Source organism: Oncorhynchus gorbuscha, linkage group LG17, assembly GCF_021184085.1.
Source record: "Oncorhynchus gorbuscha isolate QuinsamMale2020 ecotype Even-year linkage group LG17, OgorEven_v1.0, whole genome shotgun sequence".
Lineage (NCBI taxonomy): Eukaryota > Metazoa > Chordata > Actinopteri > Salmoniformes > Salmonidae > Oncorhynchus > Oncorhynchus gorbuscha.
The window spans coordinates 17,540,029-17,591,352 of NC_060189.1; the positions used below are offsets into that span (position 1 = coordinate 17,540,029).

A 51,324-nucleotide genomic window follows, 5' to 3' on the forward strand; every position below is an offset into this window, starting at 1 on the left:
TCACACATGAATACACACCCACTGCAGATGAGTGCAAATAAGCCCAGTGACAGCCTATACAATTAGCCTGAGGAGAGAGACAGTGTGAGAGAGAGAGAGGGTGTCGCAGTGCCTTCTCTCCCTCTATAATTCCTTCTCTCGGGTAATGAATTGATGGGTTGGAAGGTGATAGGAATACTAGTTTGATGAGGGGAGGGGTAGTTGGATATAGAGAGAGGAGAGAAAAGGGAGGGGTGCTATATTTGTACTCCCATGCATTTGGGGTGTGTTGTGGTCAACTGTATTTTTGTACAGCGGAATATCGAATGAATGAATTAATTGTCACGAAAGCTACCTGCGTAAATGAGTCAGAAATGACTGAAATTAAACCAATTTGTCCTCTTGTGTGTTGCAGAATCTCTTCAGCTGTGGAGGTCTCTTCTGAGTCGGGTCATATACTCCATGGCTAACTGTCTGCTCATGATGAAGGTGTGTGTGGTGTGTGTGCATGCACAGGTGTGTGTGAGGGGGAGGGACTAACACTAAGGAGAGCTGCACAGAGCTACCATAGTCCCCTGTGTGTATGTACAGTGGGGCAAAAAAAGTATTTAGTCAGCCACCAATTGTGCAAGTTCTCCCACTTAAAAAGATGAGAGAGGCCTGTAATTTTCATCATAGGTACACTTCAAGTATGACAGACAAAATGAGAAGGAAAAAAATCCAGAAAATCACATTGTAGGATTTTTTATGAATTTATTTGCAAATTATGGTGGAAAATAAGTATTTGCTCAACTACAAACAAGCAAGATTTCTGGCTCTCACAGACCTGTAACTTCTTCTTTAAGAGGCTCCTCTGTCCTCCACTCGTTACCTGTATTAATGGCACCTGTTTGAACTTGTTATCAGTATAAAATACACCTGTCCACAACCTCAAACAGTCACACTCCAAACTCCACTATGGCCAAGACCAAAGAGCTGTCAAAGGACACAAGAAACAAAATTGTAGACCTGCACCAGGCTGGGAAGACTGAATCTGCAATAGGTAAGCAGCTTGGTTTGAAGAAATCAACTGTGGGAGCAATTATTAGGAAATGGAAGACATACAAGACCACTGATAATCTCCCTCGATCTGGGGCTCCACGCAAGATCTCACCTCGTGGGGTCAAAATGATCACAAGAACGGTGAGCAAAAATCTCAGAACCACACAGGGGGACCTAGTGAATGACCTGCAGAGAGCTGGGACCAAAGTAACAAAGTCTACCATCAGTAACCCACTACGCCGCCAGGGACTCAAATCCTGCAGTGCCAGACGTGTCCCCCTGCTTAAGCCAGTACATGTCCAGGCCCGTCTGAAGTTTTCTAGAGAGCATTTGGATGATCCAGAAGAAGATTGGGAGAATGTCATATGGTCAGATGAAACCAAAATATAACTTTTTGGTAAAAACTCAACTCGTCGTGTTTGGAGGACAAAGAATGTTGCATTCAAAGAACACCATACCTACTGTGAAGCATCGGGGTGAAAACATCATGCTTTTGGGCTGTTTTTCTGCAAAGGGACCAGGACGACTGATTCGTGTAAAGGGAAGAATGAATGGGGCCATGTATTGTGAGATTTTGAGTGAAAACCTCCTTCCATCAGCAAGGGCATTGAAGATGAAAAGTGGCTGGGTCTTTCAGCATGACAATGATCCCAAACACACCGCCCGGGCAACGAAAGAGTGGCTTCGTAAGAAGCATTTCAAGGTCCTGGAGTGGCCTAGCTAGTCTCCAGATCTCAACCCCATAGAAAATCTTTGGAGGGAGTTGAAAGTCCGTGTTGTCCAGCAACAGCCCCAAAACATCACTGCTCTAGAGGAGATCTGCATGCAGGAATGGGCCAAAATTGACCTCTGTCATTGCTAACAAAGGGTATATAACAAAGTATTGAGATAAACTTTTGTTATTGACCAAATACTTATTTTCCACCATAATTTGCAAGTAAATTCATTAAAAATCCTACAATGTGATTTTCTGGATTTTTTTCCCTCATTTTGTCAGTCATAGTTGAAGTGTACCTATGATGAAAATTACAGGCCTCTCTCATCTTTTTAAGTGGGAGAACTTGCACAATTGGTGGCTGACTAAATACTTGTTTGCCCCACTGTCCATGCTTTAACACACACATTCATCGACATAGTTAGACACATTCTTACATGCCCACAGTCACAGATTCACACACATGCCTGTCCAGGGCTGTCAGGAAGCTAGTGGAGCAATTAGAAGAATGGATGACGACCAGCGAGAGACACGGACACACACAATGGCTAATAAGGGTTATTAGGTTTTAGCAGCGTTGTTTTGGTGCAGTGAGTGGGTGTGTTTGGAGATGTCTTGTCAGGTACGTGTGTGTGGATCAGTTCTCTTCATTCTACCTTCCCCTCAGTCCTGCTCTCTGTCTAGACACATGCAGACAGTGGAATAGCCAGGCTGATGCTAGCTAGAGCATGTCCTGCTCTCTGTCTAGACACATGAGGACAGTGGAATAGCCAGGCTGATGCTAGCTAGAGCATGTCCTGTTCTCTGACTAGACACATGCAGACAGTGGAATAGCCAGGCGGATGCTAGCTAGAGCATGTCCTGCTCTCTGTCTAGACACATGAGGACAGTGGAATAGCCAGGCTGATGCTAGCTAGAGCACGTCCTGCTCTCTGTCTAGACACATGCAGACAGTGGAATAGCCAGGCTGATGCTAGCTAGAGCACGTCCTGCTCTCTGTCTAGACACATGCAGACAGTGGAATAGCCAGGCGGATGCTAGCTAGAGCATGTCCTGTTGTTCTCTGACTAGACACATGCGGACAGTGGAATAGCCAGGCTGATGCTAGCTAGAGCACGTCCTGCTCTCTGTCTAGACACATGCAGACAGTGGAATAGCCAGGCTGATGCTAGCTAGAGCACGTCCTGCTCTCTGTCTAGACACATGCAGACAGTGGAATAGCCAGGCGGATGCTAGCTAGAGCATGTCCTGTTCTCTGACTAGACACATGCGGACAGTGGAATAGCCAGGCTGATGCTAGCTAGAGCACGTCCTGCTCTCTGTCTAGACACATGCAGACAGTGGAATAGCCAGGCTGATGCTAGCTAGAGCACGTCCTGCTCTCTGTCTAGACACATGCAGACAGTGGAATAGCCAGGCGGATGCTAGCTAGAGCATGTCCTGCTCTCTGTCTAGACACATGAGGACAGTGGAATAGCCAGGCTGATGCTAGCTAGAGCATGTCCTGTTCTCTGTCTAGACACATGCAGACAGTGGAATAGCCAGGCTGATGCTAGCTAGAGCACGTCCTGTTCTCTGTCTAGACACATGCAGACAGTGGAATAGCCAGGTGGATGCTAGCTAGAGCATGTCCTGTTCTCTGACTAGACACATGCGGACAGTGGAATAGCCAGGCTGATGCTAGCTAGAGCACGTCCTGCTCTCTGTCTAGACACATGCAGACAGTGGAATAGCCAGGCTGATGCTAGCTAGAGCACATCCTGCTCTCTGTCTAGACACATGCGGACAGTGGAATAGCCAGGCGGATGCTAGCTAGAGCATGTCCTGTTCTCTGACTAGACACATGTGGACAGTGGAATAGCCAGGCTGATGCTAGCTAGAGCATGTCCTGTTCTCTGTCTAGACACATGAGGACAGTGGAATAGCCAGGCTGATGCTAGCTAGAGCATGTCCTGTTCTCTGACTAGACACATGTGGACAGTGGAATAGCCAGGCTGATGCGAGCTAGAGCATGTCCTGCGCTCTGTCTAGACACATGCGGACAGTGGAATAGCCAGGCGGATGCTAGCTAGAGCACGTCCTGCTCCAAGCCACTGTGTATCTGTCCTGCCAGTTGAGAACACCTTCAGTAGTATCATCACCCTCAGAGTCCAATGAAGAAACGCTGAAACACTAAACTATCATGCAACAAAACCACCATTCTGCTTGATGATCTGACTACCATGGACTAGAGTTTTACAGTAATTGATAGAGGCAGAACACTACCCGTCGAGGACCACACCGTGTCCGCCAGGCACAGGAGACATGATCATTTTGACAGGTTCTGTATCATCCTTTGATGAAGCCTGCATTCATCACGTTTAATTGACTTCTATACTTTATACAGCACTAGAGAATCCTGTCTAATGATGTTGCTTGTTAGTGATTGTTGTGTATAAGTGTTGTTTGTGTTGGTCTGTAGATGTATGACGGCAGACCACAGGCTTTCTAGAAGTATCCCATAGGATCACCCTGGCTGGATTCTTTGTTAGTGAGAGAAATAGAGGAGGCGAGGGAGAGGTAGAGTGTGTTCTGTCCGGGGGGACAATTGAAAGAGCCACAGTGCCATCAGCTGGTGATATTTATGTACACACAGACACCCACTGTACCAACTCACCACCCGACCTCTCTCCTATCCCCAGCTACATAGCAACCGTGTTCAGCAGTTCAGTCAGCATGTGAGCGATATGATGTGTGGTAAAGAACAGGCATGGCAGTTGCACACTGTGACCAGGGACACCTTGCCCTGCTAATGGTCAATACACCTGATTTTATCCCCCCCCCCCTCTCTCTCTTGTCTTTCTCTCCCTCCCCTCTCTCGTCTTTCTCTCCATCTGTCTTTCTCTATCTCTCTCTTTCTCTCTCTCCCCTCTCCCTCTCTCTCTCTTGTCTTTCTCTCTCCCCCTCTCTCTCTTGTCTTTCTCTCCCTCCCCTCTCTCCCCCATCTCTTTCTCGTCTTTCTCTCCCTTCCCCATCTCTCTCATCTTTCTCTCTCTCCCCCTCTCTCTGTCTTTCTCTCTCTCTCCCTCTCCCTCCCCTCTCCCTCTCTCTCTCTTGTCTTTCTCTCTCTCCTTCCTCTCCCTGTCTTTCTCTCTCTCTCTCCCCCTCTCCCTCTCTCTCTTGTATTTCTCTCTCCCCTCTCTCTCTTGTCTTTCTCTCCCTCCCCTCTCTCTCCCCCATCTCTTTCTCGTCTTTCTCTCCCTCCCCCATCTCTCTCTCTCATCTTTCTCTCTCTCCCCCCTCTCTCTGTCTTTCTCACTTTCTCCTCCCTCGCTCTCTCGTCTTTCTCCCCCCTCTTGTCTTTCTCTCTCCAGGACTGTGTTCTAGCTGTAGAGACATATCACTCTGTCATCCAGTAGGAGCCCCAGCAGAGAGTGCAGCTGCTGAGTGGGATAGGACGCATATTCCTGCAGGTGAACACGCCTCTCTTTGAACTACAACTACTTTTCTTCATCATAATGCCAATGTGTTTTTGGTTCCCCAACATAATGCCAATGTGTTGTTGGTTCCTCATCATAATGCCAATGTGTTTTTGGTTCCTCATCATAATGCCAATGTGTTTTTGGTTCCCCAACATAATGCCAATGTGTTTTTGGTTCCCCAACATAATGCCAGTGTGTTTTTGGTTCCTCAACATAATGCCAGTGTGTTTTTGGTTCCTCATCATAATGCCAGTGTGTTTTTGGTTCCTCAACATAATACCAATGTGTTTTTGGTTCCTCAACATAATGCCAATGTGTTTTTGGTTCCTCAACATAATGCCAATGTGTTTTTGGTTCCTCAACATAATGCCAGTGTGTTTTTGGTTCCTCAACATAATGCCAGTGTGTTTTTGGTTCCTCAACATAATGCCAGTGTGTTTTTGGTTCCTCAACATAATACCAATGTGTTTTTGGTTCCTCAACATAATACCAATGTGTTTTTGGTTCCTCAACATAATACCAATGTGTTTTTGGTTCCTCAACATAATACCAATGTGTTTTTGGTTCCTCAACATAATACCAATGTGTTTTTGGTTCCTCAACATAATGCCAATGTGGAGACATTAAAACAGAGACATTAAAACAGCAGTATTGTCTAGATGTGGAGAAAGCCTCTCTGGAGAAGGGAACTGGACCTACTGACACATGTGTTGATGAACAGGTACGAATGAGTGGAAATAATTACTTCTGAGATGAATTTATCTGTATTTCTGTCAGACTTCTCTCACAATTCTAGTATGTGAGTTGGAACAGGGGGTCACACTTGTGTACTTGCCACTTTGTGATGCTCTGTTAGGAGACACAACAGTGCCATTCACACTGTGTTGATTGACATTTCTGTTCATTCCTGTCACATGGCCGATTGCCACATCTCCACACAGAATCACTGAAGTAACCCAGCTGACTTGTGTGTGGGTTTCAGGTCCTTCGTCTACCTCAGTCAGAACAACTACTCAGAGGCACTCTCCCCCTTCACAGAGGTCCTGAAGATCGACCCCAAAAACCCTGTGGTAGGCGATCACGCAATCTACAACAGTTTATGACAGCTATAATTGATTGACTTACTACATCAGAAGTTGTACATTCTTAGAGACTGTAAATGAATGCACTCTATTTTGAAACCGATCTCTCCCCTTGGCTGTATGGCATATCCCTCTCTCCTCAGGCAAGAAAACAGCATCCCTCTCTTCTCCTAAGGCAATAACCATGTCTTATCCCCTCTCTCCCTAGACAAATAACATCTTTCTTATCTCTCCTCTCTGCAGGGCCCTTCTCCCTCAGGCAAATGACTCTTTACGCTCCCCTCTCTACGTGCAATTAACTCATTTCTGCATTCGCCCCTCTCTATGCAGACATACAGTGGGGCAAAAAAAGTATTTAGTCAGCCACCAATTGTGCAAGTTCTCCCACTTAAAAAGATGAGAGAGGCCTGTAATTTTCATCATAGGTACACTTCAACTATGACAGACAAAATGAGGGAAAAAAATCCAGAAAATCACATTGAAGGATTTTTTATGAATTTATTTGCAAATTATGGTGGATAATAAGTATTTGGTCAATAACAAAAGTTTATTTCAATACTTTGTTATATACCCTTTGTTGGCAATGACAGAGGTCAAACGTTTTCTGTAAGTCTTCACAAGGTTTTCACACACTGTTGCTGGTATTTTGGCCCATTTTCTATGGGGTTGAGATCTGGAGACTGGCTAGGCCACTCCAGGACCATGTAATGCTTCTTACGAAGCCACTCCTTTGTTGTCCGCACGGTGTGTTTGGGATCATTGTCATGCTGAAAAACCCAGCCACGTTTCATCTTCAATGCCCTTGCGGATGGAAGGAGGTTTTCACTCAAAATCTCACGATACATGGCCCCATTCATTCTTTCCTTTACACGGATCAGTCGTCCTGGTCCCTTTGCAGAAAAACAGTCCCAAAGCATGTTTCCACCCCCATGCTTCACAGTAGGTATGGTGTTCTTTGGATGCAACTCAGCATTCTTTGTCCTCCAAACACAACGAGTTGAGTTTTTACCAAAAAGCTATATTTTGGTTTCATCTGACCATATGACATTCTCCCAATCTTCTTCTGGATCATCCAAATGCTCTATAGAAAACTTCAGATGGGCCTGGACATGTACTGGCTTAAGCAGGGGGACACGTCTGGCACTGCAGGATTTGAGTCCCTGGCGGCGTAGTATGTTACTGATGGTAGGCTTTGTTACTTTGGTCCCAGCTCTCTGCAGGTCATTCACTAGGTCCCCCTGTGTGGTTCTGGGATTTTTGCTTGCCGTTCTTGTGATCATTTTGACCCCACGGGGTGAGATCTTGCGTGGAGCCCCAGATCGAAGGAGATTATCAGTGGTCTTGTATGTCTTCCATTTCCTAATAATTGCTCCCACAGTTGATTTCTTCAAACCAAGCTGCTTACCTATTGCAGATTCAGTCTTCCCAGCCTGGTGCAGGTCTACAATTTTTTTTCTGGTGTCCTTTGACAGCTCTTTGGTCTTGGCCATAGTGGAGTTTGGAGTGTGACTGTTTGAGGTTGTGGACAGGTGTATTTTATACTGATAAAAAGTTCAAACAGGTGCCATTAATACAGGTGACGAGTGGAGGACAGAGGAGCCTCTTAAAGAAGAAGTTACAGATCTGTGAGAGCCAGAAATCGTGCTTGTTTGTAGGTGACCAAATACTTATTTTCCACCATAATTTGCAAATAAATTAATTAAAAATCCTACAGTGTGATTTTCTGGATTTTTTTTTCTAATTTTGTCTGTCATAGTTGAAGTGTACCTATGATGAAAATTACAGGCCTCTCTCATCTTTTTAAGTGGGAGAACTTGCACAATTGGTGGCTGACTAAATACTTTTTTGCCCCACTGTACAATGCCTTTCTCCCTCTTTCAGTAGAGTAATACCACTTCTGCCCCTTTCTCTCCCTGCAGGTCGTTAACTTCCCTCTCTCCTATAGGTGAATAACAACGTGGCGGTGTGCCTGTTGTACCTGGGCCGTCTGAAGGAGTCCCTGAGCCAGCTGGAGGGCCTGGTGCAGCCGGACTCTGTCCTGTACCTCCTCTTCAACCTGACCACCATGTACGAGCTGGAGTCGTTCCGCTCCACCCAGAAGAAACAGGCCCTGCTGGAGTCGTCCCGCTCCACCCAGAAGAAACAGGCCCTGCTGGAGTCATCCCGCTCCATCCAGAAGAAACAGGCCCTGCTGGAATCGTCCCACTCCACCCAGAAGAAACAGGCCCTGCTGGAGTCGTCCCACTCCACCCAGAAGAAACAGGCCCTGCTGGAGTCGTCCCGCTCCACCCAGAAGAAACAGGCCCTGCTGGAGTCGTCCCACTCCACCCAGAAGAAACAGGCCCTGCTGGAGTCATCCCGCTCCACCCAGAAGAAACAGGCCCTGCTGAAGTCGTCCCGCTCCACCCAGAAGAAACAGGCCCTGCTGGAGTCGTCCCACTCCACCCAGAAGAAACAGGCCCTGCTGGAGTCGTCCCGCTCCACCCAGAAGAAACAGGCCCTGCTGGAGTCATCCCGCTCCACCCAGAAGAAACAGGCCCTGCTGGAGTCATACCGCTCTACCCAGAAGAAACAGGCCCTGCTGGAGTAGCCCCGCTCCACCCAGAAGAAACAGGCCCTGCTGGAGTCGTCCCACTCCACCCAGAAGAAACAGGCCCTGCTGGAGTCGTCCCGCTCCACCCAGAAGAAACAGGCCCTGCTGGAGTCGTCCCGCTCCACCCAGAAGAAACAGGCCCTGCTGGAGTCATCCCGCTCCACCCAGAAGAAACAGGCCCTGCTGGAGTCGTCCCGCTCCACCCAGAAGAAACAGGCCCTGCTGGAATCGCCCCGCTCCACCCAGATGAAACAGGCCCTGCTGGAGTCGTCCCACTCCACCCAGAAGAAACAGGCCCTGCTGGAGTCGTCCCGCTCCACCCAGAAGAAACAGGCCCTGCTGGAGTCGTCCCACTCCACCCAGAAGAAACAGGCCCTGCTGGAGTCATCCCGCTCCACCGAGAAGAAACAGGCCCTGCTGGAGTCGTCCCGCTCCACCCAGAAGAAACAGGCCCTGCTGGAGTCATCCCGCTCCACCCAGAAGAAACAGGCCCTGCTGGAGTCGCCCCGCTCCACCCAGAAGAAACAGGCCCTGCTGGAGTCGTCCCGCTCCACCCAGAAGAAACAGGCCCTGCTGGAGTCATCCCGCTCCACCCAGAAGAAACAGGCCCTGCTGGAGTCATACCGCTCTACCCAGAAGAAACAGGCCCTGCTGGAGTAGCCCCGCTCCACCCAGAAGAAACAGGCCCTGCTGGAGTCGTCCCACTCCACCCAGAAGAAACAGGCCCTGCTGGAGTCGTCCCGCTCCACCCAGAAGAAACAGGCCCTGCTGGAGTCATCCCGCTCCACCCAGAAGAAACAGGCCCTGCTGGAGTCGCCCCGCTCTACCCAGAAGAAACAGGCCCTGCTGGAGTCGTCCCGCTCCACCCAGAAGAAACAGGCCCTGCTGGAGTCGTCCCACTCCACCCAGAAGAAACAGGCCCTGCTGGAGTCGCCCCGCTCTACCCAGAAGAAACAGGCCCTGCTGGAGTCGCCCCGCTCTACTCAGAAGAAACAGGCCCTGCTGGAGTCGTCCCACTCCACCCAGAAGAAACAGGCCCTGCTGGAGTCGTCCCGCTCTACCCAGAAGAAACAGGCCCTGCTGGAGTCGCCCCGCTCTACCCAGAAGAAACAGGCCCTGCTGGAGTCGTCCCGCTCCACCCAGAAGAAACAGGCCCTGCTGGAGTCGTCCCGCTCCACCCAGAAGAAACAGGCCCTGCTGGAGTCGTCCCGCTCCACCCAGAAGAAACAGGCCTTGCTGGAGTCAGTGGCCTGCCGAGAGGGAGACTGCTTCAACACACAGTGCCTCAAACTGGTGTAGAGGGAACCAGGGAGGTATGGGACCCCTGTAGGTCACTATTAAGATTGGAACTAAACAATTGCCAGCACAGGGGCCCATCAGGAGGATAGTCCTTGTCTTGAGTTTCATAAGACTCCACTAAACAATATAGCCATTACCCTGCCTGAACTCCAGAGCAGGAACAAAAACTGTCCCTTCAGTGCAGGCAAATCACTTGCCACGTTATAGTAGTAGATGCAAATGAAATGATTGTGTGACTCTGATAGGATATGTATGTGAATATATACCCAAGTGGGTGCTGCTGAGGGGAGGACGGCTCATAATAATGTCTGGAATGGAGTCAATGGAAAGGCATCATCCACATGGAAACCACGTTGTTGATGTGTTTGATACCATTCCATTAAACTCATTCCAGACATTATTATGAGCCGTCCTCCCCTCAGCAGCCTCCACTGACATACAGTACAAGGTTTTTAGATGAGGGAGACGTTGCACATTCCTGTCTGTTTAAGACCAGAGTACATCATCAACCTGAAATCATGTTACTTCCCCCCAGATCTGTGACTTCGTCCCGTAAAATCAACCACGGCTCTTCTGTACCTTTTCAATTGAGTGTGACTTGGCTCAGGATACACCCCTCTCCACAAAACAAAAGTAAAACATTTAAAACTGTACATATTATAAGTAGGGAAAATGTACAACTTGTAAAAAGGATTGTTGTATAAAATGATTTAATGTATTTAATTGAATTATTGTAATGATCTCTGTATCACTGTTTGTTTACATGTTTAAATGACTATTGTTTATCCAAATAAACTGACCATCGTGCAAAAATAAAATAAGTGCATCATGTGGAGAAATTACAAACAACAAATTGCAGGAATCTGGAAATACAATTGAAATGTGGTACATAGACACTGTTGGTGACAGATGAGATGTTCATTAATAGACAATCAACTGAATGATTGAAAATAGAACTGCAATTGTATTTTCACGAGTACAAACTATTTATCCGTAGATCAAGTTCTATACATCTTACAATTGAGGTAGGCCTTTAATCAATCAACACTTGTGAGTCCTCTACTACTGACGTCAGTAGTGATTTGATTAGTAGAGTTAATCTTGATTCTCACTCATGTATAGTAAACAAAAATATAAAACGCAACATTTAAAGTGTTGGTCCCATGTTTCATGAGCTGAAATAAAATATAATTTTGTAAATGTATATTATTTTCTGGAAACCGTTACATATCAAATCAAATGTATTTATATAGCCCTTCGTACATCAGCTGATATCTCAAAGTGCTGTACAGAAACCCAGCCTAAAACCCCAAACAGCAAGCAATGCAGGTGTAGAAGCACGGTGGCTAGGAAAAACTCCCTAGAAAGGCCAAAACCTAGGAAGAAACCTAGAGAGGAACCAGGCTATGTGGAGTGGCCTGTCCTCTTCTGGCTGTGCCGGGTGGAGATTATAACAGAACATGGCCAAGATGTTCAAATGTTCATAAATGACCAGCATGGTCGAATAATAATAAGGCAGAACAGTTGAAACTGGAGCAGCAGCATGGCCAGGTGGACTGGGGACAGCAATGAGTCATCATGTCAGGTAGTCCTGGGGCACGGTCCTAGGGCTCAAGTCCTCCGAGAGAGAGAAAGAAAGAGAGAATTAGAGAGAGCATATGTGGGGTGGCCAGTCTTCTTCTGGCTGTGCCGGGTGGAAATTATAACAGAACATGGCCAAGATGTTCAAATGTTCATAAATGACCAGCATGGTCGAATAATAGTAAGGCAGAACAGTTGAAACTGGAGCAGCAGCATGGCCAGGTGGACTGGGGACAGCAATGAGTCATCATGTCAGGTAGTCCTGGGGCATGGTCCTTGGGCTCAGGTCCTCAGAGAGAGAGAAAGAACATCTCACTGTTATTTAATTATTAGAGATATACAAATGTATATTGTGCCCACCATGTGTCATGTCTCCAATGGTCCTGTGAGGTGAAATGTGTATATTTTGGGATGTGAGCACTGTGACCTGATGAAGATCCGTTTCGGATCGAAATGTCAACAAAGCAGTGAATTGGGAGCTTTAACAGTGTGTGGGTCTTCTTGTTCTATACTAGTATTCTTTATTAGCCCAGTACTTTCTGAAGTAAAAGATCCCAGAAATGCTCCATACACACAAAAAGCTTATTTCTCTCACATGTTGTGCACCAATTTCTTTACATCCCTGTTAGTGAGCATTTCTCCTTTGCCAAGATGATCCATATCAAGAAGATAATTAAACAGCATGATCATTACACAGGTGCCCTTTGTGCTGGGGACAATAAAAGGCCACTCTAAAGTGTGCAGTTTTGTCACACAACACAATGCCACAGACGTCTCAAGTTTTAAGGGAGTGTGCAATTGGCATGCTGACTACAGGAATGTCCACCAGAGCTGTTTCCAGATAATTGCATGTTTATTTCTCTACCATAAGCTGCCTCCATCGCTGTTTTAGAGAATTTGGCAGTACGTCTAACCGGCCTCACAACCGCAGACCTCGTGTAACCACGCCAGCCCAGGATCTCCACATCTGGCTTCTTCACCTGCGGAATCGTCTGAGACCAGCCACCAGGACAGCTGATGAAATGGAGTATTTCTGTCTGTTATTATGCCCTTTTGTAGGGATAAAACTCATTCTGATTAGCTTGGCCTGGCTCCCCAGTAGGTGGGCCGGGCTCCCAAGTGGGTGGGCCTATGGTTGCGCCCCTGTCCAGTCATGTAAAATCCTTAGATTAGGGCCTAATGAATTTATTTAAATTGACTGATTTCCTTATATGAACTGTGCCCATTTTTTTCTAGGACAGCAAATAAGATAATAGATTCATGCAGTGCTTTCAATATAATGGAGATCTTTTTACCTCTACCCTTGTCCGAGGTGGAATGTGAATCCACAACCTTCTGGCTACTTTGCCATGTAGGCTAATGCTTACAAAATGAAGAACAGATGATGAAACTGCGTATCTGAAGGCTCTGGTCTGTCTAGGAGTGAGGGGAAGAGGTAGGTATGTAATCTGCTATCCACTTTGTTTCATTATATTGGGTATAGGGGAGGGTCACTTGTTGTTTTTTCAAGCTTTCAGGGAGGGTCAGGTAAAACTATATTTTACTGAAGGAAGGGTCATCCATTTTCAGTTCAGAGAGGTCCGATTTCCTCCAGGTATCCCTCATTATAAATAACGTACAAAACATTAATTGTAATGTGAGCCGACTAAAATTCGTTATTTTTCACTCTATGCTATACCTTGTCCTCATAGGTGGGTAGTTTATCCTCCTGGATAATGATGATGGTGTATCTCGTACCGCATTACTTTACAGATCTTTTCCAGCACGGGGTCTGTCTCATAAATATCAGCATCTAACTGAAGACAAGGACAGTACTGAATCAACCAGTCACTCTAGTCTCGCGAGATCAGATCATCCTTCCAAACGTGAGCTGAGTCTGGGCGACTCAGACACTACTGTTTTATGCAATCTAATTTAGGTAGCTACAGTCTACATTTATTTGTATATGATAGTGAATAACAAAATAGCTAGCTAGCTAAACGTTGACACATTTTTCTTGATAGCTGAAGCTTGTCTAGCAAACAGCTAAAGTTGTTATCAAGTTGCTCTTCCTATAGCCTAGGTCTATAGCTTATATTATAAACTGGGTGGTTCGAGCCCTGAATTCTGATTGGCTGAAAGCCATGGTATATCAGACTGTATACCACGGGTATGACAAAACATTTCGTTTTACTGCTCTAATTATGTTGGTAACCAGTTTATAATAGCAATAATGCACCTCGGGGGTTTGTGATATGTCGCCAATATACCACGTCTAAGGGCTGTGTCCAGACACTCCGCGTTGCATCGTAATAAGAATAGCCCTTAGCCCTGGTATATTGGCCATATACCACACCTCCTCGGGCCTTGCTTAAGTATGTACTATGGATCATTTGATTGACTGGCTGTTACCAGGTTGTTCCTTACTCGCTATTAGCTACAGATAACTACCTTCCAGTAGAAAACGCCAAGCTTTTCTAACTCCTCCAAAGACACAGGTTTGTTTGGGTTTAGTTTACGCGGCATCCTCTGATCTTTTCAGAATCGTCCATGAACCAAGCCTCAATCAACGCCATGGCACGGAATAAATGTTCAATAAAATAGAGATACAGTAGATGTTTCGCTAGTAACATAAGAAAATGCATGTGATAAAAACACAAATGATGACATCACTTTGATATGGTAATGAGGAAACCTTCAAAATAAAAGGCCACATTTTAACACTTTTCACTGTCAATAAAGCATTAAAAATGTGTTTTCAGTAGGCTAGAGCAGTGATTGAGGAGGGACAACCTGAGGGGTACTTGAACCAGCAACCCTTGACATTGTTGGCAAAGATACCTACTTTCAACTCACTTCAACAAGACATGGGAAAAAAGGTGGGACTGGGAACACTCGTATTGTCCATCTCACTGAATATCCTACTTTAAATAAATCAGTAGGCAACCATAATAGGTTGAATTCCCTTAACTGTGTTGGACGAACCCAATTCATGGGTTTGATGATGTTTAGTTGTAATAACTAATTTGTTGGCAATCAGTGGCTTAGAAAAAACATTACTTACTGTAATGGGTAACTGGTAAAATACACACTGCACTGTAGCCTAGTGTAGCGTGCCAGCCAGCTATGGGTACATGCCTGTTTGCAGCTTCATTGTACTATCCACAACTCACCACAAGGTGGCAGTCAAGTAGGTGGCGAGACAGACACCATTGCTGTGTTACTTGTTTGTCATTGAGATGCTACAACTTGAGTCAGGATCATGTGATCCAGTGTTTTCTCATATCAGTGACAACTGACTGGGTATTTAGCTGTAGCATAAATCACATTGATTGAAAAATACTCTTCGTATAGATGCTTCTTGAAGATCCAACACAGGAAAAATGGACCACTGCAATATGACAAACCGAACTAACAGAATCGTTGTCTACCTGTGTCACCAAATTGTTGTTCTGGAGCAGACATAGCTGCCAGGTCCATTGCGTGCGCATAAGGGTCTTGACACATTCAGCAGGCCCAACCCCGCGGCCCACATCCCAGAGGAACCAGAGAGAGGGCTGAGGTGATGTCTGGGCAAAAAAACAGGAAGTGACTTGGTGTTGCTAAGGGTGACAGGCAGCAGTGTTTTGGTCATGTTATTGTTGGATGGGCCCTTATAAATGTCTTCTGTTGCTATGCTAAAGGTTGGAGCTTCCTAGGAGAGAGAGATAGAGTGGGGTTGACTTACAGTACATGTGTTTCATTCAATAATAAAAATAATATATGCCATTTAGCAGATGCTTTTATCCAAAGTGACTTACAGTCATGCGTGCATATATTCTATATATGGGTGGTCCCAGGAACCAAAGCCACAACCCTGGCAGTACAAGCACCATGTTCTACCAACTGGGCTACAAAGGACCAGTAAGCTTCATTCAGTCAGTTAAAGGTGACTTAAACCACAAATAGTGCAAATGCTGGAGTATCTGTGTGCTTGTCCTGAAGGACACCAACTATAAGACTGAAAGAAAGAAAACCATAATTGCATCATTATGTAAAGTCTATTGGTGGGATATTTTGGTCTGTTGTCTTCTATTCTTTTATTCACACTGATTATCTGAGACATGTTAGTGTGAGAAATGAGGGCTACTTCACACATAACTGTGCATCATGTTAACCACAGTGCTGATTCTGTGAAATAAGACCAAATGTTTTGCCATTTAGCAGACGCTCTTATCTAAAAGCGACTTAAAGGAGCCATTAGGGTTAAGTTCCTTGCTCAATGGCACATCGGCATATTTTTTACCTAGTCGGCTGGGGGATTCAAAACAGCAACTTTTCAGTTACTGGCCCAATGCTCTTAACCGCCAGGCGTACTGCCACCTGACCACCATCCCAGGTCATACATACAGACTTAAAGAATAACAAACTTTCCTTCTACTGGACATGACCACATGACCTCATCTGGGTGTGGAAATGATGACATTCAATCAAAAATATACTTGTGATGACCTCAGCTTGGATAGATCTTCATCCACGATATCACATGTTCTTATGGGATGACATGATGTACAGAAAGGAGAGTGGCTGTCAAACAACTGCTTTGTGTTTCACAAGGATGATCCCATTTGGAGTGGCACAGGACAACACAGAGGCATTGTGCAGATTATCTGTCTTTTCAGGTATCAAGAGTTGCAATGAAGTTATTGTAAAAAATTGCATTGGCCAAGACCAGGTAAGAGCACCATGTTGCCACGTGAGTGTATCTCAACAAGATAATCACCATTCTGTTGGTTTCTGTGTGTGGTGTGTTTGTTCTTTCATTGGGCAAAACATTACGTCAGCACACCACACCCACACAAGTGACATACATGTACATGTGAACAGAAGTGTTTGAGGTGACTCAGGAAAAAGCAGAGGAGTGGATGGCTATTCCTGTGAAATAAGAGTTTCTGTTCTGTTTTGGTTTGCTTCTGTTTTTGTTTGTACTTAGTGATTTGATGACATAGAGAAATGGATATTCCTCATTGTTGTGTCCTTATTTGTCTCTTTGTCTTTCACCCGTGTCAGTCCCTTCCACATGTCCCAACAGCAGTAGAACACCCACTATGACCTCACAGCAACTCCAAACATACCCATCGACACTGTAAACAATATACTATACTACACATTTAGCTCAGCAAGCTCATTTAGTTTGCTTTTATGTGAGTGGGCCCTGTGGTAAGCTGTCTAACTGCCAAAGTCCTGAAAAGCCTGGCAGCCCCAGCCCTAGCTAGCTCAGAAAATGGTAGTGACTTGAACTGCCAATGGGTTGGGGGGGGGGTGGCTGTGCTGGACGTTCCCAGCATGGGAGAGAGAGAAGTGGCATAGCTCAGCTGTCAGGAGTGGAGAGGGGAGCGAGGGACCCAGCCAGGCAGCCAGCCTCCAAACCAAACGGCTTCAGCTGCTAACAGCTCCTAGTGACGGCGGCATAGTAGTTAAATATAGACCCATGCTTTAGCCTCCGTCTCCACACTGAAAGACTGGGGACAAAGGAGGAGTAAATGAAAGGACCTGGACGTGTGACAAAGGACATCACACTGCTGCACCTCTCTCTCCCCACTGAGCAACGGCTCCTTTCAAACACAGACAGAGTGGGAGTGGGAACAGAACTGTGCCTCCATGATTGCCTGTCTCCCTCCTCCGCCAAGGCTTTCTATCCTTTATTTGGTCTTTCTCACCCTCACTCCCTTGCATTCTCTTTCTGTCACAAACACTCTCCCACTGACTCCTCAAAGAGTGTATATCTTTGGCAGAGAGAGAGAGAGAGAGAGAGAGAGAGAGAGAGAGAGAGAGAGAGAGAGAGAGAGAGAGAGAGAGAGAGAGAGAGAGAGAGAGAGAGAGAGAGAGAGAGAGAGAGAGAGAGAGAGAGAGAGAGAGAGAGAGAGAGAGAGAGAGAGAGAGAGAGAGAGAGAGAGAGAGAGAGAGAGAGAGAGAGAGAGAGAGAGAGAGAGAGAGCATGAGAGAGCATGAGAGAGCATGATAGAGAGAGCATGAGGGAGAGAGAGAGCATGAGAGAGAGAGAGAGCATGAGAGAGAGGGAAGTAGGGAGAGTGGATAAGCGAGTAGAGAGAGAGCGAGAGAGAGAGAGGACTAGATCCAGCTCTCCTTGCTGTAGCATTTCCTTCTTGACCTGGAATCCTAGAGAAGTGAGAGAGCAGAGCTTGTCCATGGTGATGGAATTCATTCTGTAGCAGGGCAGCTGAACAGGAGTAGCATTAAGAAGAGGTATTCAGAGGACATTCACATACAGAAGGGCAGACTGAGTCACTCCTGTAGGATTACCTTAAGCACAACTCCAAACATAACCCTGGGGACCAGAAAGAACAGGTAAGAAAGTAGAGCTTACTGTCTTCTACACAGTGTGCCTCAGTGAAAGCATGCTTCTTTCATCTCTACTCAGTGTGGGAAATTAAACCATGTCCCCATGTCGTGGCAGGAGATAAACCTATCAGCTGAAATGCTCTAGTATCATGAGTTTGAAAGGCTGAGAAAGCTATTACTGTTGCTGGATTTTGTCAGTGCTGTTCTGCACAGATATACTGTAGGTTACAGAATACTGCGTGAAGGAACACTATTTTAATGGACTCTGTCTGCCTGCTTTGTGCAGTATGAATGTGTTAAAATCCATGCTGTCCACATACATTAAAACACATTGAGTTGATGACATGTTTTAAGAGAGTTAAGGTCTTTTGACTGTTCTCAGGAGGTAGAATGGTCATTAGGAGTTAGACACTGGCACTGAGACAGCACACATGGGAAAGAGAAAGTCATAAATCTAATGTACCATATAAATCACTACTTATTCCTCTGTCATTGTTATATAAAAGCAGTGTGAGAACCCCTTCTAGTGTTATACTAGCAAGAAAAGCCTTGTGAGGACTTAGAGCTGACAGCGTAATCCAGACAAATAACGTTCTCCTGAGATATTTAGGCTGGGAGATAAGGAATAACTCATCCAGATTCCTCCATTAACATTGGGAATGGATCGTCTCCTCGAACCTTGTCCGGGGGGGGGGGGGTTCAACTTGTTGTGAAACGGCATCATTTCTACGTGGTTATTCATTCCTTTTAATTATGTCAAATTATTTTATTTATCACCAGGACATCAATCATATAACATGCATGTATATTAGGTTCTCATAAGAACTAATCCATTTGTCAGGACATACATCACACTGTCTTGCTGAGCCAAATGAAATGTGCAACATATCTCTCTTTTATAGGAATTGCAAGAAAAGGGTTCCAAAAGGGTTCTTCGACTGTCCATATAGAATAACCCTTTTTGGTTCCAGGCAGAATCCTTTGAGTTCCATGTAGCACCTTCTGTGGAAAGGGTTCCACATGGAACCCCCTAAAAGTTCTACTTGGAACCAAACGGGTTATTCCTGGAACCTAGAAGGGTTCATCTAAGGGTTCTCCTAACTAGGTCCTAGATAGCACCTTTTTTTCTTCGAGTGTTCAGGCATACTTTAAGTTAACCGTCATCCATCTCCTCAGCACCGATCTGTCTCTGTATTGCTCCTAATGCAGACCAGCTCTGGAAGAGAGAGGAGAGCTAACTGTTCACACTCCAGCTGATGTGGTCCCCTAACACTTAATCATATCATGGTAGATAGAGGGAGGAGGGGAGAGAGATCTGTCATTAATATTTCTGGCACTTTGTCCAGGTCAGGGATAAGGAGATCCTTTCCTAATGTTAGTTTGAGTGGTTTACTTTACACTTGAGTGTTTTGTTTCCAGGGGTTACCGAAGTTCATTCACAGTTCATTCTTTTTGCAATGTTTGAAGAGTTATCAAGTCAGACTTATCTATTCAGACAGACCAAGCTATGTCATTGGCTCATTCAAGTGGCACAGGTGCAGAGAGAGTATTCGCTTACTCAAACTGTGTCCCTCTCCACTGAGATGCCCGTCGCCTCAAATCACCTTTGTCACACCACATTATTATGATCTTGCATCACTTACTTCTGATCAGTGAGATGATAAGGACATGGCTAAGTTATGAGCTAATGTAGCTCTTTCAGCAGTGGTAGATTGGGAAAGAGATACCACTCCACTGTGGTGTTTATCGACCAGGCGTTTCCATTGACAACACACTGTAGCACAATCGTCAGTGGACAGCCAGTTCTTAATTGTATTTTTTATAGCCTGCATAGCGATTCTGGTAGGATGTAGGCTACATCATGCACTTGGCTTGGAAATGTCTACAACATTGGACAGAAGTATCCATTGCTGTAGTTAGAGAGAGGGAGCAAGCGTATATGGTAAGGGTGATTGTATCTGCCTGGCATGTGTCCACTGTCCAGTGCACTGCCATCAGCACTCTCTGGAATGATCTGGTAACAGGTCTGCTTCACGTGGTCAACTCATCGCTCTTGGGAGTGGGCCAGACTGTATCCTGCAGTGTGTTGTGGGAGTGGGGGAGGTTGGAGGAGTGACCCTGGCTCTGTCCCTTGTTGAGGCCAGACAGAGGGAGCTGGTCTGGGGCTGGTCACTATACTCCCAGTGGTCACTGTGGTGCAGCCTTCAGACCTGCTGGTGAGATTCGGCAACAGCTGTCCCTGGCACGTGTCACCCCCATTACTATGACACTAAGCCATGAATGTAGAGAATCTGTTCCAGACCTTTAGGTTTTACATAGAATAATGCATCTTACATTTCCATGTTATGAAGTGTAAAGGAAAACCACAGTGCTTCATCAGCATACATCGAATGACCACGCAGCTGGTGGGCTTTGCTCTCTTATTAAGTTCATAGTAAACCATCTTGACATTCTGCAAATATTGTGACGAGAGAAGTCCTCTCCTTCAATGTGATATCTTAAAGGAATCTTTTGAATCCTATTACTTCTGTATGTCACAGATGTATCTATATTAATCGTCAGTAGCTTGGGATAGTGATGCTATTCATTGCAAATGGTTCTGGCCCCATTCTTACTGACCTTCGCTCTATCTTCTCGCTAGAAAAAGCAGTCGTTCCGAGAGCTTCTTGCTGAACTTTTGAAAGGTTCAGGTAGGGAGACTTTGCATTCCCTGAAGTGAGTCTTATTGTAGTAATACGTGATCTGAAATCAACCAGGCTGCGCCTCGCTTCCTCTCTTCCTCCCAGTCAGTGGGGGAGTGACATCATGATAGACTGCTGGAGACTTCCATTTTTTCACGTCATTTATTTGGACGGTTTTGAACATATTTGCTGACCGATCCATGATTCAGAAAGCTGCCTTATCGCTCTGGGATCTCAGCGTCTGTACTGGCGGACTGTTGGAGCGCTTTTTATCAAATGTTTATTTAACCTTTATTTAACTAGGCAACTCTTGAGTTGGACAGACGATTCAAGTTAGGCTAAATGTGTACAACTTTTGTCCAGCGGTGTGAAAGGGTCCTGTAATGTCATGTAATGTCAGTGGAACATACATGGACAGATCACAGCAGACCATTGACATTTTAAGGAATTGTGGCCTAGTAAGGGGCGCAACTTTGGTTTTAGAAGTGGGGGGGATATAATATATATATACACTCCAAACAGCCTACCCGACCACTCGGAGGCGTCCGCATGGTCCTACAGCACACTGTTACCTCGTTTTATATCACATCCCAATGATAAAACTGGAGGGGACAAAAATGCCATTTCAGAATGTGGGTGTGTTCACATGTATGTGAGTGTGCTTCACCCATGTGTAATTTGCAGCCTCTATATGGTCTTTATGCAACATTCTGAACATGCCTTGTGCCCCTCCCCCTTAGAATCTCCTTTTAAACATGATATCCAATCATGTCATGTTACTCAAGGAATTTGGTGCTTGATTTGTTGGTGTCCATTTACAGATTCTGTAAGCCTACTCCATGCTGCTCCCTCAATAGATCAAGTGAATTGGGTTGCTATCCAGCACAGTAGAGTTGTGAATATCATATCTGTTGGCTCTTGAAGACATACACGCTTCGTTCAGAGCAAATGGAGATAAATGTACACAGGTACGATCTTCATTTTATCACCGTGATTCAGGAGAACTTGCAATGCAGAACATGTAAAACGTGTAGTGTATGAGGTTTAAAAGGGCTTCTGTAATTTCCACTTTGAAATGTCAGACTTGACTTTCCCTTACGAAAAATGTATCAACCCCTACAAAAATGTCCATCAATTATAATCCACATTTCCTGTTGCTGCAGGATTATTTTCCTGCTGTAGCAAACTGGCTCAAATTAAGATCCTACATCTGTATGTGAATTGCATTGCCTTTGATAGGCCTACAGCGTACAGTATTAGGGCCGACTAGCTGCACCATCTTCATCTACTGAATGTCCCTGTACAACTTCTGACCCTCATGTACAGATGAAGTCGGAAGTTTACATACACCTTAGCCAACTACATTTAAACTCAGTTTTTCACAATTCCTGACATTTAATCCTAGTAAAAATTCCCTGTCTTAGGTCAGTTAAGATCACCCCTTTATTTTAAGAATGTGAAATGTCAGAATAATAGTAGAGAATGATTTATTTCAGCTTTTATTTCTTTCATCACATTCCCAGAAGTTAACATACACGCAATTAGTATTCGGTAGCATTGCCGTTAAATTATTAACTTGGGTCAAACGTTTCGGGGAGCCTTCCACAAGCTTCCCACAATAAGTTGGGTGAATTTTGGCCCATTCATCCTGACAGAGCTGGTGTAACTGAGTCAGGTTTGTAGGCCTCCTTGCTCGCACACACTTTTTCAGTTCTGCCAACAAATTTCTATGAGATTGAGGTCAGGGCTTTGTGATGGCCACTCCAATACCTTGACTTTGTTGTCCTTGAGCCATTTCGCCACAACTTTGGAAGTATGCTTGGGGTCATTGTCCATTTGGAAGACCCATTTGCAACCCAGCTTTACATTCCTGACTGATGTCTTGAGATGTTGCTTCAATATATCCACATAATTTTCCTCCTCATGATGCCATCTAGCCTCCCCCTTTTTCCTCCAAACATAACCATGGTCATTATGACCAAACAGTTATATTTTTGTTTCATCAGACCAGTGGACATTTCTCCAAAAAGTACGATCTTTGTCCCCATGTGCAGTTGCAAACCATAGTCGGGCTTTTTTATGGCGGTTTAGGAGCAGTGGCTTCTTCCCTGCTGAGCGGCCTTTCAGGTTATGTCGATATAGGACTCATTTTACTGTGGATATCGATACTTTTGAACCTGTTTCCTCCAGAATCTTCACAAGGTCCGTTGCTGTTGTTCTAGGATTGATTTGCACTTTTCACACCAAAGTGCGTTCATCTCTAGGAGACAGAACGCATCTTCTTCCTGAGCGGTATGACGCGTGGTCCCATGGTGTTTATACTTGCATACTATTGTTTGTACAGATGAACGTGGTACCTTCAAGCGTTTGAAAATTGCTCCCAAGGATGAACCAGACTTGTGGAGGTCTACAATTTATTTTTGGAGGTTTTGTCTGATTTCTTTTGATTTTCCAATGGTGTCAAGCAAAGAGGCACTGAGTTTGAAGGTAGGCCTTCAATACAAAAATTTGGAAAAAGGATTTATGTCATGCAGAAATGATATGTCCTAACCGACTTTCCAAAACTATAGTTTGTTAACAAGAAATTTATGAAAAATGAGGTTTTAATGACTCCAACCTAAGTGTATGTAAACTAGTTTTAATGACTCCAACCTAAGTGTATGTAAACTAGTTTTAATGACTCCAACCTAAGTGTATGTAAACTAGTTTTAATGACTCCAACCTAAGTGTATGTAAACTAGTTTTAATGACTCCAACCTAAGTGTATGTAAACTAGTTTTAATGACTCCAACCTAAGTGTATGTAAACTAGTTTTAATGACTCCAACCTAAGTGTATGTAAACTTCCGACTTCAACTGTATGTGTCTTCCTTCTGTCTTACATGACACTGTTGGGACACCGTGGCCCTGGTGTTAAAATGACCTGTTTTTGCTAATGGTGGAAACTCATAGAAACCTCATCTGCAATCAGAAGACTGTGTATGTAATGTGGTGATGAAGAGGATACAACGAGTAGAAACCTTGTAGGGAAAGTAATATTCTGCCCTAGCAGGATGACATGTCAGGTGTAAGACATTTTGATGCAGAGTATAAATAGAAGTAGGCCAGATCACTAGACAAACTGTACCGTGGCCAATATACATATACAGTAACCAACAGAACTGGGACTATGTCGGCAGAGACCATGTCATCTAGTATTTAGAAAGTTAAACAAAGTATTATCAAATTCCAAGTGAAATAAGAATATATTGTTAACATAAATTCCATGTGTAATTTAGTGATATAATACCAATCAACAAGAAAGATGTATACTGTAAGTGTGTTCAGCTGTCTCAACCGACAAAAGACTTCATCACTCTTCAGTTCAACTAAATTTGCCTCTGAAACACGTATGTTATGTAATATTTGACCCTGAAAGGTCAGTGTTTGTCTGCAGAGGAATGTGTCTGCAGAAAGCTGAGACATACCAGTCTGTAACAGTACATGGAAAACAGGGACTTGTAAAAACAGTAATACTAACATTTGAATCAAGACAATTTCTCTAACAGTTTTGAGTCAATGTGGATTGAAACATCCGTTTATTGAAATTCGGATATTTTCTGGTAGAGTCATGTTTTCCTTGTTAAGATGGAAGAGCCGTTGGACCCCACAGTATTTGATCAGGTCTGCAGGCGTGGTGCGTTGCCAAACTCCTTCATGCTGAGGCACAGTTCCCAGCCCATATTTAGTCACGTTGGGTTCATAGCGTGGCTACCCAATGGGCATGGACGTCAGTTCAACGTCTATTTTTGATTTACATTTGTGGTGTTTTCAACTAAGGTCAATTCAATGTGAAATCAACCAAAAATATTACCATGACATTGGATTTAGGTTAAAAGTTGGTTGCAAATCCAATGAGTTGTCCACATTGATTCGACGTCATCACATTGAAATGACGTGGAAACAACACGTTGATTCAACTAGTTTTTGCCCAGTGAGTATATCAAACTCCCCCAATCAAACCATACGTTTTTCCAAAGAGTTTGGAGGGCCCCTGGAATCCCGACAACTGCTGTCACTAGTGTCTCAAGGAGCAGGAGCTATCTATCAACTAAGGCTGACATCACAGGCCAAATCAGGACCATGTAGCCATGCAGTCTGGGAGGGACCTCTGGAGGAGCACTGGAAGAGGAGGTACAGATCTCACACAAACAACAACAACAACTCTACATTTACATTTACATTTAAGTCATTTAGCAGACGCTCTTATCCAGAGCGACTTACAAATTGGTGCAATCACCTTATGACATCCAGTGGGACAGTCACTTAACAATAGTGCATCTAAAACTTAGGGGGTGGGGTGAGAGGGATTACTTAACCTATCCTAGGTATTCCTTAAAGAGGTGGGGTTTCAGGTGTCTCCGGAAGGTGGTGATTGACTCCGCTGTCCTGGCGTCAAAGGGAGTTTGTTCCACCATTGGGGGCCAGGGCATGAACAGTTTTGACTGGGCTGAGCGGGAGCTGTACTTCCTCAGTGGTAGGGAGGCGAGCAGGCCAGAGGTGGATGAACGCAGTGCCCTTGTTTGGGTGTAGGGCCTGATCAGAGCCTGGAGGTACTGAGGTGCCGTTCCCCTCACAGCTCCGTAGGCAAGCACCATGGTCTTGTAGCGGATGCGAGCTTCAACTGGAAGCCAGTGGAGAGAACGGAGGAGCGGGGTGACGTGAGAGAACTTGGGAAGGTTGAACACCAGACGGGCTGCGGCGTTCTGGATGAGTTGAAGGGGTTTAATGGCACAGGCAGGGAGCCCAGCCAACAGCGAAGTAATCCAGACGGGAGATGACAAGTGCCTGGATTAGGACCTGCGCCGCTTCCTGTGTGAGGCAGGGTCGTACCTGGATGTTGTAGAGCATGAACCTACAGGAACGGGCCACCGCCTTGATGTTAGTTGAGAACGACAGGGTGTTGTCACAGGATCACGCCAAGGTTCTTGGCGCTCTGGGAGGAGGACACAATGGAGTTGTCAACCGTGATGGCGAGATCATGGAACGGGCAGTCCTTCCCCGGGAGGAAGAGCAGCTCCGTCTTGCCGAGGTTCAGCTTGAGGTGGTGATGACTTGGATTCCATGGATTTGTGGGCGTCATCCACACTGATATGTCTGCCAGACATGCAGAGATGCGATTCGCCACCTGGTCATCAGAAGGGGGAAAGGAGAAGATTAATTGTGTGTCGTCTGCATAGCAATGATAAGAGAGACCATGTGAGGTTATGACAGAGCCAAGTGACTTGGTGTATAGCGAGGAATAGGAGAGGGCCAAGAACAGAGCCCTGGGGGACACCAGTGGTGAGAGCGCGTGGTGAGGAGACAGATTCTCGCCACGCCACCTGGTAGGAGCGACCTGTCAAGTAGGACGCAATCCAAGCGTGGGCCGCGCCGGAGATGCCCAACTCGGAGAGGGTGGAGAGGAGGATCTGATGGTTCACAGTATCGAAGGCAGCCGATAGATCTAGAAGGATGAGAGCAGAGGAGAGAGAGTTAGCTTTAACTCTATATCTGGGAAAGAGTTCACATCCACTGGCTAAATCAGGTCCTCCAACGAAGTTTGTTTATTTTCACAGTATGTCCACACACCTTGTAGTTGAATTTGGATTGTATGTAGGTGGTGTAGCTGTAGCCAAATATTGTTGCTTTTCAATGATCATTTGAGCAGTATGTTGTACCCCAACCTAAAGCTGCTGGACTCCCTTTCAGTGAAAGGCATCTGTTTACTTGCTGATCACAGCTAAAGTGATAGGGCTCCTTTTTCTCCAGCATGGACCAGGAGAACGTGTGTTGGGGTCGGAGACCCTATAAATACTCTGAGTGACAGCTGGCCATGACCGCCAGGGTCTAGCCTGGCTATGTGGGAGTAGACATGGGACCCAACCTTACTTTAGTCCCATGTCTTCACAGATCATTAGGCCCTGGCCTTCTCATCAGAGGGAACTTGGGCGTTTGATGCAGGCAGTCAGACAGTAACATACTACAGATGACTTGGATTCCATGGATTTGTGGGCATGCTGGTCAGGGGTACCCAGTGAGGGCCCATTGTCCATTAGCCAGCTCCCTCCACATTAGGGAAGAAGGGAATGCAACATGCAGGAATGGTATGTGAGGCTCAGAGGCCACGTGGCTTTGGAATCCCCATTTGCCCTCTTAGAATTCACTTCACTCACAACAGTTGCAAACCATTGAGCTGAAACGGAGAGTCATGCTATAGGAATCTGATTGAAATTTAAATAGAAAACACAAAAAATGGAAGGAGTTAAGTGTATAGAGAAGGTTTTGTTATCATTACGCCTTGGTGAAATTGGAGCAATAGATCATTATCCTGAAATGGTCTATTTGAACAGTGTCCAGTCAGCTATCTATCTAACCTCAGTTCCATGTGAATGTTGAGCTTTCATGGCTTAACTCCCAATCAGCTCATTACCCTTGAATCAAAGTAATGCATGTTCCAGCTGATAGCATTACACAATCCATACAGAACTGTGGGAATAAGAACCGGTTTAATTAAACTGTGCTAGAGGAAAAATAAATGAGTTCTTGGAGTTTGGAATCATAGGTGGAAGCCAAAGGAGCCAGAAGTTGGAGCTAAAGTATTTTTCCAAAGTTAAATGGAGGATGAAGCCCAAATTAACTAGGGAGAAGTGATACTGTACTCTACAGAGCTGTTGCATAGTTACATATTGGAAGTGTGCATGTACTTCAATAATAAATGCAAGTTTTACATTGAATGTACTGAGGTTCATGTCCTGACCATGAGTTTAAAACAATATCCAGAGTTTTGTTTTGAAGTGTGTGAGAGAAGTAGGTGCTTTCAAAATATGGTTGTGTCTGATTGCTCTCTGGCCTCTTACAACCTCTCTTAACCCACCTTTTAAACCAGACGAAGACCACATAAACGTGTGGTCATTTGAGAGCCAGTGGATTGGTCACTGTGTTATTCTTATCTCAGTGGTTTACAGTAATACTCAGTAAAGCCTATCGATCCAAACACTGTGGTGAACAGTGGTGTAAAGTGCTTAAGTAAAAATACTTTAAAGTACTACTTAAGTAGTTTTTCTGGGGTATCTGTACTTTACTATTTACAAAACTCCAGTCTCAACGTCAACAGTGAAAAGGCGACTCCAGGATGCTGGCCTTCTAGGCAGAGTTCCTCTGTCCAGTGTCTGTGTTCTTTAGCCGATCTTAATCTTTTATTTTTATTGGCCAGTCTGAGATAGGGACTTTTCTTTGAAACTCTGCCTAGAAGGCCAGCATCCCAGAGTTGCCTCCTCACTGTTGACGTTGGGACTGGTGTTTTGCGGATACTATTTAATGAAGCTGCCAGTTGAGGACTTGTGAGGCATCTGTTTCTCAAACTAGACACTCTAATGTACTTGTCCTCTTGCTCAGTTGTGCACCGGGGCCTCCCACTCCTCTTTCTATTCTGGTTAGAGCCAGTTTGCGCTGTACAGTATTATACGAGATCTTAGGTTTCTTGAAAATGTATTGCATGGAATAGCCTTCATTTCTCGGAACAAGAATAGACTGACGAGTTTCAGAAGAAATTCTTTGTTTCTAGCCATTTTGAGCTTGTAATCGAACCCACAAATGCTGATGCTCCAGATACTCAACTAGTCTAAAGAAGGCCAGTTTTATTGCTTCTTTAGCATAACCATTTTCAGCTGTGCAAACATAATTGCAAAAGGGTTTTTTTAATGATCAATTAGCCATTTAAAATGAAAAACTTGGATTAGCTAACACAACGTGCCATTGGAATATAATCCTTTGCTGGAGTCAAGTACAGTACAGTACTGTAGATGTTACATCATCAAGGCATAGAGTGTAACCTCGGTACCCCTTTATCCTTGCCTGCACCTGTCCTGGCAGGGCTGAGGAGTGGCATAGCAGTGGGAACTGGGTAGTCTACTGTGCTAGAGAAAATCACTCCAGTTTGACTCAATGTGATGTTATTATACTGTAATGTACTACAGGGCACGGAAAGCAGTCTGAGTGTAGCCCAATTCACCACTTGAGATGGCTTTTCTTCTCTCTTATTTTGGAAGATCTTTTCTTTCAACCCTTTCTTGCACCTGGACCTTTTTCCAGGAAACATTTGAGATTAGGGTAGATTCGTTTCAGACGCCATTAAGTCATTCTGATCAGTAAGAGCTCTGCAGAGTCAGACAGCTACTAAAGAGGAAGATAAACAAATCCCTGAGGAGTGAGCTGAAACCTCCAGTGAACCGCTGTCAGAACCCTGTATCTCACACATACATACAGTACAGTCAGGCCTACATACAGTACAGTCAGACCTGCTTTGCTCCCAGTCTCATAGTCCCAGTGTTGTGCTGTTCTGGCCTAATTGAGCCTCGAACTGATCTCAGAACAGAGGAGCGGTGGAGTCGTGTAGGGGAGAGGGAATGTGTGACATAGTTCTGTGAGCTCACTCAGCTCAAGATGGCTCAGAGGATGACTCAGGGGTCGTGTGACATCACCTGCAAGGAAATTGTTCGCTATCTGTCTGTCACGATCGTCGTAAGAACATTTGGACCAAAGCGCAGCGTGATATGGGTTCCACATATTTATTGACGTGACACGCACAAAACATTTTTTTTAAGCAAACCATACGTGAAGCTATGGCGTGCTCACAGGCAACTACAAATACCCACTCTGCTCGCGGATCCGCCAGCATTGGTGGCGGCTCTGGTGCGGGACGAAGAACCAGCTCATCCCGCGGATCCAGCATTGGTGGCAGCTCTCGTGCTGGACCTTGCCCCCGCCCAGACCACGGGTCCAGCCATGGAGCCGAGTAGAACGCCATGCCCAGACTGGGCCTCGGCGCAGAGGAGGGCCCCGGCCATGGAGCTGGGTTGAACGCTGCACCTGGACTGGGCACCGGCGCAGAGGAAGGCCCCGGCCTTGGAGCGGGACTGGACACCGTGCCTGGACTGGACATCGGCGCAGAGGAAGGCTCCTGCCATGGAGCGGGACTGAACGCCGTGCCTGGACCGGAAACCGGCGTAGAGGAAGAATCCGGCCTTGGAGCTAGACTGGACATTGTGCCTGGATGGGGCACCGGCGCAGGGGAGGGTTCCGGCCTTGGAGCTGGACTGGACAACGTGCATGGACTGGGCACCGGCGCAGAAGAAGGCTCTGGCCATGGAGCAGGACTGGATGCCGTGCCTTGACATCGGTGCAGAGGAAGGCTCCGGCCTTAGAGCGGGACTGGACGCCGTGCTTGGACTGGGCACCGGCGTAGAGGAAGGCTCCGGCCTTGGAGCGGGGCTGGACGCCGTGCCTGGACTGGGCACCAGCGCAGAGGAAGGCTCCGGCCTTGGAGTGGGACTGGACGCCGTGCCTGGACTGGGCACCGGCGCAGAGGGAGGCTCCTGCCCTGGAGTGGGACTGGACACCGTGCCTGGACTGGGCATCGGTGCAGAGGAAAGCTCCTGCCCTGGAGCTGGACTGGTCGCCTTGCCTGGAAGCTCCGGACCGTGGACCATTGCAGGAGTTGTTCCATTAATCACAACTCCTTCAGATGACTGTAGTTGTTCCATTAATCACAACTCCTTCAAGGGACTGTAGTTGCTCCATTAATCACAACTCCTCCAGGGACCTGTAGATGTTTCATTAATCACATCTCCTTCAGGGGCCTGTAGTTGTTCCATTAATCACAACTCCTTCAAGGGTCTATAGTTGTTCCATTTACATTTACATTTACATTTAAATCACAACTCCTTCAGGGAACTAGTTGTTCCATTAATCACAACTCCTTCAAGGGACTATAGTTGTTCCATTAATCACAACTCCTTCAGGGAACTAGTTGTTCCATTAATCACAACTCCTTCAAGGGACTGTAGTTGTTCCATTAATCACAACTCCTTCAAGGGACTATAGTTGTTCCATTAAATCACAACTCCTTCAAGGGAATGTAGTTGTTCCATTAATCACAACTCTTTCAGGGAGGAGGAGAGATGCTCTAAGATCAAAGCTCTATGAAGTTTAACACATACAGTGCATGCACACACACAAATGCATTGATGACCTACATTAGCCATAATCAGCAGGTGGAACGAGGTTTGGACCTGGACCCGGAGTGGGGTCAATACGGACCGTGGGTCCCGACCAAAAGAAATAAATGTATATACATTGACTACACCAAACAGAGTTAAAAATCCTTCTTTAATATGTCTCCTCCCCTTCATCTACACTGATTGAAGTGACATCAATAAGGGATCATAGCTTTCACCTGGTCAGTGTATGTCATGGAAAGAGCAGGGGTTCTTAATGTTTTGTATACTCAGTGTATTTATATATTTCATATATAATAATAATAAGAAGAAGAAGAATAACTTAGATTTCAATGCAATTTGGTTGAGAGTTGTAATAGTAGAATACACAAAGTACAATTTTGAAATGTAGTAGTGCTTGGGCAGTAGTGCAGAAGCATAAATATCATACACCCCCAAAATGCTAACCTCCCCTGTTATTGTAATGGTGAGGTTAGCATGTCTTGGAGATATGATATTTGCGCATCTGTAACTTTTTCAGATGCACACATAAGACATGGCAAAATGTGTTGAATTGTAGGAAATTAGCTACAAAAATTGAAAATATTAATAAAATATTATAAAATATTATGGGGTGGCATGGGTCCCGAGGTAGGGGTTTGTTACTATGCCGATAAAGACAATATCCATCCGGACCTTTGACCGCAGGGAATTTCTGTGGACCTCATACAGTAGTTGAGTACCCCTGACCTACACTGTGTGCAGTGCACTTGACCCCAACAGACACAGGATGACTCAACAGTACATAAATGCAATGTAACCTGGTAACCTCTGCCCTGGTCTTACTGTATAACATGGTGCATACAGACCATCATAGTTCAAGCCCTGTATCTCTTTTTGAGTTGGATCCCAGATTGTTTACAGATTAGCATGACAAACAACACAAACACCCAGCGTTGCTGCAAATGTTCCAGCGTCCTCCCATTCAACGTGTCACCACCCAGCATGAGATACTCTGTAAAAGAACAGGACATGTCATAAATACTTGTCACGAACACACACACACACACCACACATATGCACACACACTCTACCACCACATGCACACACTGTCGAGTGATTTTGTATGTAGAATATTTATCTAAACTCGGATAGAATAGAGAAATGACAGATGCAGGACATGCTGCCTTGGAGCGCTCTTATAGTTGACCTCACACCTTATAATCTCCTGTCATTGAATATAAGATAGTCAGAAAGGCACAGGAAAGGCACAGGAAAGGCACAGGAAAGGGATGAGGGAGGATGGGTATGAAGATGTGTTTCCAAGGCCATCAAACCGACTGTAAGTGATGTGTCCACAGTCTGAGTAGTGTCCAGGATGTTTATTTGTATTTTCTCTCTCTGTATCTCTCTCTCGTTCTCTGTCTCAAACACACTCACACTCTCTTTCTCACTTTTCACATGCTTTCAATTGATGTTTGTACAGATTCTATTGACATTAAGTATATTGATTTAGTTGACCATTTCCCTCACTTTTATTCATTGCTGCACAGGTCGAGAGGAGCACGATATTAAAATATGATTCCCTCTGTTATTTTTCTATGGCCAGATAGAGGATGAGGTCCAAGAGCAGTGGGGTGGAGAGCCCAGCCAATGGGGTACTCGGGGTTCCCCAGGCAGCACAAGACATCAACCAGGAAGAGGGTGTAAATCTGCATACACCCATAAAGAGTCTGAAGGTCAAAGTTCAACCAAACATTGAGGAGTTGGTGGAGGAGGTGGTGGTGGTCTCTGACATAGAGAAGTCAACCGAGGACAGCTTAGGTACTAGTGACAAAAGACTGGGAATCATGGACCTTACGAAAAAGGACCTTCTGCGGCTGCTAGGGGTCATGGAAGGTGAGGTTCAGGTGAGTCTGATTCATATTGATAAACTACCGTATGATGATATTGTGCATAGCTTAATAGTTAACTGTGGAGTGAACCATTAATCTTGTCTGCTGGGTTGATGTTTACTTTCATTATCCACTAGGTGGAACCGATTGCCATGCTTTTATTGTAAATATTTTAGTCCAAAATTAGATAAATTCTTGTCTATACTACACCTCCCTCTAGTGGGTGATGTTGGTACTAACACACATTACATTCCAGAAAACCTACTCTTACCTTGCCTTATAAGAGTAGTCCCTTGGTGCACTAAAGGAGATTCTTAATAAACAATAACTTGCAAGGTTTTTTTCAAAGCACTAAGAGAGTGTGTTTTTTGTGTGTGTAACCCCCAGGCGAGGGAGGATGTTATCTGTGTGCTGAAGACTGAGAGGACACGTCTGGAAGCTCTGAAGTCCCACTATGGTTCTGCAGCTCCTACCACAGCCCTCCAGGCCCTACAGAGAGACAGCCTTCTCACCAACACACAAACACACATTGACAATGTCTACCAGTGGCCAATGGCTGAGGTTAGTCACCAACAGTACTGGCAGATACGTATTACCTTACAAACCAATAATATTGATTGTAGTATTCTTTTTTTCTCTCTTTTTTTAAATACAATTTTATTCGTCATGTGCACAGTTTACAACAGGTATAAAAGGTTAATTGAAAAGGTTATGCGCTACAGTAGCTCCCTCAACAATTGCAGTACCATGTAATTCATACAGACAAATCTGGATGTCAAATGTTGAACATCATTAGTTTTACACATTTTTGCCATGAAATCTACCAGTTTTGTTATACAATAAGGATGCATAGATCAACAAGACAGAAGTACACTAGTTGACTGAATAGTCAGAGTTACAGTCTAATGATTATTCTGTGTTGTGTGTTCCTCAGCTGGACCGTCTGCAGGATAAACACAAGGACACGTATCGGCGCATGCTAGAACAGCTTCTATTGACTGAGAAGTGTCATCGCCGCACCGTGCACGAGCTGGACAGCGAGAAGCACAAGCATGCTGACTACATGAACAAGAGTGACGAATTCACTAACCTATTGGAGCAGGAGAGAGAGAGGTAAGATGATGAGGGGGAGGAAAAGAGAGAGGTCAGAGGATGAGGAAGAGACTCTTGTTAATTTCGTTCTGACCCAAAGCTGAGAGAATTAAAGTAAGAAAAGGTTTACTCAGCATTGGAGCATAATGAAGTTGGTGATGAGGCAATATCTCCCAGTTCTCTTTCTCACATGACATCATCTGGTGGAGGTTCAGATCAGGTCATCAGGACCATTGGGACCTAGGCTTCAGTAGTCCAAGCATGACTGTGTGTGTGAGAGGAGTGTGTAAGGACACAGAGAGCGGGAACCTCTCAAAGGGATCAGACATGAGAAAGAGCGAGAGAAATCAGCTTGGTCTCAGACTAGACGTAAGATAGTAAACATACATCTGGAACACTCAAATTAGTATGATATGTTACGTTTGGAAATGGTTGCATGAGACAGAAGGTTACTTGAAAGTAGGGTGTTTGGTTGGGGTGGATGGGTGGATGTAAAATGCGAACTTCTGGCAACCCGAATGTTGCATGTTCGAATCTCACCACGGACAACCTAATAATTTGAGGACCAACTATTTTCTACTTTGCAACTACTTAGCGTGTTAACTAAGCCTAACCTTAACTCTTTAACCTAATTCTTAACCTCAACCCCTAGCCTAGCTAGCGTTAGCCATCTAGCTAATGTTCGCATTAGCCACCTAAATAACATTAGCCACAACAAATTCAAATTCATAACATATCATATAGTAAGTTTTGCAAATTCGTAACATATGTTACGAATTACAATTTATATGATAATAATATCATATGAAATGGATGATGGTCATCCACAAATGTATACATACCATACGAAAGGTAACATATCATTCTAACCTCTATACCAGGCAGTGTCAGAGGAAGGCTCTAGAAATGGTCAAAGACTCCATCCACCCAAGTCCTAGACTGTTCTCTCTGCTACCGCACGGCAATTTACATTGACCCCTTTATTATGTATTTCTTTATCTTAATTGATTTACACTAACTCCCTTCCCACTCGACTCTACCCACTCACTCCACTGACACTCCAACACACACATGCATGTTGACGCTACACACATACACTGTCATACAAAATGTTGTCAATAAAACAGTGAATTGTGAATTTCAACAGTGTGCAGGCCTTCCTGTTCTATACCTTCACACAAGCTGTTGCTGCTACTCTGTTTATTATATATCCTGGTTGCCTAGTCACTTTTACCCCTACCCACATGTACTGTACATACAGTATTACCTCATTTACCTCAACTACCTCATAACCCTGCACATTAACTCAGTACTGGTACTACTTGTATATAGCCTCATTACAGATTTTATTGTGTTATTATTTCCTTTTTTGTTATTTAGCAAATATTCATCTTACTTTTTAACTCTGCATTGCTGAGAATGGGATGGTGAGTAAGCATTTGACTATAAAGTTTACATCCGGTTGTATTTGGGGCATGTGACCGAATACACTTCGATTTGATAATTGGAATTTCTCAGTTTTACTTTTACTATATTACATCTACCCCTGAGTCCAGGTTGGATTAACCTACTCACACAGAGGGATGAATGACGTCATCTGACCTGTGTGTGACCTCACCCTGCCCTCGAAGCCAAGCGGAACCATGGCCCGACACTGGGACTCCCATTGACACTAATCTCCACGGTTTATATGATACCTATCATATGGCCAGGACTTGTAAAGTCAGAGGGCCAGATAACTTTAACAGATTCCACTGGCTAGATCCATTGGATGAGGCTTTTGCAGCAAGCACTATTGTTGCTTCCCAATACAGAGACATATGTGTTTGCTCTTCTCCCTGTGGGCAATGGGGGCATGGAGAACCTGCATGCCCATAACGTCCATGCCTTTCCCTTGGATCCAGGAGCAGCATAAAGGGCCATTGCACAGTTTTAAATGTTCAGTTGTGCTGAGGGTTAATGTGTGCAGTACCAGCCACCTCTGGACACAGACCATTTACTCTGGCCGATAGATGATGTGTGTGTGCGTGTATGTTCCCCACACCCAGTCATCTGCAGGCCAGAGTGGAGCCCCAGCTGTGTTTCATAAGCTATAAAACTTCAAACAGCATCTCCCAGACAGGCCCAATGTACTCTCAAAGCTCCACAGCACCATCTCCTTCCCTTTTATTGGACAACTCAGGAGACAGACCATGAAGGCTACATCACTGTCAGAAGAGTCGTCATCAGAGACAGTGGGAGAGGCCTGGGAGAAGGAGAAAGAGGACAAAGGGAGTACTGTTCATTGGTTCCAAACAGTAGAACAAACTTGAACCTTTGCCCCGGATGTGTTTGATTGACACCTGACTGAGGTAGACCCTGAACATGCCTAACCCCAGGCAGCAGGTTTCACGTTTTTTTGGAGAGAGATAGCAACCGCAGGAATTCCCTTTAATGAATCTTCAGACTGTCTCATGAAAGCCTTCCACATTAACCAACCCCAGAGAAACAGATACAGTCAGTGGGACTAAGGCTTCATCAGGTGCTAGCTATGTACAGTACGAGACAGCAGTGACTTTCATTCTACAAACCAAGGTGGTTATGAACTATAAATTGTTCAATCCAAACCTGAGATAGTTGCTGGAGTTTACAGGTTTCAGTAGGTAGATCTACTTTAAGTCCAGTTGATCTTAATGTAGGTGTTAGTGGTGCCGGTGACAGTCTCTGTCAGGTTGTTTCACTGTCCTGGTTGGCCAGTGTTCAGCCTACTGCCCTCCACAACCTCCTCTTAGTGCCTACAGCCCTGTGTTTAAGGTCTCCTGCTCCATCAGCACTGGCTGAGCCCACATTCCCCTGGCCTGGAGTCAGGAAAGGGCCGCACACACGCACGCACGCACGCACACCTGGTAGAGAGTTGCCACTGTTTTGATGATGCACTCTGTCAGTGCAAGGTGGGAGCAATCTGTCTACATGTCCATCCATTTCACACTTATTCATTTAAATAGCTCACTGACGTGTGTGAGTGTGCAAGAAAAAAAGCTAAAACACATACAGGTCTTACAGCAAACTACTGAAGGAATTCTGACTGAAGGAATTCTGAGTGAAGGAATTCTGAGTGAAGGAATTCTGAGTGAAGGGGTTGCTAGCTCTGCTCTTGACTTCATTTTCACATGCAGTATGTTGTAAATTAGGGAATAGAAGCGTTGCTGCGGTTGATACAAGTTGTATTCAAAAGAGAGGCATTTAATGCCGCTTGCCATCATTGTGATCAAACCTATACCGGCCTGTGATCCAGACTTTGGGTGCTTTAAAGTAGTTTAGCTTCTGGTGCACTTCTGTTAACACAACGTCAATGAGATGTAGTTTATCGATTATGCTGTAGCTGAGCGCTTAATGCTTTTCCCCCTCAAGAGCAGCGATTACAGTCCACGGCTGTGTTTTGACAGGCACAGCATCTCATCTTTCATCCACAACCCTCTGACACATACAGGCTGCTGCGCCTCCAACTACATTCCTCAGGGAAACAAAGGATGAGTGACATGCTGTTTCATCATGAACATGTGTTTTCTCAGGGACCCACTGTTGATTGCACCTGAACATGTGCTCAAGGGAGTTCAGGATCTCATGTTTATAGACCACGTCATTATGAAACTTACAATCATTTGACCATCCTGAATCCCATGATCAAACAGAGCCGATAACGTTCCACCTATGTTCCGTGAATCCATGATCAAACAGAGCCGATAACGTTCCACCTATGTTCCGTGAATCCTAACATGCCAGCAGTCTGTGTGGTTCATAACTCGTCATTACAATATAGTCTGGTTGTTTAACTACCTTCATTAGAATATAGTCTGGTTGTTTAACTACCTTCATTACATATAGTCTGGTTGTTTAACTACCTTCATTACATATAGTCTGGTTGTTTAACTACCTTCATTACAATAGTCTAACTAGTCTGGTTGTTTAACTACCTTCATTACATATAGTCTGGTTGTTTAACTACCTTCATTACAATATAGTCTGGTTGTTTAACTACCTTCATTACAATATAGTCTGGTTGTTTAACTACCTTCATTACAATATAGTCTGGTTGTTTAACTACCTTCATTACAATATAGTCTGGTTGTTTAACTTTCAACAATATAGTCTGGTTGTTTAACTACCTTCATTACAATATAGTCTGGTTGTTTAACTACCTTCATTACAATATAGTCTGGTTGTTTAACTACCTTCATTACAATATAGTCTGGTTGTTTAACTACCTTCATTACAATATAGTCTGGTTGTTTAACTACCTTCATTACATATAGTCTGGTTGTTTAACTACCTTCATTACAATATAGTCTGGTTGTTTAACTACCTTCATTACAATATAGTCTGGTTGTTTAACTACCTTCATTACAATATAGTCTGGTTGTTTAACTACCTTCATTACATATAGTCTGGTTGTTTAACTACCTTCATTACATATAGTCTGGTTGTTTAACTACCTTCATTACAATATAGTCTGGTTGTTGAACTACCTTCATTACATATAGTCTGGTTGTTTAACTACCTTCATTACAATATAGTCTGGTTGTTTAACTACCTTCATTACAATATAGTCTGGTTGTTTAACTACCTTCATTACATATAGTCTGGTTGTTTAACTACCTTCATTACATATAGTCTGGTTGTTTAACTACCTTCATTACATATAGTCTGGTTGTTTAACTACCTTCATTACAATATAGTCTGGTTGTTTAACTACCTTCATTACATATAGTCTGGTTGTTTAACTACCTTCATTAGTCTGGTTGTTTAACTATAGTCTGGTTGTTTAACTACCTTCATTACAATATAGTCTGGTTGTTTAACTACCTTCATTACAATAACTAGTCTGGTTGTTTAACTACCTTCATTACAATATAGTCTTGTTTAACTACCTTCATTACAATATAGTCTGGTTGTTTAACTACCTTCATTACATATAGTCTGGTTGTTTAACTACCTTCATTACAATATAGTCTGGTTGTTTAACTACCTTCATTACATATAGTCTGGTTGTTTAACTACCTTCATTACATATAGTCTGGTTGTTTAACTACCTTCATTACATATAGTCTGGTTGTTTAACTACCTTCATTACATATAGTCTGGTTGTTTAACTACCTTCATTACAATATAGTCTGGTTGTTTAACTACCTTCATTACATATAGTCTGGTTGTTTAACTACCTTCATTACATATAGTCTGGTTGTTTAACTACCTTCATTACATATAGTCTGGTTGTTTAACTACCTTCATTACATATAGTCTGGTTGTTTAACTTTGTGCTGCAATCCCGTTAAAACGGGATGATATGACAACAGCCAGTGAAAGTGTAGGGCGCCAAATTCAAAACAACATAAATATCATAATTCAAATTCCTCAAACATACATGTATTTTATACCGTTTTAAAGGTAGTCTTGTTGTTAATCTCACCACAGTGTCCGACTTCAAATATGCTTTTCAGCGAAAGCACCACAAACGATTGTTAGGTCACCACCAAACCACAATAAACACAGCCATTTTTCCAGCCAAAGAGAGGAGTCACAAAAGCACAAATAGAGATTAAATTAAATCACTAACATTTAATAATCTTCATCAGATTACACACATAGGACTTCATGTTACACAATACATGTATATTTTGTTCGATAAAGTTCATATTTATATAAAAAAATCTGAGTTCACATTGGCGCGTTACATTCACTAGTTCCAAAAACATCCAGTGATTTTGCATAGCCACATCGATTCAACAGAAATACTCATCATAAATGTAGATGATAATACAAGTTATACACATGGAATTATAGATATACCTCTCCTTAATGCAACTGTTGTGTCAGATTTTTTTTTACTTTACAGAAAAAGCAAACCATTCAATAATCTGAGACGGCGCTCAGAACAATAGTCAAATTAGCCGCCATGTTAGAGTCAACATAAACCAGAAATGACATGATAAATATTCCCTTACCTTTTATGATCTTCATCAGAATGCACTCCCAGGAATCCCAGGTCCACAATAAATGCTTGATTTGTTCGATAATGTCTGTTATTTATGTCCAATTTGTAACGGCGTTCGTCTGTTGAAGGAGAGTCGGACCAAAATGCAGCGTGGTGGTTACTCATGTTCTTTAATGAAGAATCGCGATACATGAAATAACTTATAAATATACAAAAACAACAAACGGAGCATAAAAACCTGTACAGCCTGTCTGGTGAACAACTACACAGAGACAGGAACAATCACCCACAAAATACACAGTGAAACCCCGGCTACCTAAATATGGTTCCCAATCAGAGACAACGAGAATCACCTGACTCTGATTGAGAACCGCCTCAGGCAGCCAAACCTATGCTACGCCCCTACTCAGCCGCAATCCCAATGCCTACAAAACCCCAATACGAAACACAACATTTTAAACCAATGTCACACCCTGGCCTGACCAAATATATAACGAAAACACAAAATACTATGACCAAGGCGTGACAGAACCCCACTCCCAAGGTGCGGACTCCCGGACGCACCTCAAAACCATAGGGAGGGTTTGGGTGGGCGTCTGTCCATGGTGGCGGCTCCGGCTCGGGACGTGGACCCCACTCCATTAATGTCATAGTTCCTCCCCTTCGCGTCCTGGGATAATCCACCCTCGCCGCTGACCATGGCCTAATAGTCCTCACCCAGAACCCCACTGAACTGAGGGGCAGCTCATGACTGAGGGGCAGCTCGTGACTGAGGGGCAGCTCGGGACTGAGGGGCAGCTCGGGACTGAGGGGCAGCTCGGGACTGAGGGGAAGCTCGGGACTGAGGGGAAGCTCGGGACTGAGGGGCAGCTCGGGACTGAGGGGCAGCCCGGGACTGAGGGGCAGCCCGGGACTGAGGGGAAGCCCGGGACTGAGGGGAAGCCCGGGACTGAGAGGAAGCCCAGTACTGAGAGGAAGCCCAGTACTGAGATGAAGCTCAGGCAGGTAGTTGGCTCCGGCAGATCCTGGCTGGTTGGCAGATCTGGAAGAGTCTGGTTGACTGGCAGATCTGGAAGATCATGGCTGACTGGCGGATCTAGCTGCTCTGGCTGCTCCATGTAGACAGGCAGCTCTGGCTGCTCCATGCAGATTGTCAGCTCTGGCTGCTCCATGCAGATTGGCAACTCTGGCTGCTCCATGCAGACTGGCAGCTCTGGCTGCTCCATGCAGACTGGCAGCTCTGGCTGCTCCATGCAGATTGACAGCTCAGGCTGCTCCATGCAGACTGACAGCTCTGGCTGCTCCATGCAGACTGGCAGCTCTGGCTGCTCCATGCAGACTGACAGCTCAGGCTGCTCCATGCAGGCTGACAGCTCTGGCTGCTCCATGCAGGCTGACAGCTCTGGCTGCTCCATGCAGACTGGCAGCTCTGGCTGCTCCATGCAGACTGGCAGCTCTGGCTGCTCCATGCAGACTAGCAGCTCTGGCTGCTCCATGCAGACTAGCAGCTCTGGCTGCTCCATGCAGACTGGCAGCTCTGGCTGCTCCATGCAGTCTGACAGCTCAGGCTGCTCCATGCAGGCTGACAGCTCAGGCTGCTCCGAACAGGCAGAAGGCTCCGGCAGCACTGTAGAGGAGGAAGGCCCTGGAAGCGCTGAACAGGAGGGAGACTCCGACAGCGCAGGAGAGGAGGAAAAACGCTGACTGCGCTGAACAGGCGGGAGACTCCGGCAGCGCAGGAGAGGGGAAAAGCGCTGGCTGCACTGAACAGGCGAGGCGCACTGAAGGCCTGGTGCGTGGTGCTGGAACTGGTGGTACTGGATCGAGGACACGCACAGGAAGCCTGGTGCGGGGAGCTGCCACCGGAGGACTGGTATGTGAAGGTGGCACAGGATGGACTGGACCGTGAAGGTGTACTGGAGAGCCTGAGAGCAGGACTGGCACAGGACGTGCAAGGCTAGGTAGGTACACAGGAGGCCTAGTCCGTGAGGCTGGCACATTTTTCACCAGCCGACTAACACGCACCTCAGGACGAGTATGGAGCGCTGACCCAGGTGCCATCAAATCCCCGACATGCTCCGTCGGACGAATCTTGTACCTAAAGCACCAAGCTAGCAACTCCCTCATTACTCTCCACTCCACTTTCCCCATTAACTCCTTCACAGTGTCTGCTTCGCTCACCTCTAACACCGGCTCTGGTTCTGGTCTCCTCCTTGGCTCCTCACGATTAACAAGGAGAGTTGGCTCAGGTCTATCTCCTGACTCTGCCACTCTCCCTCTGAGCCTCCCCCTAATATATTTTTGGGGCTGACTCTTGGGCTTTCTTCTGCGCCGTCATGATTGTCTCTCCAACTCCATTCTCCTATAGCCCTCTTCACACTGCTCCAGCGAATCCCAGGCGGGCTCCGGCACTCCCTCTGGGTCGACCGCCCACCTGTGTATTTCCTCCCACGTCGTATACTCCATTCTTCTGCTGTCCATAACGTCCTCCCTTCGCTGCTCCTGCTGTCGCTGCCTGTTACCACGCCACTCGTCCGTGTGTGGTGGGTGATTCTGTTACGTCGTTCGTCTGTTGAAGGAGAGTCGGACCAAAATGCAGGGTGGTGGTTACTCAAGTTCTTTAATGAAGAATCGCGATACATGAAATAACTTATAAATATACAAAAACAACAAACGGAACGTAAAAACCTATACAGCCTGTCTGGTGAACAAGGAAGAGACAGGAACAATCACCCACGAAATACACAGTGAAACCCCGGCTACCTAAATATGGTTCCCAATCAGAGACAACGAGAATCACCTGACTCTGATTGAGAACCGCCTCAGGCAGCCAAACCTATGCTACACCCCTACTCAGCCGCAATCCCAATGCCTACAAACCCCAATACGAAACACAACATTTTAAAGAAGTTAAAGGTCAATGCTGCTGCTTGTTGGAGACTTTGACTTGGCCTTAGATCACGAGGGGCTCCTGAGGACATTGCTACACCTCTGATGAATTTGACAGGGTAGCCGTTTGACCACAGTTACTACCTCCTGAATTATTGTTTCTCCAGGGAGATAGGGAGCTCTACTTTACGTCTGAAGGTCAGGTGTGAGTGACTTCTCCCCAATGTGACCTTGCCGCTGTAGGCCCAATTGACAGTGACATCATGCCTGTGACCTTTGTGTGAGGGTAATTTTAGAGTGCCGATTGCTTAGGTGTCAATGACTTATGGACGTGGGTAAGTGTGTATGAAGATCAAGTGGCACACTGTAGAGCAGGAGTGTCAAACATACGGCCCACAGACCAGATCCCGATGGCAAGCCAATTCAATTTGGCTAGGGGGTGGTTTGAGTCATTTAAAAAAATATGATTTTTCTATTATTATTTTTCATTTTTCAGTGAAAATATCTTATATCGACATTGAAATGACTAAAACCAAACTGTGTAGAAATTACAATGGCTCAAAAGTCTCTGTCCAGCTCGCTAACAGTCATCGAAACCGAAGCTAGACAGTCAGGGAGCAATCGATGCAAAGCAATGTATAGAGGACTATTTTTAGAAAAAAATTTATGATGGGAAATATAACCAATTTTAAGTGTGTTCCTCCAGACCTCGGTGAAGACCAGATGCGGCCCGTGGAGCAAAATGAGTTTTCCACCCCTGCTGTAGAGGCTGGATGATACTCTGTACAGTAGGCTGACATGGTGATTTGACTTGGCAGTGGGATTTGAATGATACCGATGTTCATAATCCTTCAACATAAACAAAAGATCTGCTCTATTAGAATCTAGAATTCAACGCATCCTCTGTATAGAGGTAATTTCACTGTAAGATCTACTCCCCTTTAATTTGGTGCATGTGACAAATCAAATTTGATTTGAAGTATGATGAGCTCTAAAAAGGTATAGTTGTTACGTATTTTCTAAAGGAGGGAGGTGCAGGAATCAGGAACAGGAGAGCAAGGAAGTCCCAGTGGCACAATTGTTTATTGAGCAGTCCCAACCCAACTACAACATGGGACTGAAACACGCCCAAACGAGGTTAACACACACACAGGGAAATAAATGCTACACACAGAGGAGAAACCTCTACTCCTAAACTCATACCAACCGGCACAACTGCCGTGAGAAAAGAAAAGCCTGTGGTGCAGCCACGCACCCCTAACAACGTAACCACAGAAAGCAATCCCGTACAAAGACTAGCAGGCAGCGGAGGTAAATATACCCACCGAAATCAACTAATAAGACAAAGGTGTAAACAATAAGACAGACACAAACGAAAAATGGATCAGTGGCAGCTAGTAGGCCGGCAATGACAACCGCCGAGCACCGCCCGAACAGGAAGAGGAGCCACCTTTAGTGGAAGTTGTGACAATAGTTATTTACAGATTCATTGCATTGCCATTCATTCTTGTTGTTGAAGACAGAAGTTTCTTTGTTTGTCTGTAAGCTGTAGAGTGCTAGGCCTACGGTCTCTGTATTGATCCACACCATATCGCTCAGAGTCAGCACCTCATAAAACCATTGTCAGGGTTCCCATGTGTCCGAGTGTTCATAGAGTCTGTCCCCTCACCTCCAGGGAGCGGAACTGGCTCATCCCTATCTGTTTTCCCCATTATACGTCAGCTTTATATGGAGCAGAACGCAGATCCACGTCTCCCAAGATGACACAACAGCAGACAGACTCGCTGTCCTCTCTCCTACTGAGCTTAAAGCTTCCTGTCTGTAGGCAGGGGTATTAGGAGATTAATCACAGGGCTACTTTGCATTGTTTTCCATCAACAGAATTTGGCTTAGCCAAAACAGCGCTGTGTCTATGGAGACCGCTTTAAGTAATGTAAGAAGTGTCTGAATCACTTGTGTACACAGGCTTTTGTAGTAGCCTGTGTGTAGGAGCCATTTCTCTTGAAACACATTGCCTGTTAGTGAACACAGGAAAGGGGGGAAACAAATTAAGGAGGAGTGTAAAGAACGCCCTCATCTGACCAGGGTCCCTCCTACTTCCTCACAGTCTAAACCAGAGCCCCACAGATCTCTGCCTAACTACCTATGGGTGAGTTGACATCACCAGCTAAAAGTCCGGTGCTACACACACAGCATTTATTCACCTTTCATTGTCCTGATGACAAGCTTGGAATGTGATGGTAGAGTTCTTGTGGAGAAATGCCAACTTTGAACTTGGAGTGGATCCTGTACTATGGCAAACATGTTAGACATGGACTCTCCTGTAGTTCATCTAGAATAGTGGGTAAGTTTTGGTTGGTGTCTAAGTTGTTTAGAGTGCAAATGTTTCTGCTGGTATAAAATGTACTGCAGTCAGAAATATGTTTCTTGGTTGATATCCTAGCTCATTGTGAGATTTACTGTATATATAAAAACTTCAGGCAAAATATGGAGAGGAGAGTTCCCAAGACAACTTTGCATTCAGTGTGGAGAGATTCCTCACATGGACACGCACAGCATACAAGAGACCGCTCAGTGGGGGTTCAATCAAACTTTCACACACATTTTGTTTTCTCAGTCTTGATTTCAGCAGCAAGGATGGAAAACAGCAAGGGAGTTTTTGGCAGTTTTTCCTCGTGTACTAGATCGTTCAGTGTGCTGCAGTTCTTTGCCAAATTAAGTGTGCGAGTCATGGCTATCTGAGCCAGAAAGAATTAGTGGAGGGTTCAGTGTCTGATCTGACCCATCATTGTTCCCTGTGACACAGAATCATGTGTTTTTTCATTAATCCTTCCTTATCCTGATCATCCTTTATGCAGTAAAATAAACAGATCCAGAGGAACACCTACCAGGTTTATTCATTGGGAATATGAGAGAATCACTTATATTCATCCATTTTGATAAATATGATTGAATACATCCCAAAGAGTATGTAGCAGCAGCACATATCAGTAGTCATGTCTTGTAAATAAATAGTATCTTAGTGTTTAACTTACTATGTTGTGTTCAATCATCCTGTCATGTGAGACCAATTCTCTATGGTTTGACATTTCTGTAGAAATTCAAAAAATGATTGTGCTACAAAGTATCAAGCTTGGCGGAAGTGAATGATGTTTTTTTCTTTTCTTTCTTTTCTTTTCTTTGTGAAAGATTACATTACAGAATGATACGCCATATAAAATTACTTCTAGGATGTACAGTCCAGCAGAACAGTTTACACATCCTTAATGGTAAAAAAAAAATGTTCTCTTGCCAGATTGAAGAGGTTGCTGGAGAATGAGAAAGCCTACCAGGTCCGTAAAGAGAAGGAGAACACCAAGCGTCTGGAGAAGGTGAGGGAGGAGCTGGTCAAACTGAAGTCCTTTGCCCTGATGCTGGTGGACGAGCGGCAACTCCACCTGGAGCAGATGGACCAGCAGAGCCAGAGCGTCCAGGAGCTGACCCAGCAGCTGTCCCAGAGGGAGCAGGACCTGAGCAACGCCAGTGCCCAGGCCCAGGAGGACAGACAGAGGGCCCTGAGCTTGGAGGGCGAGCTGAGTGAGTGCCAGGCCATGTTTACCCAGGAGCAGGAGGAGATTACAGCTAAGCTGGCCAGCCAGGAGTCCCAGAACCGCCTGTTGGATGTCAAGCTGTCTGGACTCACCCACACGCTGGAGGAGCTGGAGGAGAACAACAGGGCTCTGAGGAGGTCAGAGGAGGAGCGCAATGGGGCTCTGAAGAGGTCAGAGGACAAGCTGGAAGAGAGCAACAGGGCTCTGAGGAGGTCAAAGGAGGAGCTGGAGGAGAGCAAATGGGCTCTGGGGAGGTCAAAGGAGGAGCTGGAGGAGAGCAACGGGGCTCTGAGGACGTCAAAGGAGGAGCTGGACGAGCTGAGGGACAAGATCAGCAAAGGGTATTGTGGGAACTCTAACCTAATGACTGAACTGGAGAACCTCCGCAAACGGGTATTTGAGATGGAAGGGCAGGACGAGGAGATCACCAAGGCAGAGGCCCAGTGCAGGGAGCTGAGGAAGAGGTTGCAGGAGGAAGAGAGCCGAGGGAAAGAACTCAAACTGCAAGTGGAGAAGCTCCAGAGGAGAATGGTGGAACTGGAGAGACTAGAGGGGGCGTTCAATGCCAGCAAGGCGGAGAGCTTCCAGTTACACGCCACTCTGGAGAGAGAGAAGGACGTGTCAAAGGAGCTTGCCGACGAACTGGTGGCCGTTAAGATACGCATGAAAGAGATGGAATCCTCTGAGCTGAGACTGGAAAAGACTGAGCAGGGCCTTAAAGATGACCTGGCAAAGCTGAAATCATTCACTATGGTAATGGTTGATGAGAAAAATAATATGATGGAGAGAATGCTGTTAGAGGAAAAGAAGAGGGATGATCTGAGTAAGATGCTCAAAGTGGAGCAGGTCAAGGTCATGGAGGTGACTGAGAGATTGATAGAGGAGAGTAAAAAGCTCCTGAAGTTGAAATCAGAGATGGAGGCCAAGGTTGGGACCCTCACCAGAGAGAAAGGAGAGCTTAGCACTAAGCTCACATGTGAAATGGAAAAGAGCAAGGATCTGAGCTCTAAAGTCATCCAAATGAACAAGAGGTCAGATGGATTGCAGGAGGCAGTAAATATATCCACAAATAACATAGCAAAGAGGGAACTGGGAAGCTTGTCAGATGGGAGTTCGAAAGAGGACAACAGGGTGAAGGAGCTAACGTTTGAAATAGAGCGGTTGAAAAACCGTCTCAAGCAGCTGGAGGTTGTGGAGGGAGATTTGATAAAGACAGAGGATCAGTATGACCTGCTGGAGAAAAAGTTAATGACGGAGCAAGACAAGGCCAACATTCTCTCCCAGCAGGTGGAGGAGATGAGGAGTCAGATCGCCAGGACTAAAGCAATAGAGAATGGAGAAGTGGAGAGCCAGGAGGCAGACCTACGACAGCGCTGCAGGACAGAGAACGCCAACACCAGACACTTGCAGAATGACATGGTAGCCCTCAAGGAGAAGATCCATGAGCTGATGCACAAAGAAGACCAGCTCTCTCAACTCCAAGTGGACTACTCCTTCCTCCAGCAGAGGTTCCTAGAGGAAGAGGAGAAGAAGAACAACATGAGCATTGAGGTCCTCCACCTCACCAAAGAGCTGGAGGTGACCAAGCGCCACAGCCGCGCTCTACGACCCAGTCTGAACGGGAGGAGGATGGTGGACATTGCCATGGCGTCCACAGGAGTTCAGACTGATGCGCTGGCCAATGAGACGGCAGAAGAGGACACCCCAGCCGTGTTCATCAGGAAGTCCGTCCAGGAAGAGAATCACATCATGAGTAATCTTCGACAGAAGGGTCTCAAGAAACCCACAGAGAAAGCTGGTGGTCATGAACGCTACTCACCCTCTGTTGCCGCTGACCTCAGCATGAAGAAGTCCTGGATTCCCTGGATGAGGAAGAGGGAAATCATCCCTCAGGGTGGTAATCTGGACAAGTCTGTCCATGTCAACAGTGAATCCATGCATTCTGATCTGGCCATGTCCCAGAAGCAAGGGCAGCCTTTACGCATCAGAGTGACCCCAGACCACGAGAACAGCACGGCTACCTTGGAGATCAGCAGTCGTTCTACTGAGGACCTCTATTCCAGCTCCAGCCTCAGCCTCAGTCCCACCCTGCAGGGCCACCAGAAGCCTCGGATCACTATCATTCCCACCCACACCGCCGCAGCTTCAAGGGGAAAAGCCAGTGCCGGGCCAGGGGGACCAGAGAGGTCCAAGTCCCCGGTCACCGTCACCACCATCTCCAGGGCCAAGTCACCAGAGATCAGTAAGGCCCCCTCCTCATCAGGCAGACCCATATCACCCATATCCATCATGACAGTTAGCGCTTCTATGGTGTCCAACATGTCCACCTCCCCAGAGCCCCAGGAGATGACCATGGGCCGGGCCGTGTTCAAGGTGACCCCTGAGAAACAGATGGTCCCCACACCGATCAGGAAGTACAATTCCAATGCCAGTATCATCACCACCACAGAGGACAACAAGATTCACATCCACCTGCACGGCTCCCAGTTCAATAAGGGCCCCTCGGAGGGTCACAGCAACACAGGACCCAAGGTGGTGGTTAGGCCTGTCGGCATGGCAACAGAGTGTAGCAGAGAGATGATGTTATCCACAGGCACGGTGTTGCGCTCCCCTCGCCATAGTGCCACTGCTGTCAAACCCACACCCAGTAAAGTGATGAGCAGCATCACCATCACTGCAGTCACGTCCACCCCTGCCAGACCAACACAAGCTGTGGTGAGTCTCCTCAGTACAACAATTCACCTGGCTGTTATGTTAATGTGTTATTAACTGGTTCAAACTTATACTTTGAGTTGTGTTAACCCTATGCACTCACAATTACATTAGGAATCTAATAAAAGGAAATCTATGAAAATAATTATGTTTATGAACTAGAAAAATAATGATTTTGTAAGATTGTGGACATGTACATTCATTTATGTTATGTAACATATTGATGGGCGACAAGGTAGCATCTCACTGAATGGGTGGTATAATGAGGTCTTTGTGGGGCAAATGGTAGCGTGACAGAGAGAGAGCTTTATCAACAGTCCTCCAGACAACAGAGCTCTAATGATGTGGCAATCTGCCACCATGTTACAATCATCCTGTCACTTATAGCTGCTGCTCAGTGTGTTCATTCTCACACAGACACACAGGACACAAACACCCTTACTGACAGAAGAAAGGCAGCACAGAGCCAGTAGGCTGCCATACGCCGTAACATGACTCTCAGCATTACTCCCCCACTGAGTTGGTCTTGAAAGAAGGACAGTTCCTATAGTATATGTTCTCTAAGGGAAATGTTTTCATTGATATTCCCCCTCAGTAATGAATCCTTTTCTTCTACCCGTTTCTCTGTTGTGGCCTCCTCTTCTCTCACCCCCTCTCCTCTTTCTATCCTATCCCTTTTATCGCCCAGCCTGGGCATGATGCCCACCCACCCCGGGCAGGGCTCACCCGTATCCCCATGTCCAAGGGCCTGAAGACAGGCAAAGCCATGCTGGGAGCCCTGGGGATGTCTGGAGGAATGAGGCTGGAGCAGAGAGCAGAAAGCCAGTCCATGAGGATAGAGCTGAAGAAATCCACAATCAGCAGCACAACAGCCTTTCAAAATGGAGGGAAAAGCTGTTAGAGCCAGAGACACTAACAGGGAACAGAAGTCAAACAAGCTGCCAACCCATAGTGATGTTCTATGGGTCAAAGGTGCTCAGTATAGAGGCACCATTAAATGACCTGGAGACAGAGAGCGAGGGGGGATTTTCAGTCAAGGGAAAGTCGTTTGGCTCCTCTCTATTGAGCAGGAGCCTGAGTTGATCATTGTGTTCTTGTCTAACTGAAAACAGTACACATATCTAATATATTATATTTTTTGAAACTATTTATATTCTGTTCTCAGTGTTTGTAATGTGGATGAAATCAACTGAACTGCGTTGTTTGATAACCGCTGACATGTGTGCATGTTGTAAGGGGAGAGGCCATGCCGTGTGTATTGTCAGGTAGTTCTGCTATTAACTGCTTCATGTACTCGTTTCACCTAGTGAGCTTTTCATTATGCATTTTTGTACTGCATTTAATATGGAGACCATATCATTTGGTTTGCAGCAAATTAAATGTGTCCTTTTTATGTAAAGGTTTTTAAATAACATTTTTTTTTTGAAAGATGACCTACAGAATATTGTTATGAGAATACATGCAACATTGAGTGGACAATGTTAATGTTCTCTAACATTATTTTGGATGCATTATTTGGGCAAGGCATCAGTTGAACCAGACTCACTATAGTAATTCATTCATCTCACATTCATTTACTGACTAGGCAGTGTTTATATTGACTTGCTGTGTGTTATGAAATTGGAAAATATATACATTTTAAAATATATCAAAACAAATGGCCGTATACATCAATGCTTCTGCTGTGATACACTAGAGAGCCAAATTGTCACAGTCATCTTTCAGTTGTGGAGCGCTCACTTGCCATAGAGCAATTAAAATCAACTCGTTTAACAAGCTGCCTGTGTCTACAATCACCAAACATGTGCCCTCTGAATGAAAGAATAAGATAATAAGATTGTTTCTAATTTGCTCAATCGACCAATGAGAGAATCAAACCAGTGTCATTAGATGGGTTTGTTGTGAGTCAAAGGTTAACTAGCCTGAAACCCCCTATGGGAAATGTATGTATAGAAATATAGGAATTCAAAATGCGTCAGAATATATTTTGTAATGTCTATGCCATAAATAAAATATCTCATATTTAAATGTGTATCAAATAGAACTGCCTTTACAGTTTGTAACGTAACTCAATGCACAAGCAATGAGCATTGTCAATTATAATAGAACACATTGAATTAATGTGAACATGATGCAACAATTGAAAGAAACATAATTGTAATACATTTTCTATGCTGGTGGTTTTTGTATGCTGATATGGATATGAGCAAATTCACTCAGAGCAAATGGCCTGTGGGACAAAAAGAAGAATGGTTCATATATGGCTGAAGTAGCAGGGATGTTAAAGTAAAAGCTCAGTTGAGGAGATGAATAGATACATTTTGGATGGATTCAGTCATACCTCACTAGGGTAGATTGTCATGTGACACAACCATTGATGCCATGAGGTCAAAGCGTGAGGGAGGGA

General features: G+C 45.2%; 1 protein-coding gene and 1 pseudogene across 1 annotated transcript; both read left to right on the plus strand.

The window, feature by feature from the left end:
- LOC124002305 overlaps positions 1 to 9,009 on the plus strand; it is a 36,833-nt pseudogene extending 27,824 nt beyond the window's left edge.
- Positions 9,010 to 17,744: 8,735 nt separating this feature from the next.
- LOC124002178 (filamin-A-interacting protein 1-like) lies at positions 17,745 to 50,924 on the plus strand. The gene is made up of 6 exons (XM_046309512.1): positions 17,745 to 18,078; positions 32,378 to 32,678; positions 33,051 to 33,224; positions 33,598 to 33,776; positions 45,911 to 48,920; positions 49,606 to 50,924. Exons 2-6 carry the CDS (start codon positions 32,385 to 32,387, stop codon positions 49,816 to 49,818), a joined length of 3,870 nt encoding a protein of 1,289 aa, XP_046165468.1. The 5' UTR covers positions 17,745 to 18,078; positions 32,378 to 32,384; the 3' UTR covers positions 49,819 to 50,924.
- The last annotated feature ends 400 nt before the right edge of the window (positions 50,925 to 51,324 follow it).

Coding starts and splice junctions, on each gene's coding strand:
- LOC124002178 (XM_046309512.1), top strand. CDS start 32,385: ATGAGGTCCAAGAGCAGTGGGGTGGAGAGCCCAGCCAATGGGGTACTC. Junction 33,225..33,597: donor ACCAGTGGCCAATGGCTGAG/GTTAGTCACCAA, acceptor TGTGTTCCTCAG/CTGGACCGTCTGCAGGATAA. Junction 48,921..49,605: donor CCAGACCAACACAAGCTGTG/GTGAGTCTCCTC, acceptor TTTATCGCCCAG/CCTGGGCATGATGCCCACCC.